At 35.9% G+C, this 72,089-nt stretch overlaps 3 protein-coding genes across 3 annotated transcripts; 1 reads left to right on the top strand and 2 right to left on the bottom strand.

Annotated features, from left to right (window-relative positions):
* Window positions 1-42,108: 42,108 nt before the first annotated feature.
* LOC130946674 (uncharacterized) lies at window positions 42,109-44,634 on the bottom strand. The gene is made up of 3 exons (XM_057875505.1): window positions 44,322-44,634; window positions 43,768-43,999; window positions 42,109-42,630 (listed from the first exon to the last, which is right to left on the bottom strand). Exons 1-3 carry the CDS (start codon window positions 44,601-44,603, stop codon window positions 42,209-42,211), a joined length of 936 nt encoding a protein of 311 aa, XP_057731488.1. The 5' UTR covers window positions 44,604-44,634; the 3' UTR covers window positions 42,109-42,208.
* A 1,489-nt stretch (window positions 44,635-46,123) lies between these two features.
* On the top strand, window positions 46,124-47,830 carry LOC130945860 (uncharacterized). The gene has a single exon (XM_057874555.1). It carries the CDS (start codon window positions 46,124-46,126, stop codon window positions 47,828-47,830), a length of 1,707 nt encoding a protein of 568 aa, XP_057730538.1.
* Window positions 47,831-66,708: 18,878 nt separating this feature from the next.
* On the bottom strand, window positions 66,709-71,889 carry LOC130943893 (uncharacterized). The gene is made up of 7 exons (XM_057871980.1): window positions 71,648-71,889; window positions 70,441-70,720; window positions 69,465-69,795; window positions 68,267-68,351; window positions 67,837-67,923; window positions 67,499-67,744; window positions 66,709-67,352 (listed from the first exon to the last, which is right to left on the bottom strand). The coding sequence occupies exons 2-7, from the start codon at window positions 70,614-70,616 to the stop codon at window positions 67,273-67,275; spliced, it is 1,005 nt and encodes a 334-aa protein (XP_057727963.1). The 5' UTR covers window positions 70,617-70,720; window positions 71,648-71,889; the 3' UTR covers window positions 66,709-67,272.
* Between the last annotated feature and the right edge of the window lie 200 nt (window positions 71,890-72,089).

Genomic DNA, 72,089 nt, shown 5'->3' with positions numbered 1-72,089 from the left:
CTACAGAAAGCCGAAATCATCGTTTATTAATCAATCCAAAGTATAAACTAACAAAAACTTATTATTTAGTCAACACGTACCTATGTTTGCATATTTCGAAAACTCGGGGGCATGCATAGCATCGAGATCCAACTCACGCATAAAAGGTGGAACGAACATCGGTTGACTGCTCGAGGGATGAACCACTAGATTCTCTGCTGCTGCCTCAACTCCCACATCACCATCCTCATCTTCGTCACTGGCTTCGTAAGTGGCTTCGAAGTTTTCTTCGCTGTCACTATTCATTCCTTCGTACATTACATCTCTATCATCATCTATATCTATATCATTTTGAACCGCTACTGCCTCTACAGCTTCAAACTCAACGTACAACTCAATCTGTGGGTGTCGCATCTGAGTCTGCCGGTGAATTTGAAACATATTCTGCATACTCGCTTCATCAGTGATCGGCATGGTATCAAATTGTATTAGACCACCAAAAACTATAACCGGATTCCGGTACAGAATTCTGCTCACTCTCATTAACGTACTGTTCTTCATGCTTTGACAGAGGCCATTCTACAGCTCCATTAACGTCATCGTGCATGGAACCACAAACGAAAACAGATTCTAGGACACAAACCTCACTCCCTCATGAGTATTATGTATTATCTCACCGTTGCGATACACCACCAAATTTGCAGTTCCTTCTATTACACTATCAACAGCCTCAAAGAACACTCAAAACACACTCAAATCTTATTCAGTATGCAAAACACTATCGAGCTCTGCCTTATATAGAGGGTTGCCCTTAACACGCCTCCCATGTGCTGCTTGCCTAAGCCAATCACGCTTTGACACATGTCAGAACGCCCCCACGTGCTGACTCAGCACGCCCCCCACGTCCTGCCCCTCCTAGCCAACCAGCCTTTGCCACGTCAGCACGCCCCCTGCATGCTACCTAGTTGGCTCACCCACATCATGCCACCTAGCTTCCACGCCCCCCACGTAATTTAGGCAAAATGCCACATGCATGTTGTTCTTCCATCTGACACGTCCACCTATCTGTAATACACACAGTGTCTCCATTTTCTAACAATACACCACAATATTTTCTGTATCTAAATTATTCAGCCTATTTAATTACTTCTGATTTGAATGACCTCAGCAATAAACGTAACAAGGAAGCTGGGGATTTTCTTTTGGTGGTCAGATGAAGCTAAGAGGACAAAGAACTAGGGGTATTCATGGATCAGATTCGATCCGTATATCCGCGGTGTTTTTTATTCGAAAATTGTGGATATGGATCCGATCCGCAAGGCTATCGAATCAGATTGGATTGGATCCGCACACTAATTGGATCGGATTGCGAATTTTTTGTTGATATCCGCATATCCGCGTATCCGCAAAAATAAAGAAATAAATAAATAAATAAATAATTATCATATATGTTGTATTATTTTAATTTATTATATAAGAAAAATATGTTTAATATTATTTTAAGAGTAAACATATTTAAAAAAATATAAAAAATAAAATTTATTGATATTCTTTTAATAAAAATAAGCTTTTAAAAATATTTTTGAATTTTGCGGATATATCCAATCCGATCCAATCTGCAAATGTGCGGATCGGATCAGATCCAAGCTTAAAAACTGCGGATATTAGATCCGATCCGATGATTTTTGTACGGATGCAATCAAAATTTTGGCCATATCCGATCTAATCCAATCCGATCCGCGTTTATCCTACAAAAAGCGAAAGAATTATTTTTAGGTTGCCTTTGTAAGGGAGACTAGAACTGAGAGATAAAAATTGAAAATAGATTTATAAAATAGAAATTATATTAGATTTTTAAATTATTTTTAGTTTAAGGTATATAGAATTAAATTATATCTCAATATTATATCATCTTATTTAATTTAAAATAAATATAAATACTGAAACAAAAAATATTACTAAAATATACCTTATCAATTAAAAAAATAATACTATAAAAAAATACACTAAAAAATATTGGATTTTGCAATGCTTTTATTGGTAATTTTTATAATAGTTAATGTGGTAATTTCATTGAACAATTAAATGTATTATCAGATTGATAATTTCGTCTAAAAATTCGACGATAACTGATGACACAAATTCTAATTAACGTAGTGTAATTTTTACCGTCAAATTTTTTGTCAAAAAATTTTACAATAAATTTGACTTAAATTCAAAGTCCTCTCCTCTCATTTCTGCACCTATCTCTCTTTTCTCTTTTCTCACCACCAGCCTTTATTCTCACCAGCAAAAAACTCTATTGTCACCATCGTTGTTATCACTGTCTATGAAAACGTTGCTGCTGCCATCGGCGAGTTCGGCCTCCGCCACGGCACCTGTCGTGCGTGATTGTCCCCTCCCCTTCATTCTCAGGGTCATTCTTGTGTCTCTTTTTTTTATATTTTTTTCAGAACTTTAACAGCTCACATTCTCCTCCACCTCCTCCCTATGGTAGTGATTTCATATTCTTTGCAATCAGCTATCATCGCCTGTTCCACCATTAGATTTGGCTATTTTTATTTTGTATTTGAGTAATTAAGTTAAATATTTATTTTTAAATTTGCATTTATTATTTGTTATTTTAATAGTTAATATGTTAGTTTAATACATAAGATGCAAGATTTCTGAAAATTAAATAATAGATTATTTATGATTTATTTTATTTATTTGAGAATATATTTTTAGAGATTTTTATATTAATTGAATTTTTATATCATTGATTTAAAACTTTAGTGATTTAAAAATAATGAAGATTTTATAGCCTATAATTCTATCTTATCCGTACTGCACTCATCAGATCGGATCGAATATAATATCTGCTTTTTTTCAAGTTGGACCTGATCTGATCCGCATACTTGCGGATCGGATATCGGGTATATCCACATAATTGAAAAAATTATTTTAAGACCCTTTTTGGCTCTAGAAAATATATTTTTTCACCTATTTAAGTCTATTTACTTCTAAAATATTATCAATAAAGTTCTCTTGAATAACAAAAGAAAAATAATAACACAAGATCTAAGTTTAATTATTCTAAGTTAAAGTACAACATAAAAAATTAAAAATAAGATATTATAAAATTCATAAAACAACACACTAAAATTCATATCACATTAGGGTTTACTTTCTTAAACTATGCAATTTATATGAGACGTGCGGGTATGCGAATCTGCAGATCAGATCTGCGGATATCACTGCCAAATCTGCAATCCGATCCTACCATAGTGCGAATCAGATCCGATGGCTCTACAGATCGGATAATATCCGTAAAATTTGGATCGGATGCGGATAATTACCGCGGATATTATCCGATCCATGTGGAGCCCTATTTTATATGTTTTAATTTGAATAATTAGATTTTTAATTTTATTTTATAATTTAAAAGAAATTAATTTGATTATCTCTAATTATTGAATTAGAATACTATTGGAAAATAAATTGCAAGGTGATGAATAAATGATATTTTTATATATAGTTATTATTTGATTAAATTTGGTTTTCAATTACTCTATTAACCCTAATTTTATTAAAATTATTAAACTACTCTAACCCTAAATTTATCCTAACCTAACACTAACCCTAATACACACTCTCCACCCTCATAGCCGTCACTCTTCCTTTGCAAACATACACACGAAAACAAAAAAAAAAGAAAGGGAGAGGAGAGAAAGGGGAGAGCAGAGGGAAAGAAGGAAGAAGAGAAGAGAGGGGACCGCGCTATTGCCATTGGCCAGCAGTTGTCGCCGTCCCATGGAGCTACTGCCAAACTGCCGTGCTTGAGGAGCCACGCTACTGCCGCCAGTGTTCGTGCCACTATGCCGTTGAGAGGGAAGCCGTTTGTGTCCTTTCTCCAACGATGTCATGAAGAGGATAGAGAGCTTGTGAGTGGGAGACGGGGCGTCGCTGCCTGCGTCGCTACCGTGCATCCACTGTTGCCAAAGGTCCATTATTGCTACTGCTGGGCTCGTCGTCGTTGCGCCTGTGTTGCTGTTGCGTTGCCAGAGCTCCACACTACTGCCATGCTGGCTACCGAAAATGCCATCCCCACCACTGCACGTGAGAGGGAGAAGCACGTAAAGCTTGTGCCATAGAAAAGGGAGCTGTTTCCGCCACCGCCACAGTCATCCCTAGGCTACTGCTACCGTTGTTATGGACGAAGGTAGTCGGCAAAGGCGTTGTGGTTGCCGGAAGCCACTGCTCCGTTCTTTGGTTCTTTTCTGAGTTCAGTAAGACGCTCTTATCCCGAAACCCTTACCGTTGTTAATCTCTTATAATTTATTGGTTTTACACGACGTTAATATCTCAGAGTTGAGTTTCGGTTCTTGCATCCTATATATGTTTGATGAACTATTGTTGCTGTGAGGATGGACTGATTTAACGCTGCTGTTGCGAATTAAGGGTTTTAAAAGAATTTTTTGTGTGGTTAAGTCGCGATTGAGGTAGGGACGATTTCTTAAACTCAATTTCCTATCAAGAATTGTTACAAGTCGATATTAATGCAAAAATGTATCTTTATGATTTTTGCAAGTCTTATAAATTAAATTGAATTATTTTGGATGACTATAATCATTTGTTTGATTGAATTATTGATTAGTTGTGGTGGCTAGAAATTATGATTTTTAGTTGATTATGTTGAAGTTAAATTGTGATTTACTGAAAATTGGTTTGATTTTACTGGTAATGAACTACGATTTGAAAATGTTTTGAAAAACGTTTGAGAAATGGTTTGGATAGGACCCAGAAGGGTGACAAAATTCGAGTTTTAGGGGAGGTGCTGTCGAAATTTTTATGAGAATTTTGAGAAGTTTTATTTTGGTTAATTTAGATTGAAGAATTGTTTTATTTAATGTTGATTTATTTAAGAAAATAATAAATTATGTTTGACTTTAAATTATTGAGAAAAGAGTTATGTTTTGAGTTTAATTAGGGAATTACATTTAGAGGAGTTTTAGTGAATTTAAAAAGTAATTGGTTTTTGAATGAATTATTCCATTTGGAAATGTTTTAAATTTAAGAATGAAAGTGAACTTGGTTTTAATTTAAATGATTTGGTTTTGAAATTGGTTCAGAACTTATGATTTACATAATTTGATTTTGGTTTAAATAATTTGGTTTTAGTTTAAATGATTTGGTTTTGGTTTAAATTTTATTCTGATAATTCAAATTCAGCTATGATTATAAGGATTTTTAATGAACTTAAGAAAATGAGATTGGTTGTCACTCTCCTAAAGTCTAGAGGCCTTGTCGAGGAGTTTAACTAATAAATAATTTTTTTGTCTTTTGAAAGAAGAATTGGTTTTAAGTGAAATTGTTTTGAAGGTTTTGGAGAATGTTACAAAGAGGTGGTTTTGGTTTTAAAGGAAAAAAAGATTTGAGATTTGAATTACTTGGGCAGTACGCAAGGGTTGTGGCTTAGTCCCACTTCCTCCGGATCAAGATTTTTAAAAGATTATGGTTTTGAATGTGAGCTTTGACCTGGCAAGGATCATGGTGGTGTACCGCTTGTCCAGTGTCATGATGTGCATGGGGATCGTGGTTATTTACCGCCCACGAGTTTTTAAATGAAAATATTTGTAGGGATCGTGGTTATTTACCATCCACGGGTGTTTGTTTTTCAATTGAAAATCTTGCAAGGATCGTGGTAGTGTACCGCCTACCGATCTTCGAGAGGATGATATCCGGGTTAGCTACCGGATGTGCCGAGTTCTGGCAAAATAACTGACACGTGAGTCCACGGGTAGTAGGACATGCATGCATCATACTGCATTTGTTTGCTTTGTCTGAGTGAGCTTAAGTATTTTGGTTTGCCTATCTGATCATTTCTATCTAATGGTTATTTAATTTGTTGTACTTGATGTAATTACTCTCTGATTGTGTTTGTCTTGCATTATTTGTGCCTGTGATTGATTTTGTTTTAGGTTTGAGTTTTGGTGGTAATTTATTTTTAATTAGGCCGAAGACCGAGTTGATTGAATTTGGGCCGGAGGCTGAGTTGTTTATACGAAGAACAAGACAAGTATAGTTTATTTATACGGAGAACAAGACAAGTACGGTTTCTCACCGCGATTGGCTCCTGGAGGCCGCTTGACTTGCATGTTCCGGCTGGTATCTCTCTTGGAACGCGACCCATCCTTCAAAAGTTTGTACTCTTTGGTAGAGTTCTTAGATTATCTGAATTGTTTTTTCTCCTAGGCTGTTAGGTGCTCGGGTCTTGTCAAACTGTTGATCATCTTGTTTTGGTCGCTGCCTGTTAGGGGTTGGCTGGCCATGCACGGCGTTGGTTATCCTCTCGTGGTTTAGGTGCTGAGTTTTGTGGTTTTGATTCATGGTGATGGCTCGAGGATATCTCCACGAGATCCTTTGTTATGCTGACAAGACCTAGTGGGTCTTCATGGACGGCGCCAACGTACAAGAAATTGCTGGTACGGGTTTTGAGATGGATCTGGGACTCACCGGTCTTGGGTAGTGATGGGATCGGATCTTCTCGAAGCGACGGAGGTGATACCTGCAAAGATATTCCGACGCTAAAGTTAGAATGGATCTGAGTGGTGTATGTGAAGATTAGGAGTGTGTAACGTACATGGGGGAGTCCTTGGCTCCCTTTATATAGTTTGCGGTTGTTATCTTATATTATCTTGTTAGCTAAGAAAAGATAAGATAAGAGGATTTTTCGAATTTTGAATGTTACTGGTAGTTTGTTGGCTATCGGACTTATCTGGGGAGTTGAGGTGGCCCAAGCCCGAATAACAGGGTTTGATGGTTGCTCCGAAGAAAGATCTGAAAATTGAATCCGGAACAATTATTGTTCTATACAAGTAGTGTTGAATTATTACATGAATAAATATTTTAGAATAGATAGTAATACATAGAAATAAATATATATTTATAATAGAGTAGTTTATAATTTTAATTTGAATTTAAACTGTATTTAGAGTAGTATATTATAATTTTATTGTAGCATTACATGAATATTTTTTTATTATTAGTTTAATATGATAATAAATCATAAATTAAGTATAGAAATAAATTATAAATTCTAGCATATTAGATTAGAATATATAAAAATAAATTATAAATTAAGTAGCATTAGGTGGATATTTTTTATTATTAGTTTAATATGATTTAATTTTCATGTGAATTTCAACTTAGATTTAATATGCATTGATATTTTTTTAAAGTTTTATGTAGACTGTGAATGGAGTAGAATTTGTTGAGAAGGTACGAGCAGAATTTGAAAAAGTTGATAAATGATATAAAATCTAAATTATGCATTTAATGTGTATGAAATTTATATCTTTTGAAGTTTGAATTTTATTTAATATTTTTTTTGCTTGGAAGAATTTTATGCACTGGACGGAATATCCTGACACGATCTAGCAAGATTGAAGGACATTCCTCATATGAATCGACTTCAAACGTGTGATCTATATGCTTGAATGAGACCATAATTATTTGTTAGTATTTATTTTAGTTGAGAGGTGGCGTTCGAAGTCACACATGTTTTATTTGTCCTATGAAAATATGACAATTGCCTTATAAGATGTGGCTTACTGGCTTATTAGTTCAGATTTCGGACTGAAGAAAATCCTATTAGTGACGGCAAGATAGGCTGGGAGCCGACACAGACTGATATAGACAAATTAAAATCTCAATATTTTTTTTAAATTATACTTATATATAATATATTCCCACTCCAAATTTTAAATAATTCAACTACAAATAAATTAATTCCAATTACTTAAAGTCTCAAATATACTTTTTTATCTCTTCAGTATTTTGACTATTAGTTAACCTATTTAAATTTAGTCTTTTTCCATTGTCACTCAGCCGTCACTTTCTTATTCTCCTAAATTCTCTTAATTTTTTTTTAAATTATTATCAATATTGAAGTGAAGAGAAAACATACAAGACACCAAATTTTTCATTATTTATTGGTTTTATATTTTTAACCTCCTTTTTTTATGCCTTATCTAGTGGTCATCTTCTCTTCATCAAAAAGTAAATTATAAATTCTCTATTTTTTTATATACCTCTCCATAACTTTATGTATCTTTCAATTTCATTATTCCTCTTTTTGATATTTTTAATTACAAATTTTAGTTCAATAATCAATTATAGTTTAGGTATTAATCTAATTTTTTTATTCTTTTCGTGACTTTATATATTTTATTTTATTTTCAATTTATGATTCTTATTATTTGTCTTTTTAATCTTTCGTTATATTATATGTAATTATGTTGCATACAAAATTTTAAACTGAATTGATCAATTTATTAATTTATAATATATTTTTTATTTTTTAAAATAATAACGGAGAAATATTTTAAAAGAAAGTTGCTACTAGAATCTAAAATCACTCCATTAGTCTCCTAATAAAAATAAGTTTCTAGAATTCCATGTGAAAAGTCTGATAGCTGATTTTGGACAATGACCCAAAAAATTTAAATTATGATCCAAATGACAGAGATGAAGTTAGACGAGCTTATTTACAAAAAAGTCCTTATCAACCAAGAGAACATGATTATATAGTTATATATTGTTCGGTTGCTCGGGTACCGGACGGTTCGAGGAAGTCTCTTGGATGTGAAGGTGGATTCCTGCCTTGTTCTGGATCGTGGGTGTGAGAGTTGGAGCGGCCGACTTCCCGAGTACTTCGAGTGGAGTGGGGGTGTCACCTGCAAATACACTCCAACGCTCAAGTCAGTGAGATATGTAGGCAAAAAAGGAGTAAGGTGTTTTTTGTGACGTACCTTGGGGGAGGGGTAGGTCCCTCCCCTATTATATCATGTCAGTGAGGTGGGTCCCACGAGGGCAGACCCACCTTCCAGGAACTTTCCTAATCTCCAGCTACCTATAGTTGGCTCTCAGGAGGTGTCCGGGTAGGGGCCGAGCATGCAACGCCTTGTTGCCCGTCTTCCCGGGTCGGGTCGGGTCGGCCAAGAGGCCAGCTGGGCTGGGCCGAAACAATGCCCCCAACGCGCCAACCATGGCCGTGAGCACCGTGGTTGGTGTGTTTAACAATACTGTGTGCATGTTGTCGTTTTGCTGGTCCATCGTGCTCGGGACACGCCTTCTACGCACGTGAGCTTCCTTGGTGCAAGGGTGTGCTGTTTGACACCTCGCTTTTTGCGCTGACCATTAATGCTCATAATGGGTTATTTCAAAACCCTGCGAGTAAATACCATTCTACCCTTACCTTTTGCACTTCTGGAGTTAGTTTCTTAGTTCTCTATTTAGTTTCGTTTTTCATTCCCTTACCATTATCCCACTCATTCTGCATTTGCCTTCACCATTCTCCCATTCCCTACTGCGATTCCTTGGTTTGCTTGTGTTCGTTCTTCTTGTTTTTCCAGATCAATACAAGTACCTTTGGCAAGTTTTTATTTCTCATTTTTTAATCTTCGTGGCTTTACCTTGCTGTTCATGCCATTCGTTTCCCCACTTTGCTTCTGTATGCATGCTGATTTCCTGATTGTTTTGTATATTGAGCATTATTAGCATTAGGTAGGCGCGCTAGGGGGATTACCATTCCATCATATTATCTTTTAGGATTTACTTCGGCCATAGATTTGCTCCTTATTTGATTGTAGTCATCGAGTAAGCAAGATGTAGTTTCTGGGCTAGCTCCGACCTCCCGGTCACTTAGACTAACTGTGAGTGGTGCCCCCACTATAGGTATGACCCAACGTCATATTGCCTAGGTTCCCATTGCGAGAGCGGCGTAAGACTGGTACGCCTGGGTAACTTCTGACGTAAAGGAGACCCCTAACCAGATGGGCGTGGAGGAGCTTACCGAGTTTCTCCAAGCCGAGTACTTGTGCGGCGGGACTGACGAGGAATCTAATTATGAGGTTTTCATCCCTGCCACTCACGAACGGATATATGAACTCAACTTGCACTCCCCCGAATTGTCGACTGGATCTGGTTTTATAAGGGAATGTTTACCCAGTTGGGGGTTCGAATCCCTTTCTCATCTTTTCAAATGGCGCTACTCAACCGTTGTGACGTGGCGCCATCTCAGTTGCATCCGAACAGCTAGGCTTCTATCCGCTGTTTTGAGATGGTGTGTGAATACCTGGAGCTGCTGGTCTCCATCGAGGTGTTTCTTTTTCTCTTCACCTTGACGAACCCCTCAAAAGAGGGAAAAGCGAAAAAGGGTTTCATGTCCTTCCGGTCTGCCCAAGGCGGGAGGATCTTTAGTTTGTTCAAAGACTCTTATCATGGGTTCAAGGACAAATACTTCAAGGTTTGCCCCGTCAGAGGTCGGCATCCTTTCTGGTTGACATTGGAGGGGGAACGCCGTATCCCGACGTATTGGAGTTTCGGGGCGGGAGCTAATACTTTTACTAAAGTAACTTATAAGGGGATGACCCCAGAGAATAGGAGAGTTGCCGACGTGTTGTTGGCCATTTTTGGGAAGAACCATGTTAATCCCCATCTCCTTATGGGTGATCGGGACGTGGCCAGGAACTATATACGTGAGTAGTTGCTAAATAGTGTTTGTGCATTTATTATTATCATTATCTGTCCTCCCGATTTGACGATTAACAGGCTTCTGTGTTTTTTACAGTGTCAATATCTGCCGAGGTGACATGACTTGACGCTTTATTCAACATGTTTCTTGGTGGTGATAGTGACGATGAGCTGGCCAACGAGAATCAGGAGGTGCCCCCAAAAAATAGTGAGAATCAAGGGGTACCTCCTCCTCATGCCACCGAAGTGCCGCCTCATAATGCTGCCGAAGTGCATACCTTGTCTCCACCTGTTCAGGGTGAAGTGGTCGGTACCGGTGGTAATTCGTGTTCCCAACCAGAACTAGAGGACGACGAGGTGATTGTTGTGAGCAACCCAAAGAGGAAGTGACAGTCCTCCAGCCCCGAGGGGGTCCTTACGGTAATGGAAATGAACTTCGATGCCGGGAACTTCATTGATTCCCAATTTCTTCCAGGCACGGAGGACTTTTTCCATGGTGAGGATCTCCCCTCGCAGGCGAGGTGGATGTATCGTACGCTTCTTCATGGAGCTGCCATAGCGAGAAAAGCGGAGTTCGCTTTGGCGAGGTCACATTCGGTGCAGAAAAGACTCGAGTCCTCTGTTCAAGCCAATAATAAATTTAAAGCTGAAGTTGAATAACTTCGAGAGCAGTTGACTAGCGCGGAGGAGAAGGCCAAGGCCGCCGAGGAAAAGACCAAGATTGCTGAGGAGAAGGTGAAGACTTCCGATGCCGCCGTTTCCCGCCTAACCGAGTGAGAGCTTACTTTGGAGGGCCAAGCCGTATTGGAGAAGGAGCGCGATGAGGCCGCCTTGTTGGCCAAGACTGCTCAAGCTGAAGCTGTTGATTTTAAGAGAAAGTATAAGGAGATCGTCAAGCAGGGGAAAAGCGCCATTTTGATGACTGAAGAGGCTCTCAAAGCCCAAGTGAAGTTGGTGGCTCCTGACTTCGACAGGTAGCCAATTGGGGTCTTTAAGACCATTAGGGATGGCAAAATTGTCGATATGCCAAAGTAGTGATCTTTGTAATCCTGTGAATTTTGTAATCTTATGGTTTGTGAACTTTGTCGTTTTATAACATGTTGGACCTTGTAATGTTTGGATTATGATAAACCCCATTTGTAGGGTTTATCTTGTATTGATTTTAGGGGATTTTATAACCTTTTACCCACATTTATCCATTGAAATAGCATGGTTTTATAACTTCTCCTTTAATTGTGCTTAAGAGTGAAAACATGCTTTTTAGGTCTTAAAATAGCTAAATCTAATTCTCCTTGATTCCATTAGATGCCTTGATATGTTTCTTAAGTGATTTAAGGTTTAGGAGGAAAAGATTGGATCAAGGGAATGAAGAAAGAAGCATGAAAAGTTGGAGAACTCATGAAGAAATGAAAGAACCGGAAAGCTGTCAAGCCGACCTCTTCGTACTTAAACGACCATAACTTGAGCTACAGAGGTCCAAATGATGCGGTTTCAGTTGGGTTAGAAAGCTAACATCCGGGGCTTCGAAACGGTATAAGATTTGCCATAGTTGCTACACGTATGGTGGCGCGCACGCGCAAAGTACGCGTACATGCCGTTGCTGCCACCTGGTTCACTTAAAGCAAAATGTGGCCAGCGAATTCTAAAGCCTTGTGGGCCCAATCCAACTCATTTCTGATGCTATTTAACCCAAGGAGTGAAGAGGGAAACATAAGTTAGTTACCATTAGTTTTAGTTTAGTTTTGGAAGTAGTTTCTAGAGAGAGAAGCTCTCACTTCTCTCTAGGATTAGGATTAGGATTAGGATTAGGCTTAGTTCTTAGATCTAGATCTATTTCTTCTTTTTCTCTCTTCCAATTTTTGTTCCTCCCCTCTATTGTAGTTATAGAATTCTTCTTCTAATGTAATTCTTTTGTTTGTAGTTTGTGAATTCTCTTTTGTAGATCTACATTTCTCCTTCAATGCAATTGGTAAGTTCTTTGTTGTTTCATGATTGATTTGGTTTTCTATTGTAGACCTCTTGCTTTTGTAGTTAGATCTTTTTTTAATTCTTGCAAATTCATGTGTTTACTTGTATTGCACTCTATGTGTTTGATGAAATGTCTCTTATAGCTATTAGTTAGATTTTGTTCCTCTTGGCCTAGGTAGAGTAATTAGTGATGCTTGAGTTATCTAATTCCTTTGTTGATTGGTAATTGGAGAGATTGCTAATTGGTTTGGAGTGCACTAAAGCTAGTCTTTCCTTGGGAGTTGGCTAGGACTTGTGGCTCAAGTCAATTCATCCACTTGACTTTCCTTTATTTAGTAAGGGTTAACTAAGTGATAGCAATGAACAATTCTCATCACAATTGAGAAGGATAACTAGGATAGGACTTCTAATTTTCATACCTTGCCAAGAGCCTTTTATAGCTGTTAGTTTATTTTCATTGCCATTTACTTTCATGCTTCTTATCCAAAACCCCAAAACACATTTCTAACCAATAACAAGACACTTTATTGTAATTCCTAGGGAGAATGACCCGAGATTCCAATACTTCGGTTTATAAATTTAGGGGGTTTGTTTTAGTGACAAACAACTTTTTGTATGAAAAGATTATTGTTTGGTTTAGGAACTATACTCGCAACGAGAATTCATTTGTGAAATTCTAAACCATCAAAAATCTAATCATCAAAATGGCGCCGTTGCCGGGGATTTGCAATGGTGTTGTGTTATTGGTTATTGTATATATGTGAATAGCTTGATTTTTTGATTGCTTGTTAGTTTTTGCTAGTCTTAGTATTTTGTTTTATTATTTCTTATTAGTTTTTGTTTCTTATTTGCTCTTGCTATCATGAATTCTCATTTTGGCTATGAGTGTGATTACAACTATGTTGTAGGTGATGAGAACTTCAATGAAGAGATGCATCAAGGATGGAACAATCAAAGGTGGGAGGAGCCATATGCATATGATCAATCTTCATGGCAACAACCTCCACCAATGCACTATGAAGAAGAGTCATTTTTTGATGCATATCAATCCAATGTCTATGGTGAATCTCCTTGTGACTTTCAAGAGCCACCACCATATGCTTATGAACCCCCTCCTCAACATGGCCCCCAACCACACTCACAAGCCTCTTTTCACCAACCACCTTCATATGACCCTAATCCATATTCATCCTACCAACAACCATATGAGCCATATGAACCACACATAGAGCTACCACCACCTCAACATCAACATTTTCAAGAGCCACCCCCTCCATATTATTACCAAGATGAACCACCTTCCATATACAAAAATTTCAACCACAAGATGAATACTACTTTCCACCACAACCTCCCATGGAAGAATTCTCATATCCATTGATCCAAGAGCCACATGATCCTAATCATATTATCCAAGAGGAACAAGAGTCAAGGGATCATCTCAAGGAAGCATTGGATCAATTTCAAGCAACCATGGAGTGTGTTGTGCAACAAGTGGAAAGAATGGAAAACATTGAACCACCACAACTCTACCAAGAAGAACCACCTTCCTACTATGAACCCTTCTCCCAAAATGATGAATCCTTCTAACCACCCCAATCTCTAATGGATGAAACCCTTGGTGTTCTTGTTCAAGGGCAAGAAGAGATGCAAAGGGATGTGCAAAATTTTATGGCCGCCTTGGATGCGGTAACAAATCAATTAGCCTCCCAATGCTTGAACACTCAAGGAACTCCCATGGCTACATGTGGAGAATCGAATGAAGAACATAGCATGAAGGAGAGATTGGAAACTCCGGTGGGAAATGAAGGAAGTTGCTTTGTATTGGAACAATTGGAGGAAGCTTTAATTGTTGAAAACAAGGAAGAAGCGGTAGAAGACTTAGGAGATGTGGAGCCTCCATGGGAACATAGAGTTGAAGAAAACCCCTCCAAGATGATTGAAATTGATGCTAGAGAGGAAAGTGCACACCTTCCAAGGCATATTCCATATGAAGACTTGGATGGGATAGAGAAAGAATTGAGTTCCCTTGGTGATGAAGATCACGCATCAAGTCTTATTGGTGAAGAATCCTTTGAGCATGAAGAACCTTCTCCGGTTGGATTTGAAAGCGTTAAGGAGGTAAATTTTTCTCATCCTCCCTATTATGATTTGAGTAAAGGAAAAGATTTAGATAAAATTGTTAAACAAAGGATTGAGATTAAGAGATCTTGTGAAGAGGTGGAAGTCCCTAGAAATGGAAGAACGAGGGTTGGTTATGCTTTGTCAAGATCTTTGGAAGCATCTTTGCCTAGGTTGCCATCTACACCTTCATTTGAGTGGGTGAAATGAATTTCTATTAGTTTTATTATCCCACTTGAATATGGTTTGCTTGAAACGGATGGCCAACTTAGGGAAGTTTGTGGGATGAAGTGTAAGCGAAAAAGGTTTTGTGGTGGGCGTTGCAAATCAAGGCTCATTATGGTTGATGCATCAAACATGAGATATAAAGGTTGGAGTAGTGCTCAAATAGATGGGTCTAAGAGGATTGTTGGCCACTATATAGAGAATTCACCTTACTTACCACCTGGATGGACTAATAATTATGATCAACTTCAAGACGGGTGTGAAAATAAAGTGTGGGATCCCGGATTAGAAAAAGAGGATCAACATTGGGATCCCCAAGCTTGTGAAGAACTCCATCAACACTTGGCTCAACCCATAGGAAATCTTGGGGCACAATGGAGAACCAAGCATTGGTGGGAGTTCCAAGATGAGTACAAGCACAAGCCACCTTGATGAGGAGCTCCCCATAAGTCCAACTTAAGGACAATAAACAAAAGTGCTAGGTGGGAGACAACCCACCATGGTAAATTCTTTTCATTTTTCCTTTTTGAACATATTGATAGAATTAGTTTAATTTCATGTTTTGTTTAGATAGTTGAGTTTGATTGGTAGTACAATATGATAAATAAGTTTTTGGGGCGTTTTGGTAGCTGTTTGGAGGATTGAAAGGCTTGGATTGGTGTAAGAACTTAGAAAAATATTTTTTGAAAAACAGAACACCATCCACGCGTGCGCGCACCTATACGCGCACCTGAGCATTTTTTTACCATCCACGCGGACGCGCACTGTACGCGTACGCGTGGATGCAAAAAAATTCGACCCCAGCCAAAAACCCGAGAGTCAGGCCTGCACTGTGCGAACATTGGGCCTAGGGCACAAGTCTATGCACGCGTGCGCGCACTTGGCGCGTACGCGCACATGATCTTAAATTCGCAATGCACGTGCACGCGCACTGTGTGTGCGCGCGTCGATTGCACAATCTGCACCCCCGGTACTTTTACCCGAGAGTTGTGCCAGACTTGGGCCGACACTATGCCTCCGGCCTAACTCGACGCACGCGTGCGCGCACTTGGCGCGTACGCGTCCTTCGACCAATATACCGATCGACGCGTAAACGTGCATGACGCGCACGCGTCGGTAAAAAAAAAGAGTTTTTTTTCTCATCTTCCATTTTCTTTTGTTCACTGCATTCGCATACTTCTACTCTTTCCATTTTTATTTTGTTTCTATAGCATGTTTTCAGTTTTTTTTCTAAGTGTCATTTCAATAATGGTGTTGGATTCTTACACTCAATTGTTGAGAAATTCTTGCATTATTTTGGTGCCTGTTGACTTGTTTGATATTGTTGGGTGATGAAACTTTTAAATCAATGCTTCATCTTGTATGACTCTTATGTCTTTGTGCATTGATATGACCTCATATTGTCTTTCATGACCCACTTCTTCTTATGTGAACTTGATGTGCCATATGCTCTTCATGCTTCGATTTTACTCTTGCATCAAGTATTAGTTAATATGCCATTAGCTTATATTGTTTTCTCACTTACATGCGTAGCTAACATGTAGTGAGAACCTTACTCTTCTTTGGCATTAGCCCCCGCCTATGTTCTATTCGCTTCGATATCTTTGTTATAGGCTTAACTTTCTTTCTTTTTCTTTCCTTTTTGGTTGGCCACCAAGGAGGGAGAAAGGAAAAGCTTTTAAATGGGGCAACAAACAAGTCCTCCGCACATCCTTGTGCAGAAGCTCATCAATTGCCGTAACCCGTCCACCCTGCTCTTCTTTGTATGCACCGAGGACGGTGCAAACTTTTAAGTGTGGGGAGGTCGTCCGACCAATCGGCGATTTTGGGTGACAAATTTCTAAATCCCAACACTTTTGCATTTCATTCTAGGATTTTAGGATTTTTACTTGCATTTTCTTAATTTTTGCATATGTATACACAATAAGCTTAGTCAAAATAATGAAATTTTTCAAGATTTCTATCTATAGGGCACCAATTGATTTGAGCGAAAACTTTTCATAGAACTTGCTTGAATTATATATATCTTGTGGATCATGTTTTGAGCTAAGAATACAAGCTTGTGAGATTTGAGCCTAATGGTGTGGTTACATCTTATAACCACTTTTTCTTCCTTCTTGTGTGCATTATTCTCTTCCTATGATTGTAATCTTTGATTTGTTTGATTCTTTATGTCCATTATTTTGTGTATTCATGCATTTATATGATTGAGGCCATCATTTCATTAGCTCACTTACCCAAATGGCCTTACCTTTTATCTTCCTTTGTTAGCCAAATTTGAGCCTACGATTAACCCACTTGTTCTTAATTTTAGCACATTACAAGCCTTAAAGCGAAAAACAATAAATGTCCTTATTTGGATCTTTGATTAGCTTAGGCTAGAGTGTGTGAGTACCATTCAAGTGTGGGAACCTTGGGACATTGGGTGAATAAAAGGGTAATTTTGTATTGTTATTGAAAATATTGGAAATTGGGTACATACTCATGTATTGATCAAATGTAAAACCTTATGCATTGAGATTCTTGTATATAGAAAAAAAATGAGAAAAACAAAAGAAAAAGAAAAAAAATAATATGGAAAAGAAAAAAATATATAGAAAAAGAAAGAAAAAGAAGAAAAAAAAAAGAAAGGAATAAAAAGGGGACAAAATGCCCAAATCAAAGTATAGTCCAATAAAATCAATGCATAGGTGTTGTGAAATTAAAAAGAAATACATGAGTATGTGAAAGAGTAAAAAATGGGTAGTTAGGTTGGAATTTAATTGTATAGGATGTCATAGGTTAGGTGGGAAGTTTAAGCTTATCAAAGATTCAAATTTCAAACTCACTTAACCAAATATGCATCCTACCTTGACCCTAGCCCCATTACAACCTAAAGAAAATACCTCATGATACTTGTATGCATGCATGAAATATATGTCGATTGTTAGAAGAAAAACAAATCTTAGAAAGTATGATTAGGAGAGAATTGAGTGAATCAACCCTAAACACTTGAGCGAATAGAGTGCAAATACATCCGGTGAGGGTTTGATGCTTAATTACATGTTTCCACCAATGATCATCTCCTTTCATGCAAGTTTGTAAAAATATTTAATAGCTCAATTCAATTGTGGATTAGACTTGCTAGTCCTTAGTCCTTGTGCATATATGCTCTTGGGAATTAATTTATTTTGACCAAGCAATTGCATTCATGTAGATAGTTACATATAGGTAGATTGCATTTAGTTAGTTTTCATTGAATAAATGTTGATCCCTTTGCTTTCTCTTGGTTTTAGCATGAGGACATGCTTGGTTTAAGTGTGGGGAGGTTGATAAACCCCATTTGTAGGGTTTATCTTGTATTGATTTTAGGGGATTTTATAACCTTTTACCCACATTTATCCATTGAAATAGCATGATTTTATAACTTCTCCTTTAATTGTGCTTAAGAGTGAAAACATGCTTTTTAGGTCTTAAAATAGATAAATATAATTCTCCTTGATTTCATTAGATGCCTTGATATGTTTGTTAAGTGATTTAAGGTTTAGGAGGCAAAGATTGGATCAAGGGAATGAAGAAAGAAGCATGAAAAGTTGGAGAACTCATGAAGAAATGAAAGAAACGGAAAGCTGTCAAGCCGACCTCTTCGTACTTAAACGACCATAACTTGAGCTACAGAGGTCCAAATGATGGGGTTTCAGTTGGGTTAGAAAGCTAACATCCGGGGCTTCGAAACAATATAAGATTTGCCATAGTTGCTACACGTATGGTGGCGCGCACACGCAAAGTACGCGCACGCGCCGTTGCTGCCACCTGGTTCACTTAAAGCAAAATGTGGCCAGCGAATTCTAAAGCCTTGTGGGCCCAATCTAACTCATTTCTGATGCTATTTAACCCAAGGAGTGAAGAGGGAAACATAAGTTAGTTACCATTAGTTTTAGTTTAGTTTTGGAAGTAGTTTCTAGAGAGAGAAGCTCTCACTTCTCTCTAGGATTAGGATTAGGATTAGGATTAGGCTTAGTTCTTAGATCTAGATCTATTTCTTCTTCTTCTCTCTTCCAATTTTCGTTCCTCCCCTCTATTGTAGTTATAGAATTCTTCTTCTAATGTAATTCTTTTGTTTGTAGTTTGTGAATTCTCTTTTGTAGATCTACATTTCTCCTTCAATGCAATTGGTAAGTTCTTTGTTGTTTCATGATTGATTTGGTTTTCTATTGTAGACCTCTTGCTTTTGTAGTTAGATCTTTCTTTAATTCTTGCAAATTCATGTGTTTACTTGTATTGCACTCTATGTGTTTGATGAAATGTCTCTTATAGCGATTAGTTAGATTTTGTTCCTCTTGGTCTAGGTAGAGTAATTAGTGATGCTTGAGTTATCTAATTCCTTTGTTGATTGGTAATTGGAGAGATTGCTAATTGGTTTGGAGTGCACTAAAGCTAGTCTTTCCTTGGGAGTTGGCTAGGACTTGTGGCTCAAGTCAATTCATCCACTTGACTTTCCTTTATTTAGTAAGGGTTAACTAAGTGATAGCAATGAACAATTCTCATCACAATTGAGAAGGATAACTAGGATAGGACTTCTAATTTTCATACCTTGCCAAGAGCCTTTTATAGCTGTTAGTTTATTTTCATTGCCATTTACTTTCATGCTTCTTATCCAAAACCCCAAAACACATTTCTAATCAATAACAAGACACTTTATTGTAATTCCTAGGGAGAATGACCCGAGGTTCCAATACTTCGGTTTATAAATTTAGGGGGTTTGTTTTAGTGACAAACAACTTTTTGTATGAAAAGATTATTGTTTGGTTTAGGAACTATACTCGCAACGAGAATTCATTTGTGAAATTCTAAACCATCAAAAATCTAATCATCAGATTACTTTCATTGAAACGTTAGCCGCATGGTCGGCTTGTAATTACTGTTTTGCTCCTCGTTTAGTCGGCAATACCCTTTCGTTATATTTTGTTACCATTTTGTTGGTATTGGCTATCTGCTTACGTCCGCTTTACCGTTGTGCTGGTAATTGACAAGGCCAGGTCGTGGCCTTTATTGTTATAGCTGTTTATTACGTATTACTTTTGGTGGTTCCCGAGGTGATCAATCCCGGGTTACCGTGTAGCCGTCGCATTTACAAAACAATATAGAACATAGAGGGAAACATTAAATTCAATCATAAAGTGAACATTAATCGGTAATCGGTCCGACATATGGCGATGACAAATGATTGACAAAGATAAACTATATTACCTATTCAACCATAAAGTAATGCAGACCTTACCGATCTTGCCAGGTCGCCTAGTCGGCATGCTTGGCCTAAAAATAGAATCTTCTTAAGTTGTCCGCATTCTATGTTCTCAGAACTTCTTTGCCGTCTAGTCGTTCTAACTTGTAGGCGCCTCTACCGATTACCTCCTTTACCCTGTATGGGCGTTTCCAGTTTGCCTCCAGCTTTCCTTCTCCTGCAGTCGGTAGACCAATGTCATTACGCCTCAAAACCAGGTCGTTTTGCCCAAACTCTCTCTTGAGTACCTTGGCGTTGTAGCGTAGGACCATCCTTTGCTTCAACGCTGTTTCTGACAAGTGGGACATCTCCCTAGCCTCGTCTATTAGGTCTTTTTCTACAGCCTCCTCAACTCCTCCTAAAAGTAGTCGAGGGCTCGGCTCACCAACTTCTACAGGTATCAATGCGTCTACCCCATAAGTTAGACAGAAAGGGGACTCCCCAGTAGACGATTGCTGGGTCGTGCGGTAGGACCATAGGACTGAGGCTAGCTCGTCGGCCCATGTTCCCTTCTTCTTGTCGAGCCGCTTTTTGAGGCCCTGTAAAATGACCTTATTTGCGGCCTCGACCTAGCCGTTGGTTTGGGGATGTTCCACTGAGGAGAACTTCTGTTTTATGCCCAAGCCGGCAATGAATTCTCTGAACTTCTTGTCGGCGAACTGCGTTCCGTTGTCGGAGACAACGACCTCGGGGATCCCAAATCGGATTATTACTTGCCTCCACGTGAACTTTCGATAATTAGTTGAGGATATGCTAGCCAATGGCTCAGCCTCTATCCACTTGGTATAATAGTCAACGGCCACTATTAGGTATTTGACTTGCACTGGTCCGACTGGGAAGGGTCCTAGCAGGTTGACTCCCCAGTGTGAAAATGGTCGGGAAGCCGTTAGCACGCTTAGTTCGACCGCTGGCACCTTGTGAAAATTGGCGTTCTCCTAACATCTTTTGCACTTTCTCACATATTCCTTGGAATCCTTCATCATTGAAGGCCAGTAGTAACCGGCTCTGATTAGTTTCCTGGCTAAGGCCTTTTCCCCGATGTGGTGGCCGCAGCATCCCTCGTGAAATTTCCTAAACACATAGTCTGTTTGGTCGGGATGTAGGCATTTCAACAGGGGTTGGCTTAGTCCTTTCTTAAACAACTGGCCTTGTATGATTGCATATTTGGCCGCATCCCTCCTCAGCGTTTTTGCCGACTTTTCTTCTTTGGGGAGTTTGCCACTTTCCAAGAAGTCGGCGATCAGGTCCATCCAGGAGGGATCTACCTTTGTTAAATGTAGGGAGACTGCCGGTTCTTTTACTAAGCCTTGAATGAGAGATCGGTTCCCCACTCCTGGCTTTGTGCTCACCAGCTTTGACAAGAGGTTTGCTCGTGTGTTCCTCTCTCTTGGGACATGCTGCACCGTGACCTCCTCAAATTGCCTGGTTAATTCTCTGACCTTCTCCATATATTTTTGCAATAATGAATCTCTAGCCTGATACGTCCCATTGATCTATGAAGTCATGACCTGTGAATCACTACATATCTCCAGTCTTGTGGCTCCGACCTCCCCTGCCAAGACTAAACCGCCCAGAAGGACCTCATACTCCGCTTGATTGTTTGATACCGGGAACTCGAACTTGACCGACTATTCATATACAACCCCGGTCAGGCTATCCAGGATTATCCCGACTCCCCCGAACGTCTGGTTAGAGGCTCCGTCCAGATGGAGCTTCCACCGTGTGCTCGGTGCCTCAGTTGGGTTTACTGTTACTTCCACCAAGAAGTCCGCCATGACCTAAGCTTTAATCGCATGTTTGGGTTCATACTGTAAGTCATACTAGGACAGATCGATAGCCCAAGTCATCATTCTTCCCGCTAGATCAGGTTTCTGGAGTACCTGGCGGATTCCCTGATCCGTCCTAACGATCACTTGATGTCCTTGGAAGTACTATCGCAATCTGCGGGAAGAGGTCAGGAGCGCAAATGCTAGCTTCTCTAGCTTACTGTATCTTAACTCTGCTCTTTTCAGTGCTTTGTTCACAAAATAAATTGGTTGTTGGGTTTTTCCTTCCTCTCGCACTAAGACCGCCGCCATTGCTTCGTCAGTTATCGCCAGGTACAGGTACAACGGTTCTCTGTTCTTAGGCTTCTCGAGAACAGATGGTGTCGAGAGTATCTCCTTGAAATGCTTGAAGGCTTCTTCACATGCTGGGATCCATTCAAACGATATTCCCTTCCTCATCAAGTTGAAGAATGGTAGGGCTTTAGCAGCCGACCCCCCGATGAAGCGGGATAGTGCGGTGAGCCTTCCTGCCAACCTCTGGACGTCTTTGATAGACCCCAGGCTCTTTATTTGGAGTATTGCTTCACACTTTTCTGGGTTGGCCTCCACCCCTCTTTGGGTTATCGTAAACCCCAAGAATTTCCCTGCTTCTATGGCAAAGGCACACTTGAGCGGATTAAGCCTCATGCCGTGTCGCCAGAAGGAGGCGAATACATTTTCTAGGTCGCTTATGAGGTCCTCAGGCTGGGTGGTCTTTACTAGGACACCGTCCACGTACACTTCCACCATTTTGCCTATAAGGTTGCTGAATATCTTGTTCATCAGCCTTTGGTATGTGGCCCCTGCGTTCTTCAGCCCAAACGGCATTACCTTGTAACAGTATGTTCCCCCTGGCGTTATGAACGCCGTTTTCTCTTCATCTGGCCGGTGCATCGGTATATGATTGTCCCGCCGCCGCGTCTACAAGGACATCTATGTTGGGGAGGGGGTAGGAGTCCTTGGGACATGCTTTGTTAAGATCGGAATAATCCACACACATTCTCTATTTTTCATTGGGCTTTTTGACTAGGACTACATTCGACAGCCAAGTCGAGTAGTCAAGTTCCCGGATAAATCCTGCTTCTAGAAGGCTAGTCGTCTGCCTGGCTACCTCCTCTGCCCTTTCTTGGGACATTTTTCTTCTCCTTTGAGCCACCGGCTTGGCTTCCGCCTTGACGGTTAGGTGGTGTGACATGAGCTGGGGGTCTATCCCCGGCATGTCAGCTGGCATCCAGGTGAATAGGTCACCATTAGCCCTGACCATTTCCATTAGAGGTTCTTTCAAGTTGTGGGGGAGGTTTCTGTTCACGAAAGTGAACTTCTCCTCGGAGTTGCCAACCCTGAACTTCTATAAGTTCCCTTCTGGCTCGGGTCTGGGCTTGTCATCGACCAGATCGGCAAGGAATATTCCTGACGCCTCTTTGGATTTCTTTCTTAGGTAGAGACTGACATTGTCGCACGCGACTGCCGTTTCCAAGTATTCCTTGATGGATCCCACGGACCCGTCATCCGCAATAAACTTCATTATCAGCATCTTTGTGCTGATCACTGCTCTGAGGTCATTAATAGTCTTTCTCCCTAAAATGAGGTTGTAGGCCGTTGAGTCTCGTAGAACCACGAACTCCGCCATTACCGACCTTTTTCCTTGTCCCAGTCCTATGGATACCGGTAGGGAGATCATCCCATCGGGCTTGATAAAGTGATCTCCCAATCCGACCACACCGTGCTGGTGAGTCTTTAAATCGGCATCCCGGAGGTCTAAAGCATCGAACACGTTGCGGAACATGATATTTGAATCAGCCCCGATGTCTACGAAGATCCGCTTTACTAGGCCGGTTTCCACTCTAGCCGTGATTACCATCGGAGGGTTCTCCGCGACCTCTTCAAACCATTGGTCCTCTGGACCAAATGATATGGACAGAGTCCTCTTGGAGTTCGGCGCGGGGCTGGATGACGCCACAGTCAGGACTCTGGTGTCTTTCTTGTGCGCCAATTTTGACCTTGGAATCGCGTCTCTTCCGACCACTACGTTCACTATGGTGAGGCCGCGCTCATGGTCCTCGGGTTCTTGACGTCACCTCACCGTGCGGCTCTTTTCGTCTCCATCTCGATCGCGATCTCGTCTCTGCGGGTCCCTAATGAGGTGGGAGAATTTGGCTAGTTTTCCCTCCCGGATCGCTTGTTCCAGCGCATCCTTTAGGTCAAAATAATCTTGGGTTTTGTGTCCATAGCCCTTGTGGTAATCACAATAGAGGTTTTTGTTCCCTCCGGTTCTGTCCTTTAGAGGTCGGGGCTTCGACAGAATGCCCTTATCAGCTATCTGCTGATAGACTACAACAATGAGGACCGTAAGGGGGTATAGTTGGTAAACTTCCCGACTCGGGGAAACGGCTTGAAGGTCTTGGTTGACACTCTGTCTTTGGTGTGCTCCCTCAGTTTTTTCCCACTACCGTATTGCCGAGGTTGGTTGTAGGCAGGCTGCCACTACTTGACTGACTTCTTCATCGTTGATATACTCCCTGGCCACGCTCTGGATTTCTTGCATCGTCCACACAGGCTTGGTGGTAAGATGCTTCCTGAAATCCTCATTCAGAAGTCCATTCGTCACACATAAACTGGCCACCGAATCGGTTACGCCGTCAATCTCCACACACTCGTCGTTGAACCTGTCCAAGTACTTCCTTGTCGGTTCGCCAGATCTTTGTGTCACCCCGAGTAGGTTGATCGGGTGTTTTGCCTTTGTAATCTAAATAGTAAACTGGGCCAAGAAAGCGCGGCTGATGTCGGAGAATTTGGCCATAGAACCTTGCGAGAGGTTATTAAACCACCGAATTGTAGGCCCTGCCAAAGTGACAGGGAAGGCGCGGCATCTCACCTCGTCGCCTACCCCTTCCAAATTCATCCTGGCCTCGAAGGCCGTTAGATGTTCTTGTGGGTCTTGGGTTCCATCATACCTCATGTCTATTGGCTTATCAAAGTGCTTTGGTAGCCAGACCTCGAGGATGGAATGATGGAAAGGGGTTGCCTCCATGATCATGGGGCGCCACGTTTTCTTTGGCCTTTCTCCGTCGTCCTCTCGATTCTGCTCGGTGGCTCGTCTCCCTGAGGGTCGGGTGTATATCACAGGGTCCTGCCGTCTTCTTGGCGCCTCCCGGTTCTCCCCCTGGAGACTATCAGATTCAGATCGTGGGCTCGGTGTGCGCCTGGAGCGACTTCTCTGAGGAGTTCTTTCCCGTCTCTTGGGAGACCGTGAGTAATTTGGTTCGGGAGTTTGTTGACGACGTCCATGATTTGCTAGCTGGCGTTCCAGGTTCTGCACCCTGTGTCGTAGTTCCTGCATTATTCTGGCGCTATCGCTGCCTGTTCCCCCAAAGGGCTTCTCTCTTGGGAGCGTGAGGATAGCTCAGGTTGTCGTAGAGGGGACCTCGTGCGCTCGCGAGAGGAGGCCACGGAGGCTGCCCCCTGGGTTCGGCTTCATTGCCTGGCTCTCCAGGACCCATAAGGAAGTTCATTTGGGCGGGTCCCCACAGACGGCGCCAATGTTCAGTTGCTCGGGTACCGGACGGTTCGAGGAAGTCTCTTGGATGTGAAGGTGGATTCCCGCCTGGTTCTGGATCGTGGGTGTGAGAGTTGGAGCGGCCGACTTTCCGAGTACTTCGAGTGGAGTGGGGGTGTCACCTGCAAAGCCACTCTGACACTCAAGTCAATGAGATATGCAGGCGAAAAGGGAGTAAGGTGTTTTTGGTGAGGTACCTTGGGGGAGTGGTAGATCCCTCCCCTTTTATACCATATCAGTGAGGTGGGTCCCACGAGGGCAGACCCACCTTCCAGAAACTTTCCTAATCTCCAGCTGTCTATAGCTGGCTCTCATGAGGTATCTGGGTAGGGACCGAGCATGCAGTGCCTTATTGTCCGTCTTCCTGGGTCGGGTCAGATCGGGTCGGGTTAGCCAAGAGACTAGCTGCACCGGATGCAACATATATATAGAAAGAGAGACATTCATTTAAATTGATAATAAAATAATTATTTAACATTTTTAAAATATGAAAACAAAAAAAGAAATACCCTCAAGATTTGCAAAAAAAAAATTAGTGGCTAATATATTTTTTTATTCGAATAATTAATATGCATTTTTTTTAATTAATATATTTTTTAATAATAATGTATATTATTTTTTCCTTTAATATAAATTTTCTGAGTCTGGAGCTATTTTATGATGTACGAAGTATAGAGGAGTTATGTTTGCAGTTGTTAGGAGCTGTATCGAAACCCACTAAAAAACATGACCAGAGTAAGTAGGTGGTAAATCCATCATGGTTCCGAAAGCTGAGTATTTCAGGATCTTTAGGATTTTAGAAAAATGATTGTGCAAGCTTCTGATTAGTTTTATCTAGCTAATACCTGTGCCAAACAAAATTGTTAAATAATTCTTACTTAATAAAATAATACATTTTCTAATAAAAAGTATTATTTTGGATATTTGTCCTAAATTTTTTTACTTATTTTGTGTGTTGCTTATCAATGACATGTAAAACAAAATTACTCAACTTTACTAGACATCTTATTTCAAGTGACATGCCATTAAATATCAATTAAACAGAATTAAATATAACAGATTTATTATGATCTAATAATATTTTTTTATCATAATAAATTGATAACAACCACGTTCAAGATATTTAAAAATAAAAAGAAAATTTGAAAAAAAAGAGGTGAAAAAAGTAAAAAAGGATAACATTTGATGCGAATAAATTCATCTCACATTCGTTATATTTATAAAGTTTAGACGTGATGTTGTTTACCGCATTTACCGCATTACTATATACGAAGGGAAGGAGTTAGTTAGTTAGTCAGTTCATTCAATCACGAGGCGAATTGAATAAAACATGATGCAGTTTGTTTAGATATTAAGCCAACTGAATACAAGCCAAAACTAAAACTAAATCCTAGTAAACAATTTTTTTAAAATAAAATATTTTTTATTGTATAATAAAAAAAATCCTTGTGTTTCTTCTTATCCGCCGTGTGGAACAGAGACCGGAACAAGAGCCAAACTATAGAAATTAAAGTCTCTTACATGAGGACAAAAGACCAATATTCAAGACTTATATTATATAAGTATTACATTTTTATATATTAAAAAAACTTACTATCAGAAAAGTAAAATTTAATATATATATATATATATATATATATATATATATATATATATATATATATATTGTTGACTATAACACAATAATTGTCACTCCACTTTGAAAAAAAAAAACTTGTTACTCCTTTCGCATGTATGTCACGACGCATGCATTATTTCCCCTTGACTTGAGCAATTGAATTCCTTGCAAATAATTGTTACTCCTTTCCCATGCATCCCATGTCAGGATGCATGCATCATTCCCCCTTACTTGAGCAATTGAATTCCTTGTTGCAATGAGTTAACGCAAATCAAGAAGACACACACTGGGGGGGACCAAATTAATTCCATAACCATTGGAAAATTGCTTTCAAAAGCTGTTGCCAATTTGCCATCCTTTATGTGCGTATCTTGTGTGTATCTTTTATTTTGTCAAGTTATTTATGGTTAGAAATGGACTGTGACTTGGTATTTTTTATTATTATTTTTATTTTTTAATTTTTATTTGTTTGAGAGTGCCAAGTTTATGGAATGAGATTTTTATTCTAATTTCGAATATTTGATTTTTTATGAGAAGTTTGATTCTATAGTCAATTCTAATTCTGACGGTAATTTTATTCCAACCATGCTATTTGAGTAAGCATCTTGTGTTTCTTGTAGTGTTCTTGATTTTGCTAAGATAATTTTTTTTAGAATGAAATATTTTTTATTTAGTTGGATCCCTCATGGAGCAGCATGCTATTCGATAATGGAAATTTATGTATTTTCTTGTCATACATAAGTTTTTTTTTTTTTACATTTTACATTTTTCACTTTTCAGTTGCAATGCCAATCATTGAAGTTTTGCTTTTTAGAATTTAGCCACAATGTATTTTTAGCTAGCTGGCTATCTTTTTCTCATTTTATTACTGAACGAAAATCTTTGTTTCAATATTGTAGCTTTGAGAATAACCCTCAAATTTAGGACTAATTTATTGGATGACATTTAATGAACTTCTCTAAAAAATTTTGAGAATTCAATAAAATAACTAAACAAAAGTTAAATTTCTTGATCACGCTCATTGAGATGGAGCTTTAATTTCTCTATCTGCTTGAGAGACCAAATTAGTTGTAGTTTTCTTTATCTCCTCTTTTAGCTTGAGAAAAATTTGGGTCTTAATTAAAAAAAAAATCCAAAAATTTCGAAAAACAACATTAAATTTCTAAACAAAAGATACGTTCATTAAAGACACATTTAAACAAATTTTAAACAGAAGATAAATTTATTAAAGACACATTTAAATAAATTTTAATCAGAAGATACATCCATTAAAGACACATTGAAGTATTAACTGATTAAAACAAAACAAGCGTTTAACAAAAACAACAAGACACATCAATGTCTTAATAGATCAGAGAGCGTACAACTTTAAAAAAAACATCCATCTATAAAAAAAACGGCCAATAATTCAATAAAATTAAAGAATAACTCATATGAACCACAAATCCTAGTATCTGAACCTTAGAACAAATAAAAACCATCCTCTGTTAAATAAAACCGTAACCATCAATTAACATGTTAGAGCAGCAACGTGCAACGGAAGAGGAGAAGATGGGTTGGCGTGTCGTGGAGCCTGGGCATACTTGACTCGGCCCATTGGAAGGATATAAGTTACAGCGCCATTTTGCGAGTTTACCAAGATGGCCAGACCGTGGCGGTGACATTGACTTGCATACGAACTAGCGAAGGAAGTGATGAGGCGCGCTGTTGAAGATGAACATCACATACTAACTCTTATACATAGATTCTAAACTATGTAAAAGAGCAGAAACATCCATTTTAACTTAAAACAAAAAATATACCTAATTCAAACAATTGAACCAATTTTGAATGACTAAATTATAAACCAATGTCAATTCAATTAAAAATAAACTAAAATGACCACATACATTCAAACCCAATTTTATGAACACAAAAAAAAACAATTTCATTTCCAAAAACTGAACTTTTTTATTACTAGCTTTTTCCCAAAATTCCCAATCCACATAAATCCAACAAAACATACAGAACCATCCTGTCGCTCACAGAACAAACATCTTTCTAATAAAAAAAAATGTTGATATAATATCAAATTTAAAAAATAAAAAAAACATCCGCAATCATAAGAAAGACACTTTCGCAAACCTATGCAAAGGGACATCAAGCAAAGCAATCAGAAACCAGTAGCATGGAAAATATGAACCACTAATTTAACAAAAGTCAAAGTACAACACTAAAAAAAATCTAAAATCATTCAAAAACATCCATTAACCAAATAGAAATCATGGAACATCTATTATTTAAACAAACTTAATGAACATCATATACTAACTTTTTTACATAGATTCTGAATTATAGAAAAGAATAGAAATATTCATTTTAACTTAAAACTTATCAAAAAATATGCTTTCATCAAATAACATCTATATGAATCATTAATTCTACTAAAATAAAAAAAAATACATAAAAAAACTACTAACCACTTGGTTAAATCAGAAGTCGCTGTTCGCGACGAAAGACAATAAAAATTAGCAGGAGTTGACTGAAATTCTTCTTAATTATCTAGTGGATTGTTTTGTCAATGAAAAAGGGAATATTCCCTTTGTTCTTATAGAAAATTTGTTCACTTACTTTATTTGGGTAAAATAGCGCATGAAAAATGAATCTCTCCCATGTAACGCGTTTAATTTGTTTAATCATTTCAAATGGGCTTGTGCTTATATATAGTAATAAAGGGAATAATAATATGGATTTAGCTTGTACCTACGTCTAAGATTGGAAGTGAACCGAACTAAGTCGAGTTAGATCAAGTTTAAGTTTGGTTCATAAAAATTAAGCTTGACTCACGATTCGATTTATTAACAATCGAACTTATTTCTTAAACTCAAACTCGACTCACTGAAAGCACACAAGCAGGATCGAGCTCACGAGTTGGCTCAAATAATAAAAACATAATCTATAATTTTATATCAATAAATTATAATTTATATATTTTAAAAAAATATTTAAAAAGATTAATTTTATATATTATTTATCTATCAATAAATTATAATTTTTTTATTTATGTCCTACATCAAAATTATATATAAAAAATAAATATAAAATTTTAAATAATTAAGATAATTAATATATATAACTATATATTACTATTTCATATGTATATATATAATATTTAAAACATAAATTAAATGTATATATAGGATATGTATGTTAATATATTTATAATCGAGTCTGCTCACGATCTAATGAGTTGAGCTTATTCAAGTTTAAATTTGGTTCATTTAATTTATGAGTTCAATCCCAAGCTCAAATTTCGCTCACTAGCTCAAAAATTTAGTTTATTGAGTTATTAACAAATCGAGTTTGAGTAAGTTCATGAGCTGACTTAACTCGCTTTCAAATTCCAACTCTACCTAAGTCTGCTCTAATTGTCTTGATTCTGTTCAAACAATCATTGTTAACGTAGCGGTAACATTAGGAGAAAAAATTTATTTAATATTTATTAATTATTTTTAAAATTAATAAATATTAAATAAGATAAATTTTGACTATTTTTTATTAATATTTTTTGTCATCAAATATTTTTATATTTTTTTTTTACTAAAGATAAAGAAATTCAAATTTATAATTTTTTAGATAAATATAAAAAAATTATGCTATTTGAACTATAACTCATCATCAAATATTTTTATATTGATAATACATGGCTTTTAAAAGAATATATATATATATATATATAGTTGTCAATGATGCTTTCCTTTTTCTTTTACAATTATGAAGAACAAGATTTTGTTGAGATTATTATTTTTCATATTAATCAACTAATAAAATAAGTGCTTCCTTCAGTATAATAATTAATTAATACATTCAATACGATAAAATTTAGACAAAGAAAAAGATACCACAAAGATTATATTATTTATTTTTTAAATTTTTTTAAAAAATTATTATATCACTATATGTACTAAAATATTCTTATAAATAATTATGAAAAAATAAATATATCCTTTTGAGTATTTTTTAAAAGACTAAATAATCTTTTTTATTATTATAACAAAAGTATTCTTATGCCATTAAAACAATTAAAATGTAATACCCTTAACGTAAAAGTTTCAAAAAGGAAAAGGAAGAAAAATCAAAATCAGAAATCCTATTGTTCGTTGTTCATCTTCATCTTCTTTTCCCATCTAATATAAGCGGGCGGCTGGACCACAGCAGTGATCTTTTTTCCAATAAAACCACAAGTTCTTGTTAAAAAAAAAATTTCTATTTTGGAAAACCACCTTTATGTTTTTTAATTGTACGCGTATAAGGATATTTTTATTATAACAATAAAAGAAATTATTTAATCTTTTAATAAAAATATTTCAAAAGATATATATATATATATATATATATATATATATATTTATCTTTTTATAAGTATTTGCAAGGATATTTTAGTACATACCGTGATATAATAATTTTTTTTAAAAATAAAAATAAATACTGACGAAGAGAATATAATCTTAGTGGTATTTTTTAATTTGTCTAATAAATTTGCATCGTATCGATGCGTATTAATTAATTAATTTAAAATACCGAAATAAATACTAATAAAATATATTTATTATCATAAAATTTCTGATTCTAAAAATTTAAAATAATAAAAAATATATAAATAATTATATATAATATATTTTATATAATTATTAAATATTAAATTTTAATTTTTTAATAATCATAAAATTTTTAATATTATGTTATAAAATAATTTATTTTAAATACTTAAGTTGATAGAAATAAATCAATAAATATTATTATTTTACATTAACATTTGACTAGTAATAATTTACATTTATATTTATAAAAATTTATTTGTATATATAAAATATATAATTTATATTTATATTTATTAAAATTTAATTATAATATAAGTCAATATAATTTGAAAATATATTTATTAAAATTTATGTATATAAATTAATAAATTTATTTATTAAAAATAATTTAATATTTATATCGACTAATTGTGAGTCAAAATTACTTAAATGCGATGTTACCCAAAATTTTCTGCGAGAAAAACGACAATGCTACATGAATAGTTAATTAGTTATATATATATATGATATATATTATTGAAAAATTTTAAGTGTATCAGTCGATATTTCAATTATTTTAATAGTTAATTTTAATTAATATATTATATATATTATTTTATAATTCAAACCAATATATTTTTAGTAGACTTGGAACTCTTCCGTATACTCACTAGGGAGTCAATAGGTTAACATTACACACTATCATTTGGGCCAATTCCACACACTCCACGTACATTGATGGACAAAAGTAAGCTCGGTTCTTGACCCTAACTAATATTTTTAAATATTTATTGCATTTATAATATTTATCTTTTTTTTAAGAAAAATTTACTTCTAATAACGATATTTTTTAGAAAAATGTATTATAAGTTTATAACTAGTGCATTAGCTGAAAGTTATCTCTTTTTTTATGGGATTAATAATTTATATAGATTCACATAATTTTTTATTATAGTATTACTATTACCAACCTTTTTATTTGCACTTTATTCCTGCGCCTTTTTTTTTAGAGTAATGTTAGGAAGCCAGCAATTTTTGTGATTAGTAGTCAATAAATAATCATCAATGATAATTTAATAGTGTGAGATTGATGTGAAATTTCATCTAATAACTCACATTTTTCTGCTAGTTACATACTGATCAAAATTCAATTGCTGGCCCCTAAACTTTTTCTTTTTTTATTTATTTCTTTCTTCTTGTAATGAGTCAAAAGTCAAATAACGAAACGGAAGTACTAAGGTTGCATTTAATTTCAAAGTATCCAATGCTATATCACCATTCATCACGACTCACTGGCATTCAAGATCCAGCACAAACTCAGAAAAAGTGTTATCAACTTTATGATCTTATCATAAATAGGGCTGGCAATGGGTAGGGTAGGGTAGGGTTTGGATCCTACCCTAACCCTACCCGCGGGTTGAAAATTTCATTAAAATTCTACCCTACCCTACTCGCGGGTTGAGAATCTCTCAACCCTAACCCTACCCGCACCCTAAAATTCTAAACCCTATCCTACCCTACCCTACCCGCAGAAATATCAAAATTTTTCAAAGTAAATATAAAATTCAATTATTTCGAATTTTATACGTATTAATAACATAAAAAATAAAAAATTAATGCTCTAAATTACCTAATTAACTAACTAGTTTTGTGGTTGTCCACTTATTATAAGTCATTACATAAGAGAGGTTGTAGGTTCAACTCTCACTTTCTTCACTATATAGAGAGATTTTTATAAAATATGTGTTATATATGAGGTGCGGGTAGGGTAGGGTAGGGTACACCCTAAACCCGTACCCTACCCTACCCGCAGACATACCCGGACCGTACCCTACCCTACCCGCTGCGGGTAGGATAGCCTACCCTACCCGAACGGGTTGGACCGGGTTGAATACCCGCGGGTAGGGTATGAATTGCCAGTCCTAATCATAAATAATAAAGGTCCTTGCTTTCAACTTACAAGTAACAAGTATCTTTGTCACATTTATTAAAAATATTACAAATAAACTGTTTTGATGAATAATATAAATTACAAGTTAGATATTTTGAATTGGAATTTAACTAACATGTACCTCGAAAATATATTTTTAGTTAATTAATTAAGAAAGTTTGTATATATAAAAAGGGATAAAAAATATTTTTTTTTAAATTTATCAAAAATTTTAAAAATATTCTTAAACTTTATTTTGTTTCGATTTTGTTCCTGAAATTTTAGATTTGTATCAAATATATTCTGACAGCTAAATTTTTAAAAACTTTAAAATCAATCTAGCAATAGACAACTATATCTAATTTATTTGTATGTGCACGTAACATTTTATTAATCCTGATATGATGAGTTTTCTCCAACTAGGACAGCGCAACTTCCGGGCAAAGAGGGATTTGGTTCATCATATTATTATTTAAACTACAGTATTACAGTACACTACTGTTCCATGCATGAATATCATGTTTTAAAATGAAACGTGATTTTTGTGAGGTTGGAAGTAGTATTCAACTACCATGAGTGCCTGATTTGAACTTAAGAAGCCAAACGGAAAACAAAGACTGCACAGTAGCTAAAAAGTAGTCTATGGCTCTATGCTTGTAATATGACCATTATTATTCTTTTCACAATTTAATACCGTTACATTGACAATTCATCATAAGTTGTCTATAATAAGAAACACCTTACTAAAAATAGAGAGAGAACAACAGTTTGTCTTTTTATATGATGTACGTATGTTAATTATAACGCCGCCAATGTTAAAAGAAGCGAGTGGTGTTAAGTCTTAAACAAACCGTATAAAAATTTCGAAAATGTTTGATAACTAAAAAAAATTAGTTAAAAAAAGTCATAACTTGTCTTGTTATTTTTGTCTCCTTAGTATTGTCCAAAAATTTTAATCGAATCTTGATTATATGATGTTAATTACAAACGATTGGATATTAATTAATTTGTAGGATTCAGATTCCAGTTTAGTTTTATCTAATAATACTATTGAATACGGTGTAAATACACGTTTAATACAATACAATAGTCAATAGATATCAACCTAACATAACGGCCTCCGATATAAACACAAAAAAATAAAAAGGCACATGCATTTTGCATACAAAATATTCAAGAGACCAGACAATTTTTTTTAGTCCCAAAACAAAAACCTAATATGGATAAGTTTTAGACCGGATAAGCACTTTTAAAAGAATTAAATCATATGTATTTAGTTGAACGATATGATGCATGTTTTAAATGTTCGTAATACAAAGAGTTTAAGAGTGTGGGTGGTTGAAGGAATTATAAATAATTTTTAGGAATTTTAAGATGAAAATATCATATTTTCATGTTTGGTTCAAAATTTAAAAAGTTATTTTTAAGTAAGTTTGATTCCATGGAATCAAAATACTATCATTTCAATTCCCACATTTTCTTTGGGTATCTTTAATTCTCATGGGAATGGAATCTTTGTAACAAAATAATACTTAAACCACACACACCTTAAGTGTTATTTAGAATATATTAGTTTATATTTTTTAAATGGTTTAATTTAATTTGATATATTTTAATTTTATTTATTTAATTATTAGATTGGACTTTATATTTATGGATTTTAAGATTTTTTTTAACCTAATAAGAGGTTATAAATATCTCCTTAGCTATTGTAGTCGTAATACAGAATAATTTAGAGGTTTAAAAACCCATTTTTTTAGTTTTGTGATGAAATCATGATGTGAATAATTGAAGTTGAGGAGTTCCTCTCTTATTGCATTGGGAAATTGGTTAAAAGGTTGATGAGTCCTTCGATTCAATTTCCAAACTATAGCGTTAACAAGTTAGGTTGAAAAGTACCTTTTTTGTTATATTAAAAAATTAAATAAAAAGTAATTTAATTTTTTTTACTCAATTTTAATCTATTCTTTTTATTTCTATTTCAAATTTAATATATATTTTTTTTCAATTTGAATTCTTACCTTTTTTGTTTATTTTTTATTTTTTTTATCACTATACGTTAAGTTGAAAGATTTTTTTATTATTTGAATAGAGGGGGAAATTGGAAAAAATTAGATGGATGTGGCGGATTAGTACAACATTATTAGAATTGTAGACTGCTGCATGGTTGGATGCAACGTATTAAAATTCATGAGGTTTGATTTCTAGTAAATTGCGACTATTAAAGACAAAAAAAGAACGTAACATACACACTCCATTTCACTACGCGTTGCTATAGATTCCAAACTAATAAGTAACAAAAGAATAAGTGACATATCGTTCAGTTTGTGCCGCCGAACATATTGAACAATGAGTATTCAAACGTCAAAACTAACAAACAGGTTTAAATTTCGGTATTATTCCTTGGACTTCCCCCATCCCCTCCGTAGAGCTAATTATTCGTATTTAATAGACATATGGAGTAGCTAATTTTAGACAAAAATTATGACCTGAATACTAAAAATTAATTATTAAATTAATTATCAGATATTTGTATATATTTATATGTATTAATTTATATATTTTTTAACTAAACAATCAGTTATAAAAATAATGGATCTAGATCCTCTAAATTTTAAATTTAATTTTAAAGGGTAAAATATAATCTATCACTATTTATTTTATAGGTGGGATTAAGAGAATACATAAGAAAAAAAATATTCAATGGTAAAAAATCTCACTTTATTCTCTAAAATGAGTCTAAAATTTAGAGGATCCAAATTCAAAAATAATAATCCGATATATAGTAGAATAATCAAACTTATAATAGGCCAATAATTAAACTTGTTTAATTTAGAGCGATATAATAAATAAAAATTATAAGATGGCAAATACTTATTTATAGCAATGACTAATCAATGGATTTATTTTATTTACCCGTAGCATAATTTTAGACATGTTCGATTCATAACTAAATTATAATTAAATTTTACTAAATTTACAATTAAATTTTTATATTTTTTAATTCAATTTTTATATTATTTTTAATTTTGTAATTAGGTTATTTTTATGTCAAAATTTTTAAAATTAACAGAATATTCCTCTTAAAGAATATGTGATCAAATATCTAATTAAGTTTTAAATTGTAAATATTTTTGCAGAAAAATATTCAATTAATTTTAATATTTTTTATATTAAAAAGATTTAATTATAAAATTAAAAATAGTATATATATATATATATATATAAACCTAATTATAAATTTGATAAAATTATAAAGATCAATAAAATAATTAAATTTTTAAGATAATAGAAATTTTCTTTTCTATAAACAATGAACGGATCAAGTTATCCATAATAATAATAATAATAATAATAATAATAATAATAATAATAATAATAATAATAATAATAATAATAATAATAATAATAATGTCTTTATTGTAACTCACCTCCAAAAACTAGTTTGAGAGATTAGAAATGCTTCACATAATTACACTCATAAATTTTTTTATAGATTTTATTTTAGAAAGGTGCGAGATTTGTAATATTATATTTTTATAATTTAATTTTGATTCATAATTAGTGTAAATTAATTTTATATATATTTAATTATGTAATAATTAAGTTAGTAAATATAATTATTTTTTATATTAGCTGTTTAAATAATTATTTAAAAAAACTTATATTAAATAAATGTATACAATATTTTACAATATTAATGTCTTAAAATTAAACATATATTATTATATAACATAAATTACAAAGTATAACACATTTAGTCTTCTATACGAGAATTTTACGGTCATTCCACTACTTAGAGTTTCTTACTTATTTTTTGAATAGCTGCGATTGGCTAGACACCACAGAGGATTTTAGATAATGTGGTGCTATACATTAGAAGATTACTAATCAAAATAGTTAAATAAAAATTAATTAATTGAAGAGTTTAATTTTAATACACTGATAGTGTAAAGTATTTTATATCGTCGTGTAATTATATCTATTTTTTTAGATGATTATTCATACAGTTAATATAAAAGATAATTATTTTTATTGATTTAAAGTTACGTAATTAAATATACGTATAAAATTATATCAAAATTATATACATGTGTATAATATATTTATGAAAAAAAAAATACATTTAACAAAAAAAAAAACATGTGGTGACTTCGATGTCTAATTGTCTATATAGGGATGTCAATGGGGCGGAGCGGGGGCGAGGGCGAGGAATGCCTCCCTGCTCCCCGTTCCCGCCTCCAGAATTGATCTCCATCCCCGTCTCGATCCCCGTCATAGGAGGATAATCGTTCCCATCTCTATTCTTCGTGTTTCCCGTGTTTTTCGCAGGGTCCCATTCCCCATCTCCCAATGTTAAACATTTATATGAAAATTATAGTGAAAAAAAAACAAACTACAAAATATTATTACAAACATATTTTATCTAAGATTATAAGTTTAGAAATACAACATAACAAATCATAGTCCATAAGGGAATAAGCACTGAGCAGGAAGAGTGGCCGGTAGCGACTAGCGAGGGAGTATGCTGCTATGAGTGGACACAACTATGAGAGATTGGGAGTTTTGAACTTTTCTAGAGAGTTGGGACTTCGAAACGACGCAAAGTGAAATTGTACGTAAGAGAGAATGAAAAATTTTAGTCCCCATTCCATCTCCACGAAAAAAATTCTCTGCCTTCGAATTCCCATTTGCTAAACTTAGAACTTAGAACCCATAGGTCTAGTTTAGAGCGGTTTTTCTTTAGTTTGATCAACAAATCAGATTTAACCGGTTTGCATAAATAGTCCATAACCATAACAACATAGCAAGTTAGCAACGATCGAACTTTACCGAATTTAATAACAGTAATATTTTAATTATTTTATTTATCTTAAATTTTAGATCTTATTAAATCATAAATTTTTAATTTTAAATTATTAATTTAAAATCTAAAATTAATTCATAGACTAATTAAAAATTATTTTTTTATTTTTTTATATTGTATTTGACCTCACTTTTTTTATTTTTTATTTCAGGGCGTAATATTTGACCTCACTTTGTCGCTTTTATTTTTGTCTTGTTTGTATTTTTGGTTGGACTTCAATCTTGTAAGCTCTTTCCATCCATAATGAATGGCAAAAGGCCCAACCGCCCAAGTCATATCCCAAATAGAGGGAGCAAAAAGGGTAGTAAGTGGTACAATTCTTTTTTTAGAAAATTTATTGACCCAAAAGCAATAGCCTTCCTTAACTAAACCAACCCAGAGTAAAAAAAAAAAATAAAAAAAATATCTAGCATTTCCACAACTAAAACACCCTAAAACCGTATAATTTTTCATTAATTAAAAATGTAGGATTAGTTTGAACTTGATATGAATTAGTTGTAAAATGCGACTGTGGCTACAAATATGCCTCATGCCGATAAAAGAAATACTATCATTCCTCTGTTATATATGATCCACGTGTATATTTTTGTAATTTGTTTGTCGACTTATTTTAATTTATTTCTTAATATCAAGATTTATAAATAAAATATAATTATAAATATTTTATTATTTTATTTATAAAATACTAGCTCTAAAAACGATCGCACTTTTTAGTTTATTTTATTTTATTCAATAATATTTTGATAATTATTAATGACTAAGAGACGAGAATTGAATCTTAACTTTTTTTTTATAGTGACTTTTTAATTTAACTTTACCAAGAGAACTTAAGAGAATATTTTTGTTTTATCTCCTATTTAATTAAGAGACACTTTCTTTTTGTCTCTTAAGTAATTAAGTTATAAAAATATAAATAGAATAGAGAATAGAGAATTGCACACAGATGTATCCTGATTCATCTATTTAGTGCAATGTAGTCTACATTCAGTTTCTATCACAACTGTGACAGAATTTCACTATCATTCAATGGATTACATTCACCAATTCTTTCTAGGATCTACCAATCCTATCTGATACAAATCTAGATTCTAATCCAATTTGAATTTGACTAGAATTTAACCTAGCTTTCAACAGTCAAATACTAACCCAACTTGTAAAGAAATCCTCTCAAGATCATAATACAAAATAGAAATACATATAAAGGATTTTTGAGATAATTATATGGCTTTTTCTCCAAGTTTAACTTACTGCCTTTTTTGGGTTTTTTCTTATAAACCTCACCATGTTTGCCTTTTTTCAATGAGACTTAGACAGACTAAACTGAGAAAAAGAAATACAACAAGAAAACCATAAAGGAGAAGAACTTAGAATAACTCAGGTAGCTATGAGAACCGAACTTAGTGTTCTGTTTTTCTCTCTTACCTTCAACCCTTTGCCGTTTACCCTTATTATAGAAGAGTGAATCTTCCAAAGTTAAAGCAATTTCAACCTCTTTGATATCTTCTTCTCCAGTATCAGACTTTGCAGCGACGTCATCAGAACAGAGAGAGAGAATGCCAAATCTTTGACATGAAACTTACATTCTCTTTCATCCTTTTTTTTTAAGCTCCTTTGATCTTGACTGTGAATCTTTTCTTTGACTCTAAGTTTGATTTGTGGTCGTTGATGAGTTTTTGAACATGTTTGACTTTACTCTTTTTGCGGTTGCTTAATTTGTACTTGAGGCTCAACAAACTTTTTCACAATCTCTTGATGTAGCACGAACGAAAAAAAAAATAACTTTTGAAATACTCTAACCGGATGCAATCCTCCCTTTTGATGTAGTTTTGAAACTTGCTTGAATTTAATAATACACTTTTTGTTCTTCACTAAAACCTAACTTTAATTCTTTCCATTTTCTTCTTTCTTGTTTTTAAGTTTTAATGTGAAAATGTAGAAAAGGAAGAGAGAGAAGAGAGTGTGTGTTTGGTGAAATTGAAAAAGAATTCAAATGAATTAAATATTTTGTTTACCTTATTGGTAACACAGTGACTTGTATGGATTTGATTTGAGATCACCGAATGAATTTGGAAGGGATTTAGGCTCATTTCTGTATTTCCTTTAATTTTAATTTTTGGTGAAAAATGTGTTTCAGACTTTTGTTTATGGATGTTCAATGTTTAGGTTATATTGTGTGCGTATGTGGGACGGATCAGTTTTGGGCTAAATTTTATGCTTCTTTAGTTATTAGCTTTGATCAAGTTATTTTTTTGCACACTTAATAAAACAAATCACACAAACAATAGTCTATTAATATTTGTTCATCATTTTGATTAAGATTTAGTTTTCCAAACTCAACCTTTTTAAAAGAATTTGTTAAGTTTGATTTTTGGTTAGTAAGGAGGTTGGAAAGAAGAAATGGAAAATAGTGCATAGCAGTTTAATATCAATATATAGTTGATAATTTAATTTAATATCTAAATTAAAATAATTAAAAAAATTATAAACGTATAGAGTAAATGATCAAATTCATCCCCAAAAATTTATTTGTTCTCTAAATTCGTTCTTGAATAATTTTTATAATTAAATTCGTCTTTTAAAGATTTTAAGTTGATCATATTAATTCTTTCGTCACTTTCACTGCTCATGCTCATGGCATCAATATTTGTTGATATGGTATATTAAGTAACATGCTATATCTACATACTCACATGATAAGTTTATGAAATTAGATTAAATTAATATCAAATGGAAGGGTTTCAATGCCTCAAAGTCTCCTTCAATCTAAAGCCCTCTCAAATTGGGATTAATTTAATCTAATTACATAAACTTATCATGCATGTTAGTCACTAATTAGGACGATTGAGTGTGTATTATGATTAGTATGGTGTCATTTAATGTGTCACATCAGTAAATATTGATGCCGTTAGCAATAAAAATAACGAAATAACTAATTTAACTAACTTAAAATTTTTAAAAGACGAATTTAATTAAAAAAATTCGAAAATCAATTTAAAAACGAATAATCTTTTAAAAACAAATTCAACCATTTATTTGAAAACTATAGAACAACACGAGTGTAGGACTCTTATTACTAGCAATTGAGCGAGCAAATAGAAAGTACTCGAAAACAATAAAAAAATATTTGGGAGATAATATAAATTTAATCTAAAGTAGTCAAAAGTTATTTTATTTTATATTAATTTTTTTATTTTGTATTTTTAATTGTTGCTAAAATAATTAAATAATTTTATATGTAATAAATCTATAATTATAAAGATTACATGCATAAAATTTCAAATGTTAAATTAGATAAGTAATTCTAGACTATTATTTCTCTAGTATTACTGAAAAAAAAAAACATTGAGTTATGCTAATGAGTTACTTCTTTCACCATGTTAAGAATATATAGTTTAATTTTTGAGAGAGTTATGCTAATGCGAAATAACCTAAGCATTTTTTTTAATTTTTTTAATTAAAAAATTAATGTATTTAAACCATAAAAAAATGTAAAAGAAAAAAACATATTTAAGAAGAATGGAGTATAATAATTATGATTAAGAATTTAGAAATTTGTAGAACTTCATCATCAAGTATATATGAGTTGGACTTATTGATGATCTCCTTATCTTATATATATATCTTAATCCTCAGATTCAATTGCAAAATTAGGATCATCAAAAACTAATAATACACCACTTTAGCTTATTACTAATTAACTACCACAGCAAAATCTGACATAAGTCACATAACCAACGAAGTACACTATGATGATTTGAAAAATTAACTAAAGAAGCATGGCTATATATATATAGTTTTCTCCTCACACAACTACCTCAACAGCAGCATAGTGCATGCTAGGAATATTTTCTAATAAATCAAAGGTAAGCATTGAAGCCTTAGGTTTTTGATGCCGTAGTGTTGGTGTTATGGAACTATTAATAATATTGCTGCTCTTATTGCCAAGCCACTTAGCTTGCATGTACTTGTGTTTCCTCCAAGGCCCTAGATGCATTTTCTTCTCCTTCATGCATTTCTTAGCAGCAGAGCACATTATCTTAATTAACACCCCTAGTCTCTCAGATTTTCCGATGAATACTTCTGGTAATCGGCTAATTAATCTGTTGTATTCTTCATTAGCTCTTGCCATTTCAAATTCCACTCGAAAATTCAATTCAATTACCACTTTTATTTCTGCTCCTTTAGAATTTGATATATCCGTTACTTCTAGATAAGTATGCTCACCTAAAATATTATGGAAAAAAAATAAATTAACAAAGCAATTACTTGAAATTTTTAACTTTATTTTGCTAAGACTTAATGAAGTTATTATCGGCTATAAGTGTCAGTTAATTAGTCTCTAAAAAATAATCGTTCTTTAAATTTGTTTATGAAAAAATTTATCAATTAAATTAATCTTTCAGAAATTATAAATAAATTAATTACTATTGTCCTTCTATTACTCCATTAATAAGTTTTGTTAACAATTAATGAGTTAAAACATTAACTAATAACATACATAATATATACTTGATATGTACGTTTAACTAGACGCTCAAGACATATGTTTAAAAAAAGATACTCTCATAAAAGTGCAGAAAACGTCTTTTTTTAAAGATATTTTTTAATAATTAAAATTTAACACATATAATTACTTAAATTATGTTATTTTTGTCAAAATTAGATAAGACAAATTAATTTAACCAAAAAATAGTGAATTAAATTTTGAATTTGTCTAAATTAATATTATTTTTTATAAAAAAATAACTACAATACCTATATTATATAAAATGACTAAAATATTCTTATTATATATATTAACTTTCAGAATCCTAAATTCTAACATTTTTTTTCTCTATCGTTATAGGATTAGAATTTAAAGTTTTTAAAATTAATATATATATAATAGAGATATTTTAGTTGTGTTTTATAATAGAAATATTGTAGTAATTTTTCATAAAAAAATATTAATTTATACCGATTCAAAACTTAATTTATTAATTTTTTTTGTTAAACTGATTTGTTCGGTCTAATTTTAATAAAAATAATACAATTTAGTTGATTATATGTGTTAAATTTTAATTTTTAAAAAATATCTTTAAAAGAAATATTTTTGACATCTTTATCCAAGTGGTTCTCTTAAAAAAAATCTATTAATTTAGTCTCTAAATTATATTTGTTATGTCCAAATAAAGTTATTAAATATCATACATAATCTTAATTGACATTCTAGATTATCATAATTATTGACGAAATTGTTAATAGAGTAATAGAAAGACAAATATGATTAATCTGTAATGTTTAAAAGGCTAATTAATTAATAAAATTTTTAAACACTATAAATACAAAAGCTTTATATGTTCATGGATATGTATTATATACCTGATGGGATTTCTGATGAACTAGTCCATTTGGATTTGCAAATGGCACAATTGTAGCCAAGGTTCACCAGGCGGTTGCATATTTCTCTCCGCAAGCAATTCCGGCAGCTCTTCACCGGTTCAGCTAGCCGCCGGCAACGGCACTGTATATCCGACACATTTAACTCTCTTAGAGCCTCCTTCGTAGCTTGTCTTACTCTTGTCTCAATTGAGCTTGTCCTACGTATAGTTGCCTGTTTGTAGAAATATATTAAATTTTCGGTGATCCATTAATATCAAAATTTTAATTATAATAACCTAATGAGAAATGTTAGACGCATTAAAATTTATTATTTTCGATCCAACTCAATTTTTTAAATTTAATTTCTTTAGTTTAGTAACCTGAAAACATATTTTATTTCGTATTTTTAAATATTGATGATTAATTAATGATCAAAATGAATAAATTCTCGTGATTTTCTAGTATTCTTCTAACTTAATTAATTATATCACATAATAAACAAATATCTGTTGAAATAATAAAAAAAAAGTTTATTTTCTATATTGATTGTTTACCTGAAGAAGCTTGTCTTGTTCTTCCCAATAAGCCTTATTCATTTCTACAGAACAAAAATTCTCGCATCCCTCTTTTTCCTCCTCTTCTTCATCATCGTAATCTTCTAGAAAGTTATTAAACTGATCTGAATTTTCTATTGGAACCTGAACATCCTCCCAAAACCCGAAAACCGGGTCGGCAAAAGTCACATGCTTGTCACCGAATTCGTCAACTTTATCGGAGCTCCGGCCAGCGACCAGAAGCAGGTGGAATTCTCCGTCCAAGGTTGCCCCAATTCCCATTATGTGAACATTTGTGTTTGGATAGAGAGTGTGTGTGTTTGTGTGTGATGGTGAAGTGAGAAACCTGGTACTTGAATTTATACAAGTGCATTTATGTGGGACCCAACATGTCCGAGGTGGACGTACGAGCCGCCGCGATTGAGCCTCTATCGTTTTAAGACTATCCTGAATAAATATTTTTTTGCATATAGTAATTTGTTGATTAGTTATAAATTTTTGAATGAATTTAAATTTATAATAAATTAGTTTTTAATTTATTAAACTAAAAAATATTGTAAAAATAAAAATAATAATAACTAGGTTCCATGTCAGCATGTGATATAGTTTATTACAATGAGGATATATATGCTCTATTTTAATTTTTTTTTTTTTTGACATAATATGAATTGACACCTCCATCAATGAAATGTTTAGTAAGACTGTAAGACCAAGCATTATTTTATTACCGTGTTAACCTACGGGAGAGTGCACTTTTATTTATAATATATGTATAAAGTAATGAATAAAGTGAATACCAGAGTGGAGGTTTATCGCATAATTAGCTTTATTATTTGAGTTGGTAAAGATAGGGACCATAGGATGTTGATTTCCGCTTATTGTATATATTCTTTTCTATATCTTATTATTGACAGTTTCAAACTGAAATTTGAAAGAAAATTAAAATACAATAGATGATGATTATTAATGATCATAATTTGATCACGTAATATAAGAACATGAATTTTAATATAATATTCAATGATTTATCACATAAATTTTGACCTCCTCTCAAATTAGTATAATGTTTAAAAATAATAATATTAATTTCTATGAAGAAATATAAATCTGAATTTTGAGAATAAAAAATTGTTTAAAAATATATTCTCTTTGTAATTTCACAAACTCACACCAAATTAAATTTGATTAATATTATCATGTATGTATAAAAGATCAATTATTAAATTAATCATTTATTTATAATGTATTTAAAATATAAAATATATATTAAAAATAAATTATATATATTTATACACAAATAAATAATAATTAAATACTTTGAAATCTAATAGTAGATCTCAATAATCAGTAATACTGTTACGGCCCGGCCCGAAGACCCGACGGGTCAACCCTGGCTCGAGCTCCACCCGACCTGTCTCCTCGCCCTTCAAACGACCCGGACACGTGTCTTGTACGACCCGCACGCGGCTGCAGGACATTGTCCTTGGGAATATGGGCCTGTCCTCACGAGGGGCCCACTACTGACATGTATATAAGGGGAAGACTGGCTCTTCCCCCGGGGTACGTCACTTTTCCACACCACCTTTCCCGCCTGCACATTTTCTGACTTAGGCGTCGGAGTATCTTTGCAGGTGGCACCCCCCTCGTCCGTTCATCAGTACAAGTTGCTCGCCAGCTCGGCAAACCCGCAATCAGCGCGACCAGGGTTGAGGCGCCCTCACCTATCCACCCACACATCCGATCTGTCCGGAATCTGAACAACCGAACATTGGCGCCGTCTGTGGGGACTCGACCCTGCCTAAATGGAAGTCGCGCTAGGTCCCGGCGACCGAGCTCGAGCGGCCGGAGCGGAGGGGGCAGCCTCCGTCGCCTCGCAAAGGGGAGGGCGGAGATCCCCCCAACAACACACGAGAACACGACCATTCGGGGGAACGGGCGGCGATAGCGCCATAATAATGCAGGAGCTACGCCACAGAGTCCAAAACCTGGAACGACAGCTGGCCGACCGGGAGCGGGATGGACGGTCTACCGATCCCAGCTATACCCCATCTCCCGGGAGCGAAGAGGAGGACTCTCACCGAAGCCGCCCGCGGCGTACATCCGCATCCCGGACGGAAGCGGAGAGTACACGGGAGGAGTCACCCATAAGGAGAAGACGAAACGACACGATCATCTACTCCCGCGGCAGACCAACCCGCCGAGCGGCAAGAGGTCACGAAGACGGGGAAGGAAGATCCGAGAGAACACGACAACCCGTGATAATGGGCGTCACCCCGTTCCACCGATCTATCCTCGAGGTCCGGTTGCCGAAACACTTCGACAAACCAACGGACATGAGGTACGACGGAACTCAAGACCCTCTAGAACACCTCACGGCCTTTGAGGCCAGGATGAATCTGGAGGGAGTGGGGGACGAAGTAAGATGCCGCGCCTTCCCGGTAACCCTAGCAGGGCCAGCGATCAGATGGTTTAACGGCCTCCCACAAGGTTCCATATACAGCTTCTCAGACATCAGCCGTGCATTCCTGGCCCAATTTACAACGCGAATCGCGAAGGCCAAGCACCCTATCAACCTTCTAGGGGTAACACAGAGACAAGGAGAACCGACGAGGAGGTACTTAGATCGGTTCAACGATGAATGCTTGGAAATCGATGGCTTAACCGACTCGGTGGCCAGTCTCTGCCTAACGAACGGCCTCCTCAACGAGAACTTCCGAAAACACCTTACCACGAAACCGGTTTGGACGATGCACGAGATCCAGACGGTAGCCAAGGAGTATATAAACGACGAGGAAGTCAGCCGAGTCGTGGCTGCCAATAAGCAGCAGTCCGGCTACAGCCAAGCCCGGCAACCCGGCGACGGAGAGCGAACGAAGGAAAAAGCTAGAGAAGAGGCATCAAACAGGGCACCTCGACCGTTCCCCCGGGTCGGGAAATTCACCAACTACACCCCACTCACTCTCTCCATCGTGGAAGTCTATCAACAAATAGCAGAGAAGGGAATCCTGCCGAAACCCCGACCACTTAAGGACCGAACGGGAGGAAACAAGAACCTTTATTGTGATTACCACAAGGGTTATGGCCATCTAACGCAGGACTGTTTTGACCTGAAGGATGCGCTGGAACAAGCGATAAGGGAAGGAAAGCTAGCAGCGTTCTCCCATCTAATCAGGGAGCCGAGGAGACGTTATCGCGATCAAGACGAGGAAGGCAAAGCCCGTTCGGCTAAGCGGCGACAAGAACCCGAAGACAGAGACCGCGGCCTCACTGTGATAAACGTGGTAACGGCAAAAAACGCCGCGCCAAAATCCCGATCGGCACACAAGAAAGACGCTAAGGTCCTGACGATCTCGTCCCCGCCGGTGCAAGGCTCTAAGAAACCTCCATCCATTTCTTTCGGCCCGGAAGACCAATGGTTCAGCGACGCCCCGGAAAACCCCCCCCATGGTCATAACGGCCAGAGTGGGAACCGGCCTCGTCAAACGGATCCTCGTCGACACAGGAGCTGATTCAAATATCATGTTCTGCAACGTGTTCGACGCACTAGGGCTAAAGGATGCCGACCTGACGACTCACCAACACGGGGTTATCGGGCTAGGCGATCACTTCATCAAACCAGACGGAGTCATATCCCTACCAATCTCGGTGGGGCAAATCCAAGGCCGAAGATCGGCGATGGCCGAGTTCGTAATCCTCCGAGATTCCACAGCTTACAACATCATCTTGGGAAGAAAAACAATCAACGATTTTGAAGCCATAATCAACACCAAGCTGCTAGTCATGAAGTTCGTTACCGATGACGGATCCATAGGCACCATAAGTGGAGACCTCGAGACGGCGATCGCTTGTGACAACGCCAGCCTTTCCCTTCGAAAGAAGTCCAAGGAAGCATCCGGCGTGTTCCTAGCCGACCTTGATGCCAGAGTGGACGACAAGCCGAGGCCAGAACCAGAAGGGGACCTGGAGAAGTTTAGAATCGGTGACGAAGAGGAAAAGTTCACATTCGTTAACAAGAACCTCCCACATGAGCTGAAGGAACCTTTGATTGAAATGATAAGGGCCAACAGGGATTTATTCGCCTGGACACCAGCCGACATGCCGGGCATAGATCCAAAAATCATCTCACATCATCTAGCCGTCAAGGCGGAAGCACGCCCAGTGGCTCAACGGAGGAGAAAGATGTCGGCGGAAAGAGCGGAGGAGGTAGCCAAGCAAACGGCCAGCCTCCTAGAAGCAGGCTTCATACGGGAAGTGGACTACTCGACATGGCTCTCGAATGTGGTATTGGTGAGAAAACACAACGGCAAGTGGAGAATGTGCGTGGACTACTCTGACCTTAACAAAGCATGCCCCAAAGATTGCTTCCCCCTCCCCAACATAGATGCACTCGTCGACGCCGCGGCGGGATACAGGTATCTAAGTTTCATGGACGCCTACTCCGGTTACAATCAGATACCGATGCACCGTCCCGACGAAGACAAGACGGCGTTCATAACGCCGGGAGGAATTTTTTGCTATAAGGTAATGCCATTCGGCTTGAAAAATGCGGGGGCAACATATCAAAGGCTGATGAACAGGATATTCCACGACCTCATAGGGAAAACAGTTGAAGTTTACGTGGACGACATCCTGGCAAAAACAATACGACCTGACGACCTCTTGAACGACCTGGCAAGTGTATTTGCGTCCCTCCGTCAACACGGTATGAGGCTGAACCCCCTCAAGTGCGCCTTTGCCATGGAAGCCGGCAAGTTCCTGGGATTTATGATAACTCAGAGAGGGGTAGAAGCTAACCCGGAGAAATGCCAGGCAATACTCCAGATGAAGAGCCCGGGTTGCATCAAGGACGTCCAGAGGTTGGCAGGACGGTTGACCTCACTATCCCGATTTCTCGGAGCTTCGGCGACAAAGGCTCTACCATTATTTAACCTCATGAAGAAAGGGATGGCGTTTGAGTGGACACCCGCATGTGAAGAAGCCTTTCAACACTTCAAGGAAATCCTGGCGGCACCTCCCGTTCTCGGGAAGCCAGAGGACGGGGAACCACTGTACCTATACCTCGCTATAACAAGCGAAGCCCTGGCCGCAGTTCTGGTACGGGAGGACGGGAAAGCTCAACAGCCAGTCTATTTCATAAGCAGGGCCCTGCAAGGGGCAGAATTAAGATATAGCAAGTTGGAAAAGCTAGCCTTAGCACTCCTAACTTCCTCGAGAAGGTTAAAACAGTACTTCCAAAGTCACCAAGTTGTCGTCAGAACGGACCAAGGGATCCGGCAAGTTCTCCAAAAACCCGATCTGGCGGGAAGAATGATGACTTGGTCCATCGAACTCTCCCAATATGACATACGGTACGAGCCCCGGCAAGCCATCAAGGCGCAGGCCATGGCGGATTTTTTGGTTGAAGTAACGGGAGACCCAAGCGAGGACGTGGGTACACGGTGGAAGCTCCATGTGGACGGAGCCTCCAACCAGACCTTTGGAGGTGCCGGGATCATCCTGGAAAGCCCGATTGGGGTTGTGTACGAACAGTCGGTCAGATTCGAGTTTCCCATCTCAAACAACCAGGCAGAATATGAAGCCCTTATAGGAGGCTTAACCCTAGCGGCGGAAGTCGGCGCGAGAAGACTGGAAATATGCAGTGACTCCCAAGTCGTCACTTCCCAAGTAAACGGTAGCTACCAAGCCAAAGACCCCTTGCTTCAGAAGTACCTGGAAAAGGTTAAAAGCTTGAGCCAAAAGTTCGAAGAGGTCACGGTCCACCACGTACCTAGAGAAAGGAACACACGGGCAGACCTCCTGTCAAAGTTAGCTAGCACAAAGCCAGGAGAAGGGAACCGGTCTCTCATCCAAGGCATGACGAGAGAACCAGCAATCACACTGCACGTGACGAGCCTAGGTTCTTCATGGCTAGACCCCATCACCGACTTCCTAGAACACGGCAAACTCCCCAGTGATGAAAAGGACGCGGCAAAGTTGAGAAGGGAAGCGGCCAAATATGCCGTCATCCAAGGACAGTTGTTCAGGAAAGGGCTCAACCAACCCCTACTGAAGTGCCTTCACCCCGATCAGACGGACTACGTCCTAAGGGAAGTCCATGAGGGCTGCTGTGGGCACCACATCGGAGGCAAGGCCCTAGCGAGGAAACTAATCCGAGCCGGATACTATTGGCCGTCGATGATGGCAGACTCCAAAGAGTTCGTCAAAAAATGCGTAAAGTGCCAACAGAACGCCAACTTTGCCAGGGCGCCGGCCTCCGAGTTAAGCTTGCTGACGACTTCTCGACCGTTCTCTCAGTGGGGAGTCGACCTCTTAGGGCCTTTCCCAGTCGGCCCGGGGCAAGTCAAATACCTCATTGTCGTAATTGACTACTACACCAAATGGATAGAAGCCGAACCGCTAGCCAGCATATCCTCATCCAATTGCAGGAAGTTCATGTGGAGGCAGGTGGTAACGCGATTCGGGATACCGGAAGTCGTCATCTCCGACAACGGCACGCAATTTACTGATAAGAAGTTCATGGAGTTCCTCAACGGCCTGGGCATAAAGCAAAGGTTCTCTTCGGTAGAGCACCCTCAGACGAACGGACAAGTGGAGTCCGCCAACAAGGTTATCCTTTCAGGGCTAAAAAAGAGGTTGGACAACAAAAAGGGCGCTTGGGCCGACGAGCTAGCATCGATCCTCTGGTCTTACCGAACAACCGAGCAATCCTCCACCAAGGAAACTCCTTTCCGACTAACGTACGGGGTGGATGCAGTAATACCCGTAGAGATCGGTGAACCGAGTCCGCGATTGCTTTTGAAAGGAGTAGAGGAAACCGTAGAAAAGGACCTGATAGATGAAGCCCGGGAAATGACCCATTTGACAGAAACGGCGCTAAAACAAAGAATGGCTCTGCGCTACAACACCAAAGTGCTCAAGAGGGAATTCGAACCAAACGACCTCGTCCTAAGGCAGAATGATATCGGCCTGCCGACCCCCGGAGAGGGCAAGCTAGCGGCAAACTGGGAAGGCCCCTACAGAGTCAAAAAGGTGATGGGAAAAGGAGCCTTTAAGTTAGAAAAGCTTGATGGCAAGGAGGTCCCGAGGACATGGAACGCGGACAACCTTAGAAGATTCTACTCCTAGAGGACGGAACGACATGCCGGCTAATCTAGCTAAGTAGTTAATTTGTCATTTGAACTTTATAGTAACTTTCAAGTCCTTTATGCGGTTACCGAATAAGATATACTTGTGCAAATTTCCTCTCCTATTTTGTCATTCAATTTTTCAGATAAACCACCACGTCCAACTACGACGCGCGTCCCCGGGACTGATCACCCCGGGAACCCGTCAACCACAATCGTAACGACTACGCGAAAGGCCATGGGCCATTGATATAAGTAACGACAGTAAACCAAAAACGGTTAATAGAAACGGAAACACAACCAAACGAATAAGGAGAAGTTTATCACGACAACTTGGGCAAACGATTAAAACGGTCATTGATCACAAGCCAAAATAAAACGGCTAACACCAAATTGTTCACAAGCCAAAAACGGCTAAAACTAAAATAGTTTACAAGTCAAAACAAAGCGGCTAGACAAAAACTGTAAACAGAAGATTCATTTCTTGGGGGCGTCGACGACTTTGCCATCCTGAATGACTTTAAGAACACCAATCGCCGACGTATCAAACTCGGGAGCAATGACTTTGACCTGGGCCTTAAGAGCCTCTTCGGTCGCCAAGATCGCACCCTTGCCCTGTTTGACGACGTCCTTATACTTCGCCTTCCATGTTGACAGTTCGGCCTCCACGGCCTGCTTCTCTTTCTCAACTTCGGCCACACGCTTCTGCGCCGCGCCGACCTGACTTTCCAAAGTCATTTCACGCTCGACCAAACGTTCCACCGACGCGGCTGATTCTTTCTGTTTATTCTCAGCAGTAGTGGCCTTCTGCTTGGCGGCAGTAGCCTTCTGCTCGGCAGCAGTAGCCTTCTGCTCGGCAGCAGTAGCCTTTTTCTCGGCGGCATCGAGTTTCTCGTTTGACTGGGTCAACTGCTCCCGGAGAGTTTCAACTTCACTCTTTAACTCATTATTAGCCTTCCCACTAGCCTCCAACCTCCTGCGGAGGGACTCCATCCCGGACAGCTCAAACTCGGCCTTCCGGGCTATCACGGCACCCCGCAGAAGGGTTCGGTACATCCACCTCGCTTGCCCGGCAAGGGAAGACTCGTGGAAGTACTCCTCAGTACCAGGGATCAGTTGGGTATCGATGAAGTTCCCTGCATCAAAATTCCTCTCCATGACGGTGAGGACCCCCTCGGGACTGGAGGACGCCTTCTTTTTCCTTTTAGGGTTAGGAACCACCTCCACGCCATCGTCGACTTCAGGGGCAGACGTCGAACCTCCTTGGCCTATTACTTCGCGAAGGGGAGAGGCATGAACCGTTTTCTCGCCCTCGGCCTGGGCAGCTTGGGCCGAGGTCCCGGTTCCGTCAACTGCGGCCTCCTGTCCTGAAGTAGTTTTGTCCTCCGGAGGAATCGCAGACGTTTCAGCAGCAGATTTGTCATTATCCCCTTCGTCATCGCTGCCGCAGAGGAAAGTTTGAAACAAGTCGGGAAGGCCCGTCACCGACGCAGACATCTCCACTACAGGAAAGCAAAGGAGATCGGTTAGTCGCCACAAAATATCAAGCAAAAGCAAAAAGGTAAAGAGCAAAGCACAAGTTCTCACAAATATAATTACGACCGGACTCCCGGTCACCGATAAGGAGGTGGGGATTCACTTGATTCTTCCCAAAAACTGCCATCAACACCTCGGCGATCTGCTTGTCCACCGCCGACATGCCGTTATAAGTTACCTTAATAAATGTATTAGACCCTGCCCCGAAACTCCAATAGGTCGGGATGAGCCGTACTCCCTCCGGCGACAACCAGAAGGGATGACGACCTTTGACAGGGCGGACCTTGAAGTATTTGTCCTTGAACCCATGATAAGAATCTTCAAAAAGACCAAAAATCCTCCGACCCTGGGCAGACCGGAAGGACATGAACCCCTTTTTGTGCTTCCCCTCCTTCGAAGGGTTCGTAAGGGTGAAAAAGAAGAGAAAAACATCTACAGACACCGGCAGTTCGAGGTATTCACAAACCATCTCGAAACAGCGGATCGAGGCCCAACTGTTCGGATGCAACTGCGACGGCGAAACAGAAATTCGACCTAAAAGCGCCATTTGAAAAGCTGAGAACGGGATACGAACTCCGACTTGGGTGAACATGGCCTTGTAGAACCAAATCCAGTCGGCGACTTGGCGAGGTTGGAAGTTGATTTCGTACAGGCGCTCGTGAGGGGCCGGGACGAAGACGTCATAATTGGCTTCCTCGTCAGTTCCCCCACACAGGTACTCGGCTTGTCGAAACTCGGTGAGCTCCTCCTCGCCCATTTGGTTGGGCGAATCCTTCACGTCTGAAACGACCCAGGCATAAGGATCATACGCCGCAGGGTTGACGGAAGCCCGGGAGACCGTGCGAGCCATACCTACACGGGGGGATCATCCAGTTAGTCTAAGAGATCGGTAGATCGGTTGCTCAGTTCAAGCACACCACTACTCCCCAACTAAGGACAAAACACTAGAGGTGGACAGGGAAAAGCCTACCCTGGAATGGCTCCCCCCTAACACGCATAACCGCCATTGAAAGGCCACACAACAGCAAAAAACAAACAACAGACATTCAAAATAACGCATAAAAGAGAGGGTGATTCGAAAGTTACCTGAATTAGTGGAAGAACGACGGAGCAGCGTTAAGGAAAGGCACGAAGGGAGAGGCGCACAAACAGCACAGCAGAGAAATGATGAGATTTGGGAGCAAGAAGATGGCAGAAAAGGGAAGATACAAAAGAAAGAGAGGAGTGTTTAAACTGACCCATTTAAAAACTACCCCAGGAAGCGCGAAACGACTGGGGGCAGAACGGTCTTTTCAGCCAGGGTTTTACGTCCCATTATGAGCAGTTAATACTCGGCACGAGGAACGATGCGACAAAACGGTTGCTGGCGCAACCAAAGGGCACGCGCGTAAAAGGCGTGTCCTTGTCACGAACGACCGACCAGACGACCCCAAGTGAGAGACGAGACAACACGCCATTGATAGCTCCCACGGCTACCATTGGCGCGTGGGGGCACTGTTACGGCCCGGCCCGAAGACCCGACGGGTCAACCCTGGCCCGAGCTCCACCCGACCTGTCTCTTCGCCCTTCAAACGACCCGGACACGTGTCTTGTACGACCCGCACGCGGCTGCAGGACATTGTCCTTGGGAATATGGGCCTGTCCTCACGAGGGGCCCACTACTGACATGTATATAAGGGGAAGACTGGCTCTTCCCCCGGGGTACGTCACTTTTCCACACCACCTTTCCCGCCTGCACATTTTCTGACTTAGGCGTCGGAGTATCTTTGCAGGTGGCACCCCCCTCGTCCGTTCATCAGTACAAGTTGCTCGCCAGCTCGGCAAACCCGCAATCAGCGCGACCAGGGTTGAGGCACCCTCACCTATCCACCCACACATCCGATCTGTCCGGAATCTGAACAACCGAACAAATACTAATAATAATAGAGAAAGTTTAAGGACTAATATTTTTGTTAAAATTTGACTAATATTTAACCATTAAAAAAAATAATTAATCCTACATCATTAAATGTCATTTCACACCATTAAAAATATTAATGATGGTTAATTAGTACTTAAATATCATAAATTTTATAAAAATATTTAATAACAAAAAAAATCAGTCAAAAACAGTCATAATTTATCTTATTTAATATTTAATTATTACTATAATTAATAAATACTAAATAAGATAAATTCTGACTATTTTTTTTGTCTCTTTATTATTACCCATTATTGACCCTAACACTCCTCATAGTAATAAACTATTACATGCTGTTTAAGCAAAATAAAAAAATAAAAACAAAATCCAGGTGTACTTGACGATGATTCATAGATGGATTGGGGAGGGCTTATCCAAAATAATGTCAAATGGGAGGGATACTTTTTAATCACTTTTGATTTGGAATTAGAAAAGTGTGGGACCGGCTCAACTAGTTTTGGTTGTTATACGCATATTCCATATCAATATGCTACTAGCTGTGCTTCTCCAATATATTTATATATATGGCGAAAGTGCCCCTCAATAATTTTATTCCTCCTGTTGCTGAGATAACCTTATTAACATTTAAAAGGGTGGCACTAGTTTCGGCATCTCAGCCCCATGGTTTGCAAATTCCTGGTTTTGTGTTTTTTTTTTTTTTAAACGGATCATTATGTCATTATTTTATTTTTTTTAGGTAGTTGAAGGATTCGGAAAAGTTAATATATCCCGAGTTTGAAACTGCTAGTTTAATTAAGTTATCCAATCTATTAATGAATTGAGAAGACCAAGTCATCTGTTAAATATATTATTACTTTCTTTTTACCATTATATTCACAAGAATTTGTATCATCAAAGGCTTTAACTTGATTTTTGTGATGGGATGATTAGTCGAATATATTAAAAAAACAAGACCATAGAGTTAGAGAGAATGCCATCAATTGAAGAAATAAAAGAGGCAGATTGTAAGTTGTTTAAGATATCAGGTAATAACGGATACAATATAAATTCATTAAAATAATAGAGAAAAATTTATTCGAAATTTATTGCAGTAGTGATGGATTTTTTTTGGACAGTAAAACTATTTTAATGTTACATAAGTGACTTTGGCTTTGAAATTTATTAAGTTTAAAAAGATCAAAGACGGTCATCGGATCAGTATGGTTGGATGTGTGTATAATGTAATATCCAAATTTTTAACATTTTATGATCGTATTGAAAATTTGAATGCTTCTCACTTTTACATCTCTTAATTTTATATTATGTTTATTTAATATTGAACCTTTGTGAAAGATAGAGTCAAGTGGAGATTTATAGATATTGTCCTTCAGAATATATGATTTTGGTCACAGATGGAGAGGATGAGTTAAGAAATGTGTTTGCACGGCGTCTATGTCGATTCTGATATATAGTTCGTCATCTAAATCCTATAAGATGGAATGAGGATTAAGGCAAGATAATCCTCTTTTTTCATTTTTCTTTATTCTGGTTGTTGATGTGCTCTATAAAATGGTAGTTGAGACAATAAGGAATAGAAGAATTTTTACATTGTTGGTTGAAAAAGACAATATTAAATTGTTTCAGTTACAGTTTACAAATAATACCATTTTTTATGTCCGAAGGATGATGAATTTTTACATTGTTGGTTGAAAAAGACAATATTAAATTGTTTCACTTATAGTTTACAAATAATACCATTTTTTCTGTCTGAAGGATGATGAGAAAACTATCAAAAACTATAAGAGACTCTTGCGATATTTTGAGGTGATTTTGAACTGAATACTAATTTTGATAAATATAATTTGATTCCAGTTAATTGGGAGCTGGAGTGGACGCGGAGGATGTGTAGTTTGTTGGGGTGTATAAATTTTTTTTTTAGTTAAATATCTTAAAATTTCATTGAGAACGAATTCGAGGCTTATCAAGACATGGAAGTCGATAATAGAAAAAGTGAAAGAGAAGCTCAACTTATGAAAAGCGAAAACACTCAATAAAGCTGGTAAGTTTATCCTTATTAAATCTCTGCTTAATATATAGTTTGTTAGTATATACTATCTTAACTTGTACAAAATGTCAAAAGTAGTGACGGAGAGGTTAATTTCATTGCAAAGGAGATTCATGTGGAGTAATGAGGATGACAAGTATGGGATCCCCTTAGTAAAGTAAAAAATAGTGCAAACTCTAAAAAGGTTAAGAGGGTTGGGAATGGAAAATGCAGTATTTTAGAATACTTCCTTCTTATTCAAGTGGTGATGGTAGTTCTCAAAGGAAGATTGTCCATTATAGAAGAAAATTGTGTGTTTTTACAATAATTTAAATATTAATATGCTGCTTTTTTATTAGTTTATATCTACAAGAGAGGGTTCATAGAAGGATATATGTCACTTATAGATAAAGGAACAGGCAGTGAAAGATAAGATGATCTGATGACTGTCTTTGAAGGTAAGAAATGACAGAAGTATCTAATTATGGAAAGACAATTGGTTACCAGGTGGTGTATTGAAATACACTTTTTTAAGACTTTTCTCGGTCTCAAAACAAAATTATCTGTTATAGGAGATTGTGAATTTTGGGATGAGTTAGAGTGGATATGAAATTTCCAATGGAGGAGAGAACTATTCCAATTGAAGTTGAAACTAGTTAACTAATTTCATGAGATTCTACAATCAGTTAAATTAACAATTGATGTGGAGTAATGAGGATGACAAGTATGGGATCCCCTTAGTAAAGTAAAAAATAGTGCAAACTCCAAAAAGGTTAAGAGGGTTGGGAATGGAAAATGCAGTATTTTAGAATACTTCCTTCTTATTCAAGTGGTGATGGTAGTTCTCAAAGAAAGATTGTCCATTATAGAAGAAAATTGTGTGTTTTTACAATAATTTAAATATTAATATGCTGCTTTTTTATTAGTTTATATCTACAAGAGAGGGTTCATAGAAGGATATATGTCACTTACAGATAAAGGAACAGGCAGTGAAAGATAAGATGATCTGATGACTGTCTTTGAAGGTAAGAAATGACAGAAGTATCTAATTATGGAAAGACAATTGGTTACCAGGTGGTGTATTGAAATACACTTTTTTAAGACTTTTCTCGGTCTCAAAACAAAATTATCTGTTATAGGAGATTGTGAATTTTGGGATGAGTTAGAGTGGATATGAAATTTCCAATGGAGGAGAGAACTATTCCAATAGAAGTTGAAACTAGTTAACTAATTTCATGAGATTCTACAATCAGTTAAATTAACAATTGAGAGAGAGGATCGACTTATATGAAAATTTAATAAATCAGGTGATTATTCTACTAACTCCTTTTGTGCATGTTTTACAGACAAAAACACTCCTCAAGGATATTACAAGCTATAGCTTTACTATTTCTATTTGAAGGGATCTAGTACAACCACGAATTGAGTTATTCATTTAGTTTGTATTAGTAAGTAGAGTTAATACTAAGAAGAGATTATGTAGGTTAGACGTTATTGATTAGAATGATAATATACATATTATGTAAAAAGAATGTTGAGAATGTTTACCACTTGTTTGTTGGTTGCTTTGTGAGTTTATTTGACAGGTGTGGTGTGTGTGGTTGTTTACCTATGTTAGATTATGGGTTATCCAAGGATAATTAAGTAATATTTTGAGAGTTGACAAGAATATCTCTAAAAACAGAAGAACGTTAAAAGTGGTTATTAATTGAATTTTTTTATCATCTAAAATACATGAATAGAAAAAAATAATAAGATATTCAAGTTCAGGAATAAAAAAACAGGAATAACAAATATTATTGATAAGTCGTTTATGAATTACAAAAAGTAGACGTATCGATCCCAATGATTATTAATAACAATGTCAGACATGAGTAGATGACTATGGATTGATTGAATTTTTTATTCTTAGATGTTTAGCACTTTAATTTATACTTTATATTTTGTACTTTTGTTATTTCATCTTGTTATACGTTGAGTTCTTTAATTTATTTAAAAACTAAATAAATAAACGAATAAGTTGATATTATTCGGTTATTCTAGGTTGATTATATTAAATATATTATTACTAAAAGCAATATATACATTTTAGATGTTATTATATATACACATAATAATTAACTAGTAAAATTATAATAATTATAGTAGTGTAATGTAACTATCGCTTTGTTTTATAGACGTGTATCTATTTCAAAAGAATTTAAATGCAGTACGTAAGATTGAGTGTGACAGAAACATATTCTTATGCTGTAATTTGTATCTGATAAATAAAGAGACTTGTGCTATTATTTGGCACTAATAATTAACTAAATTAGTAGAAGAGATAATGATATCTTGTTAACTTTATCGCGAGTATTATAATTAAGGACGAGCTAATAATAATTCGAGTTTTGTTACATAGACAATAATTTTTATAAATAATATGAACAATAAATTTTAAAATTGACCCAATAAAATAAAAAATATGCCATTTTAAATTATCTCTTAAATCTTAATATTAGAATAATTATCTGCACATCTAATAAATTGAACATTTAATCATTATTAACTGTATATGAATAAAACGAATAAAAAAAAATAACTATTCAATTAAAAATAATAAATATAATCATTTATATACCTATTAAATTAAACATTCAATATATCTATTATTCACGTTATTATTTAGTATTTTCATTGTTTAACTAGACTTTTTCTAATAATTCCCTCGTATTGTAGTTGGAGCTTTTCTTTTCATGTTAGTGTCATAGCAATTGGCAAGTGCTCCATATAAGCTAATCTCTCTTATACTTGATGTGAAAACAACATTATTGTTGGTTTAATTAACGTTGTTAACAACATTATTATTGTTGATTTAATTAACGTGGTTATCGTTATTATTATTATTTTTCGGTAATATTAAAAAAAATTAAAAAATTTTGACTGTTTTTAACTCATTTATTTTAGTTAATAATTATTATTGAATTTAAAAAAAAATTCCCACGTCAAAGAGAAACCACGATGGAGAGATCAATACATAATACAACTGTGACATATCTTTAGTTTCTTTTAAATAATAACAATCTTGAATTTTAAAATTTTTTATCATAAAAATTTTAATATTATATCGTCAAATTATTTATTTTAAAAATTTAAATTATTAAAATCAGATATATAAATAATTATATATAATCTAAAAAAATTGATAGTTTAACATATATATATATGGACATAAAGTACTGAAATTTCTAAAAATAAATACTACAATTTTAATAAGATTTCTTTTCAAAAGTATCATCATTTAACTTTTTAAATTTTAAATCTATTTCTTAATGTCTATATTTATCTTAATCTAAATATAATACTAAAAAATAATTTAATTTTATATATTTTACGTTAAATACAATATATAAATAGAGAAAGTCTAGGAGACCAACACTTTTATTAAAATCTAGCCAGCACTTATGTAGCAAAAGAAAAGTGAATAATTTTACATTATTAGATGAAATCTCACACCATTAAAAACATCAATAATAACTACTTGATAGCTACAAATTACAAAATTTACTAATCCTCTAACACTCCTCAAAATATTTAATTTAATCTTTGTCTTCTAATTTTCATCACTCAGTTTAAGTCACCTCTCCAAACACAACCTTAAAACTACAAGGTTGTTATTCTCAAATGAAATGTGTTCTAAAAAGTAAAAAACAAAGCCCTAGACCCTTGAGCCTTCTCAAGGGACATGCATCCAATTTGTTATTCAAAAAGGTTCAGAAGAAATATAAATTTCACACACATAGGATGTGATTTGTTGTGATTAAAACTATAGGATGATATGCGGCATGGATCTCCAACATATACATCCAAGAGTTATATGTCATCTGAATATATTGATTTCATATATATATATATATAAACAGTTGTTCTTTCTCTATATTATATTATGGTTTACCTCCATTTAAAATGCTTTAGTTTGCACCATTCTTTTTAGAGAAATATTAGATATATCATCCATCTTTTCTTGTACACATTTCGATTCACCTTTGGTATTAAAAATAAGGGATAAGAAACAATAAAAGATAAGTCTATCTAGGACAGCGGATGGTAAATATATGGAAATTAACTCGTGTAATAATATAAGAGATAAATGAGTAAAATGAATTTTGAAAACGAAGAAATATTTTTCTATTACAATAATAACGATAACATACAATAAACAATAGATGAATAATACGTACAATATTATAATAAAAAATACATATAATATGAATGAAATAAAGGGAATTGATTTGTCCACTTCAAAAAAGTGCACTCAAGTAGTAATTATTAATTGGCCCTTTTTGTTTACTCAGAATGAAAGGGATAAGTTAATCAATGAGGATGATCGTGCAACTAGCTTCCTGTTATATATTCCTTTTTGATTATTTATAACGTGTCTAGGTTAAAATAATAAAAAGAAATCACCACGTTATACTCCGAGGAGCTGGAAGTCAATAAATCCCAAAAAGGCTTATGTCAGGTGAAAACCTCTTAGAGTTAAGAGATAAGATCAAAATTATTTTATTCTACAAGTAATTAAGGATTAAATTAAAGAACTATTGTGAAGAAAAGTTAATAATAATATAATGTAGATCCAAGTATAAACCTTATATAGAGTATGATAGAAAAAGTGAAGCATATAATTCCAGTACAAGTTTCCTGTAAAGAAGACAAACATAAGTTGATGGGGCCCACCAACTTATTAAATGTTGACATGTTACAGTTAAAAAGTGTTTATGAATTAGATTTGATCCGTATATTCGTGGTATTTATTCAAATTCGATACGAAAATTATAGATATAGATCCGATTCGTAAAATTGTTAGGTCGAATTGGATCGGATTCGTACACCAATTAAATCGGATTGCAAATTTTATGTAGATATTCGTATATCTCTATATCCGCAAAAATAAATAAATAAATATTTTTTTATAATTTATTTTAACTAATAATTATCATATATATATTGTATTATTTTATTTTTATTATTTAAGAAAAAAATATATTTAATATTATTTTAAAAATAAACCTATTTAAAAGAATAGAAAAAAGATATTATTAATATTTTTTAATAAAAATAAATTTTTAAAAATATTTTTATATTTTATGAATATATTCAATATCCAATCTGATCCGACCACAAATGTGTGGATTGGATCGAATGAGATCCAAGTTTAAAAATAACAAATATTAGATCTAATATTTTAGTGCAGATCAAATTAAAATTTTAGTCATATCCATAATTTAAACTTCTCAATTGTAAACTCCAAATACATCAAAGCTTCTGTCAAAAGAAAAAGAAAATACGAATCAAAGCTTTATATTAGAAGCTAAGAATAGGAATGCAGCATATATATCAATTAAAATCATACGAAGTACTTTAGCGTGGAAAAATTTACATTCTAATTCATAGCTATTTATTTATTTATGGGTAAAGTATTTCTTTAAAAAAAAACTATCAAAAATTTTTTAAATATCTTTAAGTTTTATTTTATTTTAATTTTGTCCTAAAAATTTTTTATTTATATCAAATATATTCCTAATAACTAAATTTTTAAAGAAGTTAGAACTGATCCAACAATAATAATGTATGATAAATGTTTGATTTGCTTTGTTAAAGACTGTTCTTATAAAATTATTCCTGAATTGGTCATAATTTTTTTGAAATACTAATCGTTAAAGGTAAAGATGCAAATCAAAAACTTCTAAAACAAAATTGAAATAAAATAAAATTTAAAAGTATATATAAAATTTTTAATAAACTTTAAAAACAAAAAATATACTTTATTTTTTATTTATTTATTTTTACAACAGACCATCTATTGTCGAATATAGAAATTAGTTTCTTATTAGCATATAAATACATCAATGATAAAAGAAATAGTCGAAAAAATAATAAATTATTTTGATCTTTTAGCATTACTCAATTAGGTTAATTGAGAATCAATTGTTGTCTCCATCTCTATTATTCAAGAAGTGTACTGTATTCAAAAGATGATGGAAACAATAATAAGATAATTGACAACTATTTTTTAACACTTTTGATAATGCGATATGATGTTACTCAACCAACATGATTCATCTTAACAAGAGTAATAAGGTTTTTTTTTTTTTTCTTCTCTTTTCAAAAGTATGAATTCCATTCTGCTATCTAAAGTCTAAAGAATAAAAACAGAAACTTTAAACTTATACCCCTAAGCGCGGTAAAAACATCTATCTAAATTCTGCAAATTATTCTACAGAATGGACAATAATAATCATATAATTACAAAGTTAGTAACTTCAATCTATTCTAATCTAATGGTCCATTAAGAGCATTTTATACCAATAATAATACAACAACAATAAAGTCTTGTCCCACTAAGTGGGGTCGGCTACATGAATTAAAGGACGCCATTATGCTCTGTCATGTATCATGTTTACAGAGAGACCGTTTACATGTAGATCTCGTTTGACCACCTCATGGATGGTCTTTTTAGTTCTTCCTCTGCCTTTCGCCCTTTGTCCATCTTCCATCTCATCCACCCTCCTGACTAAATGTTCTATCGGTCTTCTTCTCACATGTCCAAACCACCTGAGACGCGATTTAACCATCTTTTCCACAATGGGTGCTACTCCAACTCTCTCCCTTATATCTTCATTCCTTATTTTATCCAATCGCGTATGACCACTCATCCATCTCAACATCTTCATCTCTGCCACACTCAGCTTATGTTCGTGCTCCCTTTTAGCTGCCCAACACTCCGTACCATACAGCATAGCCGATCTTATAGTGGTGCAATAGAATTTACCTTTAAGTTTTAGAGGCACTTTTTTGTAGCATATAAAACCAGATGCACTCCGCCATTTTGACCAACTTGTTTGGATCCTATGATTTACATCCTGTTCAATCTCTCCATTATCCTGTATGATGCACCCAATATACTTAAAACTTTTAACTTTTCGTAGGATGTTTTCTCCAATCTTCACCTATATATTGGGGTTTTCCCTTCTCAAACTGAACTTACATTCCATATATTCCGTCTTGCTACGGCTTATGCGCAGACCATACACTTCTAAAGCTTCTCTCCATAACTCCAACTTCTTATTTAAGTCTTCCATTGACTCTCCCATAAGGACGATATCATCGGCAAAAAGCATGCACCATGGCACAGGCTCTTGGATGTGCTCTGAGTACTTCCAAGACTAATGTGAAAAGGTATGGACTTAAGGATGATCCCTGGTGCAATCCTATACCAATAGGAAATTCCTCTGTCACACCACCTTGAGTCTTCACACTAGTTGTGGCCCCATCATACATGTCTTTAATTGCCCAAATATATGCGATCCTTACTCTCCTTTTTTCTAAAACCTTCCATAAGACCTCCCTTGGTACCCTATCATATGCTTTTTCCAAATCAATAAACACCATATGTAGATCTCTTTTATTACTACGATACCTCTCCATCATCCTTCTAAATAGGTATATTGCTTCAGTGGTAGATCTGTCTGGCATAAATCCAAATTGGTTCTCTGTTACTTGTGTCTCTTTTCTCAACCTCCGTTCTATCACCCTTTCCCATAACTTCATAGTATGACTCATAAGCTTAATCCCTCTATAATTTTCGCAACTTTGTATATCCCCCTTATTCTTGTAGATAGGTACCAAGGTGCTCTTTCTCCACTCATCAAACATCTTTTTTGACCTTAAAATCTCATTAAAAAACTTGGTTAACCAGTTGATGCCTTTTTCTCCAAGATCCTTCCAAACCTCAATCGGGATATTATCAGGTCCTACTGCCCTACCATTTTTCATCTGCTTTAGAACCTCTTTTACCTCGAAGTCTCGAATCATTCAATAGTAATCAAAGTTTTGATCTTCTTCCCTTGTGCATAATCGACCAAGGCTCGGAAGAGTCTTCTGTTCCTCATTAAATAACTCGTAGAAGTAGTTCTTCCACCTTTCATTAATCTTCTCCTTTTGAGCCAACACCTCTCCATCCTTATCTTTTATGCACTTAACCTGATCCAAATCTTTCGTTCTTCTTTCCCGACTCTTTGCAATTCTATATATACCTTTTTCTCCTTCTTTCGTGCCCAAAGACTGGTAGAGACCCTCATATGCTCTTGTTCTTGCTTCACTTACAGCCACTTTTGTCTCTTTCTTAGCCGCCTTATATTTTTCCCAGTTATATGCATTGCGGCATAAAGACCACTCTTTAAAGCATTCCCTTTTTATCTTTATATTTTCTTGTATACTCGCATTCCACCACCAGGACTCCTTGTCTCTTGGTCCTATTCCTTTAGATTCACCAAACTTTCTTTTTCTGTTCTTCTAATAACTTCTGCCATCTCCCTCCACATCTCTTCCGCGCTTCCATTCCCATCCCACTTTGCCTCTTCTCCTACCCGTCTTAGGAAGCTTCTTTGTTCCTCACCTTTCATCCGCCACCACCTCGTTCTTGGGTTCTTCGTATGATGTCTTTTCCTCAACTTTTGCTCAACGCGAAAATCCATGACGAGCACCCTATGTTGTATTGTCAAGCTCTCTCCCGGGATAATTTTACAGTTAATGCAAAATTTTCGGTCGACTCTCCTCAACAAGAAGAAGTCGATTTGAGAGCTTGTCATGCCACTCTTATAGGTTATAAGATGTTCGTCTTTCTTTTTAAAACATGTATTTGCGATGAGAAGATCAAAGGTTGAGAAAAAATCCAAAATAGTTTTACCCTCGGCATTGATCACCCCGAAACCATGGCCTCCGTGAATACTCCCATATCCAGTCACTTCTCTCCCAACATGGCCATTTAAATCTCCTCCTAAGAAAATCTTATCTCCCAAAAGTATGCCTTGAACCAAACTCTCTAGATCCTCCCAAAACCTTATCTTGTGTTGTTCGTCCGAACCCACTTGCGGTGCATAGGCGCTAATCACATGGAAAGCACCTCCCTCCACCACAAGTTTGATAGAGATGATCCAATCTCCCACCCTCTTGACATCCACTACGTCTTTCTTCCACTGTTTATCCACAATTATTCCAACCCCATTCCTATTCTTCACCTTTCCTGTATACCAAAGTTTAAAACCAGAAGTATCCAACTCCCCAGCCTTTGCACCAACTCATTTCGTTTCTTGTAGGCACATAATGTTAATCTTCCTCATTGTCATGGTGTCCACCACCTCCATGGACTTTCCTGTTAGAATGCCTATGTTCCATGTCCCAAATCTCAACCTTTTGTCGCTTCGACCTTTACCTTTTATTTTGTGGACTAGCTTATTTACCTTCGTCCGTTCACGAAAACGCGAGAACCCTTGCTCAATTAACACTACATCCGGACACCGATGCAGCGGCTCTTGCTTTGACACCGTACTCGAGCCATACGGCGCGTTACTTCCGGACAACGACCTAGTTTTAGCGCAATAATGTCTTTGATTCATGTCATGGGGTTCGACTATATTTTTATGTTGGTTGCCAAATACCTAACACAACCCTCCCCTTTTATCCGGGTTTGGGACCGACTATATACCGCAAGTGTAACATAGGCGGAATTATTTTATACCAATAATAATGATTCAGTAAAAATTAACTCTAAATATATACTTAGCTTTCGCAGTTTAATACATAACTTGTTACTTGAAAGAATCTAAATCCCATAAAAGGATCGGATTTGCTAACACATCATGATAGAGTAGCTACAAAGTTAATTAGATAATAATGTGCATTAAGTAGGTGGATCACTAAGCAAATTGAACTATAATATTGATTAATGAATGGTGAAGAATGAATTACAAGTGGGATGATGTCAAGATCTGAAACCAGGGATCATCAACTAAACATATACGACAAGGCCATGAGCATATTAAAAACATAATTAAACTAGCTTACGTGCGTTCAATCCATAATATTGCAAAATTATATAATAATATGGTTGTGGTATGATTAATATGATCATCAAATTAATCCAAATTAAAGGTTTCCAAATGTCATATTTTTCAGAATTAAAGTGAAATAGAATGTTTAAAAATATGCGGTGAGCATTGATCAAACACACGACCTTCAGATCTTCAGTCTAACGCTCTCCCAACTGTTATCCCTGCATGAGATTGAAGAGTACTATTCTACTACTAAACCACTGGTGCTGGTGTAGTGGTGTATATAAGAAGGATTGATATATTAATATATTATAATTATATCTTGTTAACAACAACTCCTTTGAAGGTTGAGCCTAGCTTTATTTCTTTTTATCGGCCAACTTTTAGTGACTCAATTAGACAAGGCATATAGAAGAGGAAATTCTATGAAATGCCAGTCTTCGGAAGCTGGTAAAGAATCTTTTAGAAAATATAATTAGCAAAATCTCACTTGAAATAGTTGGTCGGCACAATATGCTACAATAATGGGACCAGCCAAATCACCAGCAGCACACCCTGGAGAGAAAAAAACATGAAAACTTAGAAAGAAGAATATAAGATATAATCAAACCTTAGGTAAGAAAAAAAAAAGTATACTAAGCATTGGAAAGAAAATCATTAGCAAACAATCGAGTTGGTTTTTGCATGTGTGCAACACTTACCAATCCACTGGCCAAGCGATGGACGAATAAGGGTAGCACCAATGCCAGCTCCTATGGAAGCAAAGATTAGAGACGACGAACACCTAACTGTAGCAATGAAAATTTTCTGCCCAAGAATTGCAACTTGTTCGGATTTGTCAACAATGTCACCCACATCATCTGTGGACTTGAGAATCGATTTAAAAAACCGGTACACATCAATGCCTACTTGGACAATCCATGATGCTGCAACGCCAAGCATGTGTCCTGTAAACGACGAACAGTCAGCACAAGATAAATGTAAGTAAAAAGTTGGGCAATCTCAAGACTAGCAGATGATTCAGTAAGGGTGTTTTGACCTCTAAAAGTTGTTCTGCTCACACAAAAGAAGTAAACATGATAAGCCATATTCCTCGCAGCCTTGCGAGTAGCTGATTTAGGGACATCTGTTCAAGAAATCAACACAAACTGCTGTAAGATCTCTTGGAGATAACACAATGAATTTCATTATGATGAGAAGGAAAGAATAAAAGAAAATATTTTTTCATGGAAAATAGTAATTACTTAAGAGTATGTATGTGCAAGAGTATATACTGATTCGAGGGAGTGAGTAATAATTGAATGGTTGTTCAATAATTTAAGGTAGGGTTAGAAAATACATGTCATGTTGCAAGGAAGGTGTCCCTCCCTCTGTCATTCCACAGCTTCCCTTCAAATTATTCGCACACTATTTGGCCATTCCATAACCAATAATATGGCAAAACTTGAAACTAGTTCCAGAGAACATACCTTTAAGAATTTTCCATGCCATTCTTTGTGAAACATAATGAAAAGCAATTCTTTCTAAAATCCTTCTAGTCGTCACAACGGTTGTCTGTAAAGGCAAGACGCAATGACCAACTAAGTTTACACGTTATGATAACTGAGAAAGCTAAGGGAACCAAACCTATTTACTTGGTAATTTACTCACTACAAAAGAAAACCAAAAGAAACCATCGGTAGAAATACATAGTATCATCAACAGCAAAAGATTAATTTGGAGGAGGATTTGCATGAAGATTGTGAATGATTTAATTTTAATGTTATAAATAACAAATTAACAATAACAACAAACACAACAAACTAGCATTAAATAAGTATGTATTTATTTTTCAACATTAGATGTCTAAGGAGGCTAACTAGATTGGGGGGAAAGACTCGAATAAACTAATATGAGCAAATTTGTGCAATCTTACAAATATAATTGTAAATACTTTCATAGGAGATGAAGTTTGCATAACATTTGATAGGATGGGAACACCTATAATAAATAGATGTAGATTAAACTTGGAATAGATATATGCTATATGATAGAGATCGAATATATATCATAGGACATCGTATAGCTGTCTACTCCATTTAACTGACCACATATTGACAAAAACATTCTGATGTTATTGTGTTGTTGAAACAATTTTAAACCAAGAGCTACGACCCTCTTTTAGGTGTGAACTTAAAATATCCAGTGTTTGTTATTATTGAATCTAGAGAAGTTCGAAAACTCGCTAGAGTAAACCACCAACCACCATCGTGGCTCCCCAAGCTAATAATATATCTAATACATTTTGTAAGGCAGAACTAATCTTTGGGGGGCCAAGATATCATTTTTCTTTTAGGGGGGCATTTTGTCAGAAACAGAACTTAACAGAAACAGAATTTGAAGAGCCACAATGGTGTTTTCCTCCTTTTCTAAATTCCACATGTCAAATCAAAAGCCTGGTTTAGTAATCAAGCACATGCTGTCCACATTGATTAACATGATCATCTACCCATGTCTGTGATGGCAAGGAGGCTTTTAAAAATCAGAGATAGGATTTCTAACAGCGAAACATTATATTCTCGCTAATAATAAATGACAAACACTCTCATCAATTTCATAATTATGAATAACTGAAGTAAATAACTTGCTGAAAAAAAGAATAGAAAACCAGGTAAAATAAAATTACACCTCTCGGATGATTTGCTTCACTGATTTCTTGAAGGGGACAACCAGATCAGTTGGTTGTTCTTCCCTCTCCTCAAGGAAATCATCATCTTCCATTTCAGCACGAGGCTCCAAAAGAGGCAAATAGAACATTAAGAATGACCTTAGCGATGTCATCATGAATGGCCTAAATTCAAAAGCAGAGAATAGAGGCTTAAGCTCCACATTGTAATGTTTGGTAGTACTATATCTTAGAGCACCATCATTATTATAAATCCCTTTAGAAGTACTTTGCAGACCAGAAATATAATCTTCAGATACTGCTGAACCAGCATCGCAATAAGCAACTGGAGACCTGAAATTCAATTGGAAAAGATTGTTTGAAAACTTGAAATACAAATTTATGCTAGTTGCTCAAGGTTAACCACAGTAGAATAGACAACAACATTTTTTATTTTTTATTTTTTAAAAAGAAAAATTTATTGTAAAGAAGATTAGACAAGACCATAGAAGGTCGAGGAAATTCATTTTACCCTGTCTAGGTTTGTCTGCAATTCCATCCAAACAACTTTAAAAGCCTACAGTTTAAATCCCACATGTCTAAATATATTTTCATTAATAAATCAGATTAAAGAGTCAAAACATGGAAACAGTTTTAAGTTTTAGTTAAAACTATACAACAATGCCTCTCATTTAAGACATTACTATGACATTCTTTATATCTAAGAATTTTCTACTACCTCAAATAAAAATTAAGTCTTGAAATGTTAGCAACTTATCCAAATTTTTAAAACATAAATAAATAAATAATCCACAACTTAAAATCAGCTTCCCATTATGAAAAACAGATCAATTTTCCAACATCCAAATACCAAATCAAATAAACAAAGCAATCATGTATTTTCTCATGTTTTATAGCCTTATCCACAACAAAGCAAATCCATCATCCATCCATATAACAAGAATGAATGCATAGACAAATGGAGTCAAAAGTGCATACCCAAACAAAGCCCTTGAGGCAAAGCCAGTGGTACCAACAGTAAAAGAAGCTGCAGCACCAACAGCAGCAGAAGCAGAGAAAAAAGCAGAAGACTGAAAGGCTTGTGGAGAGTGCAACCCAGAGCCAAAGTTTTGGTTTTTCCTCCACAAATCTAGAAGTATAGCTATTCCAGCCATTATTGGAGCTTCTGACGTAAATCGGCAAGTTGCAAATAAACTACCTTATAATCTCATACACAGAACGTGATGCCAAATATTCCTCAATTGTGGCCTCCAAAAACCTGATCCATAGACAAAATGTGAATAAGAGGGAAATGGTGATGCAATTAGCTATAGGAAAAATGGCACTGTTTTGAGCTTCACTTTGGATAGACCATTTTATAATTCCTTTTATGTTGTTTTGGTTGAGTCCCCAAGTTCTAGTAATTTTAATGCCTTACATTAACCATGCGGAAAAATGCCATAGCCACAGGTAACTACAATGTAATTGTAAGTGTTCCTATCAGATATAAGGCAAAGCATTGTAGTACAATCCAATCCAAGATTACTTATCACTACTCGAAATCTATATTCTACATGATGATCAAAGTTATTAAGACAAGACAACGGTTCGGTGATGCAGATTATTAGTTGTTAGTTATGCGCTGTAGTCTTAAAATAAAGAGTATGTACCCGAATAGGTCCCTGAAAAATTTCGCATAGAATATTTTTGTCCCCAAAAAAGATTTATTGAGGTAGTGAACTTTACAAAAACAAGACATATAGATCATTGGTCACCCTTTTGAGTACTTGTTTATCCAACTAAAAACAACATATTTAACTAAGGTAGAAACTTATATATCTTACTTTTATAAAGTTCAATGTAATAAAAAAATTTTTGGAACGAAAATGTTCCATGCAAAATTTTTTCGGGACTTATTTGGGTATATACTCTAAAATAAATAAATAAATACACTTTATAAGTGGACGATGTTCACAAGCTAATCGCACACAGTATTTTCACTCATAAAAGAGGCAAAACCAGAATTACTCTAATAAAATAGAAATTTTAAAATTGAACTAATCCAAATTCTTAACAGATCAAGTCATCAATATTCAATAATCAATTAATCAGAGATCAAGATTTTGAAAGAGGCACACAAAACTAGAATAGAGAGAGAGAGAGAGAGAGAGAGAGAGAGAGAGAGAGAGAGAACAAAGGAAGCGACCGAGACGGGGTAAGCGGCGGAAAGATGAGAGCAGATCGGCGACGAAGTGACAGGTTGCATCGTCGCTGGAGAGACATTACATAGCCACAGCAACGGTGGAGAGAGAAGACATAGCAGCAGCCGCAGTGAAGAGATGAGAGTGATGCTGGACAAAGAAGCCAGCTGCCGTTCTGGTGGGAGAAGAAGGGGCCGCCGTTCGGGAGATTTTCGGGGTTTTCTTAAGAATTTACTAATTAAGATGTTTAAATTTTTGCTGTTAACAAATTAATTAGAATAATTACTTAAATTAGTTCCGATTTTAAAAAATAAATATTTTAGTTTTAAAAAAAATTAATATATAAATTAATTTTTAAAGTTATAAACATTTAAATTAGTGTTCAAAAATTTTTTAAAAAAATATTTTAATTTTAAAAAATTAATACACAAATTAATTTTTAATATT

This window comes from Arachis stenosperma, chromosome 8 (assembly GCF_014773155.1).
Source record: "Arachis stenosperma cultivar V10309 chromosome 8, arast.V10309.gnm1.PFL2, whole genome shotgun sequence".
In the NCBI taxonomy this organism is placed as follows: Eukaryota; Viridiplantae; Streptophyta; class Magnoliopsida; order Fabales; family Fabaceae; genus Arachis; species Arachis stenosperma.
The sequence above is the reverse complement of the archived record's forward strand: the minus strand, read 5'-3'. Positions and strand labels throughout refer to the sequence as shown.

Bases quoted from the DNA above. Each gene is read 5' to 3' on its own strand.
- LOC130946674 (XM_057875505.1), bottom strand. From the start codon at position 44,603: ATGGGAATTGGGGCAACCTTGGACGGAGAATTCCACCTGCTTCTGGTC. The intron at 44,000-44,321 runs GTAAACAATCAA...TTCTACAAACAG, and splicing joins AACAAGACAAGCTTCTTCAG to GCAACTATACGTAGGACAAG. The intron at 42,631-43,767 runs GTATATAATACA...ATAATATTTTAG, and splicing joins TTCATCAGAAATCCCATCAG to GTGAGCATACTTATCTAGAA.
- LOC130945860 (XM_057874555.1), top strand. From the start codon at position 46,124: ATGGAAGTCGCGCTAGGTCCCGGCGACCGAGCTCGAGCGGCCGGAGCG.
- LOC130943893 (XM_057871980.1), bottom strand. From the start codon at position 70,616: ATGGCTGGAATAGCTATACTTCTAGATTTGTGGAGGAAAAACCAAAAC. The intron at 68,352-69,464 runs GTGTAATTTTAT...TTGCCTTTACAG, and splicing joins TGAAGCAAATCATCCGAGAG to ACAACCGTTGTGACGACTAG. The intron at 67,353-67,498 runs GTAAGTGTTGCA...TTTTCTCTCCAG, and splicing joins ATCGCTTGGCCAGTGGATTG to GGTGTGCTGCTGGTGATTTG.